The sequence below is a fragment of the Equus quagga genome, chromosome 7, assembly GCF_021613505.1.
Source record: "Equus quagga isolate Etosha38 chromosome 7, UCLA_HA_Equagga_1.0, whole genome shotgun sequence".
Taxonomy (NCBI): Eukaryota; Metazoa; Chordata; class Mammalia; order Perissodactyla; family Equidae; genus Equus; species Equus quagga.
Genome location: NC_060273.1, coordinates 23,535,835 through 23,607,923, shown reverse-complemented (window position 1 = coordinate 23,607,923; position 72,089 = coordinate 23,535,835). Strand labels below are relative to the sequence as shown.

Sequence of the window (72,089 nt, the reverse complement as noted above, 5' to 3'; positions counted from 1 at the left end):
GAGCCACTGGGCCAGCCCCTTGACTAAAACAATGGAAGCCAGTGGCCACATTAGTAAGCATGGCTCTACCCCTGCTCACTTTCTTGCCTCTTCCCAGCCCTTGATAATGCCCTGAGATAGTGTGCATTAGTAGCATGACTACCTCAGAAAGCATAGATGATAGATGTGGTAGAAATCATTTATGAGACTTGAACTGGAGAAAGCTTGTGTGAGTTCAGGAGGTCCCCAAGATCATCCTCAGGTTCAATAAATCCTTAGAAAGACTCAGAGATGACTCACTCCTATCAGGCAGCACATTCCAAGGGCTTATGAGGTTACCTCCCAGGGGCCAGGGCAAAGGGCCAAATGTTTCTTTGGGTAAGATTTATCCTTTACTACACAGGTTAGAATGTCAGATAGCCCTTCAATGGGTATATAAAGGCTTGTACAGCCTCCAAGAGTTTGTATAATCTCTTCAGAACTCCCAAAATCATAAATGATAAGCTTCCAGACCTTCTTAATGCCTAGGCTCAGAAGTCCCAGAAAATCACTTCTTTTGCTTTTCTTTTGGATGAAGTAAGTCAGGAATCGACCCAGGTTCACACAGGAGCATAAATATCAGGAGGTGTTCTTCACGGGGTCATCTTTGGAGACTGTCTACCACAGTCATTTCAAGGCAATTCTTATGGTGAGTTAAGTGTGAATTACGTTGTGGTCTTTTCCTTCATGTCATACTTATAGGGTCCTTGGCCCTTAAAGACCACCTCTTATATAACGAAGTTTGTGTTCAGACTATAATGTCATTTGGATTCATTCTAATCATGGTCCTTTTCATGAAAGAGGGTTTTTCTGTGAATCTAGGCAACTTGATCCCAGAATCTCATGGTTTTCTTGGAACTCTGGATGAATCGACACATTCTAGAATTCTCACAGTGTGGATTATCCCTGGTGATTCTTTGCATTATCATGCTGCGAGATGACTCTTCATGATCAGTTTTGAACTTTGATGTTTTTGTTTTTCTCCTCTGGATTCAGGTCTAGTCCCCTAGATTTTGCGAACCAAAAGCTCTTTGGGGGGCTTGCCCCGTGGCCGAGTGGTTAGGTTCGCGTGCTCCGCTGCAGGCGGCCCAGTGTTTCGTTGGTTCAGATCCTGGGCGCGGACATGGCACTGCTCATCAGACCACACTGAGGCGGCGTCCCACATGCCACAACTAGAAGGACCCACAACGAAGAATATACAGCTGTGTACTGGGGGGCTTTGGGGAGAATAAGGAAAAAAAATTAAAAAAAGTTCTTTGGTAAAAGAACAGTAAGACTGACAGTAAGTTTTTCAAGGACTGTGTGGTCCCCTACTCCCACCCTGACGTGGCCCAGTCATGACTCTGAAACCCAGGGAAAGAATGTAGAAGACGGAAGAACCAGTGAGCAGAGGACAAAAGTGGTTGTAAATGATTTTGCCTTTTGGTTATCCAAAGTGAACATAGAGGGGAGTAAACAGAGTATTAGGTGGAAAAACAGTTGACAAGGAAACTAAACAGAGGTCATGGTCCTTGAGTACCAAAGGACCAGGTTTTGAAAAGACAGATCAGATCCTGGAGTCTGGATCCTCCTCTCTGATTCCAGGGATCCTTAGTCTGAGGTTGGTGTAGGAAGGGTTTTAAGGGGCTTCTGAATTCCACAAAATTGTCTATGTAAAATTTGATGTGTTTGTACAGGTCTCTGGGGGGAGATGGTCCACGGCTTTTGTCAGACTCTCAAAGAGGTCTGTGACCCTGCTCTTCTGAAATTAAGAAATTACTGCCTTTTACCCAGATCACTACAAGAGACTGTTAATTAGTGTTCTAACTGCTTCCGGTTCTTGATTTAAATGCATCCAAAACACTGCCACACAGTTAATCTTCCCATTTTTTTTATTGTGGTAACATTGGTTTATAACATTATATAAATTTCAGGTGTACATCATTATATTTTAAAATCTTCCCATTTTTGTAATAAATCTGTAACTTCAGCTCCGCCTGCGCTCTTACCTTAAACAGTCAGTACTCCTACTTTATACTTAACTACAACTAATTTTCATATATACACCAGTAATCAAGAAGATCTATACCCCAGACAATTAAGTCTAGCTATCTTTGTCTAGGACCAGATTCTCTTCTATATTTTGATTGCTATAATTATCTCATTCAACCAGAGTTACTGAGCCATAGCCATATGACCTGGAGTAAATTACTTAATTTCTCTGCCTTCAGGCTTGTCATCTAAAAGATATGGCTTATTTCAGTTATCTAAATCTGTAGTGTGCCCAGCATAATATCTGACCCAGATTATGTGCTCAACAAATGTTTGATTGTCTTGTATCTCATACCTCATTTGAATGTTTCCCAATAGACATTTAAGAAATCCTCATTAAATGAGTATATAGTAACAGATAATGTTTATAGAATACTTACCATGTGCTAGGCACTATGATACTTTTTTTCATATTATCTCATCTAATCCTTACTACAACTTTATTAGGCAGGTACTATTACTGTTCTCATTTTACAGACGAGGAAACTGATGCTGAGAGAGGTTAAATAACTTGCTTTAGGTCCCATAGCCAGCAAATGTAAGAAATGGAACTTGAACTTTGGCAGACCGACTACAGAGTCTGTAGTCATCACGATATAGCACCTACCTACCACTATCACAGGAGAAGGCTATCTCTGTCATCTGCCTCCTAGTACTTATTATAAGTCAAATGTTTGTGTGCCTATTTGGTGGCCAGAACTGTAGATAGGAATTAAAAGACACACTATTTTTTCCTATAAGATTACAGTCCAAGTGTGAAAAAAAATAATAAAAAAGCAACATAAGTAGTAGTCAAAGCTTGTTATGGTGAGGGATAGACTTTAAAGGGAATGGAAATTTAGAGAAAGCAAAGATCAACAAAGCAGAGGCAGTCAAGGAAGGAAGATTTCCCCAAAGAAGGGAATCCTAGACTCTTAACAATATGTTAGATGTGAATGGTTAGAGAATGCCACATCACTGGAGCCTTCATTGAAGCGCAGCCTGAGTAATGTGAACCAAGGGAGAATGGCAAAGAATAAAGCTAGAGAGAGTCAAGGCCACAATAGGTGGGCCCCAAAGGCCCCAGTAAAGAAGGTAGATTTTATCCTAAGTGCATTTGGAAGCTATTGATGGGTTTTAATAGAGGGCAACTTGATCCTGTTAACATTTTAAGGTCACTTTAATGGAGAATGGGTTGTGAGGCAAGACTAGAGGCAGAAAAAATAGTTAGATGATAAGCTTTCTTGAGACACATAGTAGGATTGATGTACAATATAGGGAGTCAATTTGGGTCTCAGTTCACGTATTTAAAGTGAAAACAGTTAACTCTGTTGTTACTTTACTTTAGCAATGTTCATCTCTTTGGTATAAGCCAGAAGAAGTCAAGCACTAGGCTTTATGCAGGGTTGGTTTTTGAGAAAGGGACAAAGGAATGTACAGTACATTATTCACAAAAGGTTGATTATAATGATGATTACAATGTCTGGTTAGACAAGGATGGAAGGAAGACTACGAGGAGAGTAATGGACAGCAAAAAAAAGTGGCCCTATCATTGAAGTGTGGATTCAAAGAATTAAGGCCAAGGGCACACTTGATAAAATGAATTGAAAAGGACAGATGATGGTGGGGAGAGTATGAGATGTTTGAAATTTCAGAAAGGAGAGCTAGTTTTCAATGAAAGTGGTGAAAACTTTATATGCATTATTTCATGTAAACAAAAACTTTTCCACGATATCATATTTCCCTCCAGTTATGACCTTAAATTTCTTTCTTTTACAGTTGAGCTTAAAACTTTTGTTGCTAATGACATAACCAGAGTAACTTTTAAAAATGCAAATCAGGGCTGGCCCGGTGGTGCAGCGGTTAAGTGCGCACGTTCCGCTTCTTGGTGTCCCGGGGTTCGCGGGTTCGGATCCTGGGTGCGGACATGGCACCGCTTGGCAAAAGCCATGCTGTGGTAGGCATCCCACACATGAAATAGAGGAAGATGGGCATGGACGTTAGCTCAGGGCCAGTTTTCCTCAGCAAAAAGAGGAGGATTGGCAGTAGTTAGCTCAGGGCTAATCTTCCTCAAAAAAAAAAAATGCAAATCAAATAATTTTATACTATCAAAGCTATAGTGAACATCAATTAATTTTTTTTTCAACCCTTGTTGGGAGGAAAACTTGGGGCTGTGAATTAATTGATAATAGACTAACAGGAGACAAGACAAGGTTTATTTACACATGCATGTGGGAACATTCAGATGAAGAGGCTCACTGAAAAAATGGAAATAGGGGTTTATATATCAACCTAATAGGAGAAAGAGAGGAGGGAGAAAGAGCCTCAATTGGAAAACAAAATGGACTTTTAGGAAAGGCTGAGTTCTAGATTAAAGGGCCACGAATCAATAACTTCTTGGACTCTGCTTATTAGGTCATGCGATCGACTGAACATAAACAGATGAAAAGACTACTCCATTTCTAATAGAGTGGTACAGTCAGGAGAACTGCAGTCCATCTACAGCAGTTAAGGCACAGGTCCAGAAAGGGAATCTCCCCAACACAGCTCTCAGATGTGGCTGTCTCAGTCTTTTTGGGCTGTTATAACAAAATACCAGAGACTGGTTGGCCTATAAACAACAGAAATTTATTCCTTACAGTTCTGGAGGCTGTGAAATCCAAAATCAAGGCACTGACATATTTGGTGTCGGACGGCCCTCTTCCTGGTTCACAGACAGTGGCTTCTTGCTGTGTCCTTACATGGTAGAAGGGACCAAGGGAGCTTTCTTGCGGCCCTTTTATAAGGGCACTAATCCCATTCATGAGGGCCCTGCCCTCATGACCTAGCCATTTCTCAAATGCCCCATTTCCTAATACTGTCACCTTGGGGGTTAGGATTTAATATATGAATTTTGGAGGGACACAAACATTCAGACCATAGCAGTGACCATAAACGGTAATGGTTGAGAAAGATGACAGAGAGAAAGAGAGAGAGATTGAATATGAGAACGAATGATGTGTATGTGGGTAAGGGACTAGATGGCTGACCAAGAAGCTCATTAAGTGTGGGGAGATGTTACTCCTTTCCAGACGCATCTAATTCATGTCTTACACCACAAATAACTGCATGTTGTTTTACATTTTACTTTTATTTTTCCAAAAGACACTTTCTAATGTTGTTTCCCTCTTAAACCAATGCTCATTGGGTATGTTAGGGATTTTTTAAAAAATTGAGATATAATTGACATACAAACTGTGTAAATTTAAGGTGTACAATGTGTTGATGTGATATATTTATATATTGCAATATGATTACCACTGTAGCTTTACCTAACGCTTCTATCACGTTACGTAATTATCATTTCTTTTTTGTGGTGAGAAGAATTAAGATCTAATCTCTTAGAAACTTTGAAGTTTGTAATACGTACTGTTGGCTAGAATAACTATGCTGTGCATTAGATCTTCACAACTTATTTACCTACTAGTTGCAAGTTTGTACCCTTAAACAACATCTCCCCAATTCCCTCACCCCTCAGCCCCTAGTAACCACCATTCTACTCTGTTTCTACGAGTTTGGCTTTTTTAGATTCCACAGATAAGTGATATCATATGGAATTTGTCTTTCTCTGTCTGACATCTCACTTAGCATAATGCCCCCAAGGTCCATCATGTTGTTGTCTCAAATTGCAGGATTTCTCCCTTTCTCATGGCTGAATAATATTCCATTATATATCTCTCACATCTTTTTCACCCATTCATTCATGGAAGACACTAAGGTTGTTTTCATATCTTGGCTTTTGTGAATAATGGCACAATAATCATGCAAGTTTAGATATCTTTTCGATATCTTGTTTCCATTTCCTTTGGATATATTCCCAGAAGTGTGGTTGCTGAATAATATGGTAGTTCTATTTTAAAATTTTTTGTGGTCTTTTTTTTGAGATATAATTGGCATAAAACATTATTAGTTTCAGGGGTATGACATAATGATTCAGTGTTTATATATTGCGAAATGATCACCACAGTGTCTAGTTAACATCCATCATCACACATAGTTAAAATTTTTTTCTTGTGATGAGAACTTTTAAAATATACTCTTTTAGCAACTTTCAAATATACATTACAGTATTATTAACTATAGTTACCAGGATATATGTTACAACCACAGTACTTATTTATTTTAGAACTGGAAGTTTGTACCTTTTCACTGCCTTCACCCATTTTGCCCATTCCCCATCCCCCACCTCTGGCAACCACCAATCTGTTCTTTGTATCTATAAGTTTGGGTTTTTTGTAGATTCCACATATAAGTGAGATCATACAGTATTTGTCTTTCTCTGTCTGACTTATTTCTTTTAGCATAATGCCCTCAAGGTCCATCCATGATGTTGCATATGACAAAATTTCCTTCTTTCTTATGGCTGAATAATATTCCATTATATATATATATATCTCCCACATTTTCTTTACCCATTCATCCATTGATGGAGACTTAGGTTGCTTCCATGTCTTGGCTATTGTAAATAATGCAATAAACAGGGGGTACATATATCTTTTTGGGTTATTGTTTTCATTTACTTTGGATAAATATCCAGAAGTGGGATTGCTGGATCATATGTCAGTTCTATTTTTAATTTTTTGAGGAATCTCCACACTACTTTACATAGTGGCTGCACCAATTTATATTCCACCAACAGTTCACAAGGGTTCCCTTTTCTCCACATCCTCACCAAATCTTATCTCTTTTTTTCTTTTTCTTTCTTTTATTTATTTATTTATTTAAATTGCAGTAACATTGGATTATAACATTATATAGATTTCGGGCCAACACTTTTCTCTTTCAGCCATTCTAATAGGTGTGAGGTGATATTTCATTGTGATTTTGATTTGCATATCCCTGACGATTAGTCATGTTGAACACCTTTTCATGTACCTGTTGGCCATTTGAATGTCTTCTTTGGAAAAATGTCTATTTAGTTACTCTGCTAATTTTTCTATTGGATTTTTTTTGTTATTGAGTTGTATGAGTTCTTTACATATTTTGGATATTAACCTCTTATCTTATATATGGTTTGCAAATATTCTCTCCCATTCCATGGACTGTATTTTCATTTTGTTGATTATTTCTTTTGCTATGTAGAAGTTTTTTAGTTTGATGTAGTCCCACTTGTTGATCTTTGCTTTTCTTGCTTGTACTTTTGGTGTCATATCCAAATAATCATAGCCAAGATCAGTGTCAAGGAGCTTCCCTATTTTTTCTTCAAGGAGTTTTATGGCATCAGGTCATATGTTTAAGTCTTTAACCCATTTTGAGTTAATTTTTCTGAGTTGTGGAAGATAGGGGTCCAGTTTCATTTTTCTGGATGTGGTTACCCAGTTTTCCTAACACCATTTATTGAAGAGATTATCTTTTCCCCATTGAGTATTCTTGGCTCCCTTATTAAATATTAGTTGACCCTATATGAGGAGGATTATTTCTGGGCTCTCTATTCTGTTCCACTGGTCTATGTGTCTACTTTTATGCCCAGTACCATACTGTTTTAGTTACTATAGCTTCATAATATATTTCGAAATCAAGAAGTCTGAAGCCTTTAGCTTTGTTCTTCTTTGGATTGCTTTGGCTATTTGGGATATTTTGTGGCTCAATACAAATTTTAGGATTGTTTTTCTATTTCTGTGAAAAATGTCATTGAAATTTGATGAAGATTGCATTGAATCTATAGGTATCTTTAGGTAGTACAAATATTTTTACAATATTAAATTCTTCTGATTCATGAACACAGAATATCTTTCCATTTGTTTGTGTCTTCTTCGATTTCTTTCATCAAAGTCTTATAGTTTTCATTGCACAGATCTTTCATTTCCTTGGGTAAATTTACTCCTAAGTATTGTATTGTTTTTGATGCTATTGTGAATGGGATACTTTTATTTCTTTTTCAGATATTTTGTTTTTAGCGTATAGAAACATAACTGATTTCTAATGCTGATTTTATATCCTGCAACTTTACTGAATTTGTTGATTAGTTCCAATAGTTCTTTTGGTTGAGTCTTCAGGATTTTCTCTCTATAAGATCATATCATTTGCAAACAATGACAATTTTACTTCTTCCTTTCTGCTTTGAATGCCTTTTATTTCTTCATCTTGCCTTGATTGCTCCAGCTAGGACTTCTAGTACTATATTGAATAAGACCTTTGTCTTGTTCCTGATTTTAGAGGAAAAGCTTTCAACCTTTGACCATTGAGTATGATGTTAGCTGTGGGTTTATCATAGGGCCTTTATTATGTTGAGTTATGTTCATTCTATATCCCATATACTGAGGATCTTTATCATGAAAGGATGTTGTTTTTGTCAAATGCTTTTCCTGCATCTATTGAGAAGATCATATGATTTTTTATCTTTCATTCTATTAATGTGGTGTGTCACATTTATTGATTTGTGTAGGTTGAATCATCATTGCATTGAAAGGATAAATCCCACATGATCATGGTGTATGATCCTTTTAATACATTGTTGAATTCAGTTTGCTAAGATTTTGTTGACAACTTTTGCTTCTATATTCTACAAGGATATTGGTGTATAGTTTTCTATTCTTGTAGTGTCTTTATCTGGCTTTCATTCAGAGTAATGCTGGCCTCTTACAGCAAGTTTTGGAGTGTTCTCTCCTCTTCTATTTTTTGGAAGAGTTTGAGAAGGATTGGTATTAATTCTCTTTAAATGTTTAGTAGGATTCATGAGTGAAGCCACTGGCTTTTCTGTGTTGGGATGTTTTTGATTACTGATTAAGTCTTCTTGTTATTGGTCTGTTCAGATTTTCTATTTCTTCATGATTCAGTCTTTGTAGGTTGTATGTTTCTAGGAACTTATCCATTTTTTCTAGGATATCCCATTTGTTGGCATACAATTGCTCATAGTAGTTTCTTATGATCCTGTGTATTTCTGTGGTATCAGTTGTAATGTGTTCTCTTTCATGTCTGATTTTATCTGAGTCTTCTCTGTTTTCTTAGTCTAGCTAAAGGTATGTCAATTTTTTTTTTTTGTCTTTTCAAAAAACGGCTGAGTTTCAATGAATTTTTCTATTGTTTTTCTGGTCTTTTTTCATTTAGTTCCACTCTGATCTTTTTAATTTCCTCTCTTTTTCTAACATTGGGATTTTTTTTCCCCTAGTTCCTTGAGGTGTAAAGTTAGGTTGTTTATTTGAGATCTATTTTCTTAATATAGGCATTTATTGCTATAAACTTCCCTCTAAGAACTGCTTTTGCTACATCCCATAGGTTTTTGTGTGTCGTGTTTCCATTTTCATTTGTTTTGAGATTTTAAAAAAATTTTTTCCTTTTGATTTCTTCTTTGACCTACTGGTTCTGGAGTGAGTTTTCAGTTTCCACATGCTTGCAAAATTTCCGTCTTTCCTCTTGCTGATTTCTTGATATAACTTCAATCTTCTTGAATTTTCTAAGATTTCTTTTGGTGGTCTATCATATGATCTATCCTGGAGAATGTTTCATGTGCTCTTGAGAGGAATGTGTATTCCGCTGCTATTGGATAGGATGTTTTATAGATGCCTCTTAAGTCCATTTGGTCTAATGTATGGTTTGAGTCCATCTTTTTCTTGTTGATTTTCTGTCTGGATGATCTATCCATTGCTGAAAGTGGGTTATTGACATCTCCTACTATTAATGTATTGTTGTCTATATCTTCTTTCAGATCTGTTATTATTTGCTTAATATATGTTGGGTGTATATGTGTTTATGATGATTATATTTTCTTGAAGGAACTGACCTCTTTATCATTATATAATGAACTTTTTGTTTCTTGTTACCATTTTTGGCTTAAAGATTACTTTTCCTGATACAAATGGAGCTTTTCTCACTTTCTTTTGGTTTCCACTTGCATGGAATATCTTTTTTAATCCCTTTACTTTGAGCCTGTGTGTCCTTAAAGCTGGAGTGAGTCTCTTGCAGGCAGCATATAGTTGGGTCTTATATATTTTTTTAATCCATCCAGCTATCCTTACCTTTTTATTGGTGAATTAAATCCATTTACATTTAGATCAATTATTGGTAAGTAAGGACTTACTAATGCCATCTTATGAATTACTTTCTGCCTGTTTTGTGGTTCCAGTGTTTCTTTCTTCTCTTTCTGTCTACCTTTGTGAATTGGTGATTTTATGTGGTGGTAATCTCTGATTCCCCTTTCTTTATCTTTGGTGAATCTGCTATAGGTTTTTGCTTTCTGGTTACTATTAGGCTTACATAAAACATCGTATAGATAAACTTGTCCATTTTAAGCTGACAGCAACTTAACTTTGATTACATACAAAGGCCTCTTTTACTCCCCCTTTTTATATTTTTGTTATCACAGTTTGCCTCTTTTTATATTGTGTATTCATTAATAAATTATAGTAGCTATTTTAGTACTACAGTAGCTATTTTAGTATAGTAGTTATTTTAATGCTCTTTTCCTTTAACCTTTACACTACAGTTAAATGGTTAATACATCATCATACTACAGAATTAGAGTTTTATAAATCTGACTGTTTACCTTTACCATTGTGTTGCATATTTTCATAGGTTTTAATGTCACTAATTAGTGTCTTTTCATTTCTCCTTAAAGAACTCCTTTCAGCATTTCTTGCAAGGCAGGTCTCATGATGATGAACTTCCTCAGCTTTTGTTTGTCTGAGAAAGTCTTTATTTCTTCTTCATATCTGAAGGATAACTTTGCTGGATAGAGTAACCTTGGCTAGTAATTTTTTCTTTCAACACCTTGAATATATTGTTCCAGTCTCCACTCTCTCCTGGCCTGTAGGGTTTCTCCTGAGAAATTCACTGATAGTGTAATGGGGGTTCCTTTGTAGGTTACAATCTTTTTTTCTCTTCCTGCTTTTAGGATTCTCTCTTTGTATTTGGTTTTTGACAGTTCCATTACAATGTGTCTTGGAGAAGGTCATTTTGCATTGAGATAGTGGGATGATCTATTAGTTTGTGAACTAGGTTGTCACAGTCTCTCCTGGAGTTTAGGAAGTTTTCAGTTATTCTTTATTTTTGTATCTGTTTTTAAATTGTGGTAACATTGGTTATAACATTATATAAACTTCAGGTGTACATTGTAATATATTTTGAATTCTGGGTAGATTACACCATGTTCACCACCCAAAGACTAATTACAATCCATCACCAAACACATGTGCTTAATCATCCCTTTAGCCTCCTCCCTCCCCCCTTCCCCTCTGGTAACCACCAATCCAATCTCTGTTGCTATGTGTTTGTTTGTCGTTGTTTTTATTTTCTACTTATAAATGAGATCATATGGTATTTTACTTTCTCCCTGTGACTTATTTCACTTAGCATAATACCCTCTGAGTCCATCCATGTTGTCACAAATGGCCGGATTTCATCATTTCTTATGGCTGAATAGTATTCCATTGTGTGTATATACCACATGTTCTTTATCCATTCATCTCTTAATGGGCACCTAGGTTGCCTCCAAGTCTTGGCTATTGTGAATAATGCTGCAATGAACATAGGGGTGCATGCATCTTTATGCATTCATGTTTTCATGTTCTTTGGATAAATACCCAGCAGTGGAATAACTGGATCATATGGTAGATATATTCTTAATTTTCTGAGGAGTGTCCATACTGTTTTCTATAGTGGCTGCACCAGTTTGCACTCCCACCAGTAGTGTATGAGAGTTCCCTACTGTCAACATCCTCTCCAAAACTGGTTGTTTCCCATCTTGTTAATTATAACCATTCTGACGGGAGTGAGGTGATATCTTATTGTAGCTTTGACTTGCATTTCCCTGATAGTGAATGATGCTGAACATCCTTTCATGTGCCAGTTGGCCGTCTGTATATCTTCTTTGGAGAAATCTCTGTTCAGATCTTTTGCCCACTTTTTAATTGGGTTGTTAGTTTTTTTTGTTGTTGTTGTTGAGATGTATGCATCCTTTGTATATTTTGGATTTAACCCCTTATTAGATATACAGTTTGCAAATATCTTCTCCCAATTCTTAGGTTATCTTTTCATTTTGTTGATGGTTTCCTTTGCTGTGTAGCAGCTATTTAGTTTGATGTAGTCCCATTTTTTTATTGTTTCCCTTGCCCAGTTAGACGTAGTATTTGAAAAAAATGCTGCTAAGACTGATGTCAAAGTGTGTACTGCCTGTGTTTTCTTCCAGAGGTTTAATGGCTTCAGATCTTACATTCAAGTCTTTAATCCATTTTGAGTTGATTTTTGTGTATGGTGTAAGACAATGGTCTACTTTCATTCTTTTGCATGTGGCTGTCCAGTTTTCCCAACACCTTTGATTGAAGAGATTTTCCTTTCTCCACTGTATGTTCTTGGCTCCCTTGTAGAAAATTAGTTGTCTATATATATGTGGGTTCATTTCTGGGCTCTCGATTCTGTTCCATTGATCTGTGTCTGTTTTTGTGCCAGTACCATGCTGTGCTGGTTACTCTAACTTTGTAGTATATTTGGAAATCAGGGAGTGTGATATCTCCAGCTTTGTTCTTTTTTTCTCAGGATTTCTTTGGCTATTTGGGATCTTTTGTTGTTCCATGTAATTTTAGGATTCTTTGTTTTTTTCCTGTGAAAAATCTTGTTGGAACTTTGATAGGGATTGCATTGAATCTATAGATTGCTTTAGGAAGTATGGACATTTTAACTATGTTCATTCTTCCAATCTGAGAGCACAGACTATCTTTCCATTTCTTTGTGTCTTCTTCAATTTCTTTTAACGTGTTTTATAGTTTTTGGTGTACAGATCTTTCACCTCTTTGGTTAAGTTTATCCTAGGGATTTTATTCTTTTTGTTGCAATTGTAAATGGGATTGTAAATGGGATTAATTTCTCTTTCTGTTACTTCATTGTTAGTGTATAAAAACGAAACTGATTTTTGTATGTTGATTTTGTATCCTGCAACTTGTATTCATTTATTATTTCTAAAGGTTTTTTAGTGGATCCTTTAGGGTTATCTATATATAAAACCATGTCATCTGCAAATATTTCTGAGTGTCTGTTGTAATTTCTTCTCTTTCATTTCTGATTTGATTTATTTGAGGCTTCCCTCTTTTTTTCTTGGTGAGTCTAGCTAAAGGTTTGTCAATTTTGTTTATCTTTTCAATGAACCATCTCTTCGTTTCACTGATTTTTTTCTATTTTTTTAATCTCTATTTCATTGATTTCTGCTCTAATTTTAATTTGTTCCTTTCTTCTGCTGATTTTGGGCTTTGTTCCTGTTTTTCCAGTTTCTTTAGGTGCATTGTTAGATTGTTTATTTGGGATTTTTCTCATTTGTTGAGGTAGGCCTGAAGTGCTATAAACTTTCCTCTGAGAACTGCTTTTGCTGTATCCTATAGAGTTTGACATGCCATATTTTCATTTTCATTTGTCTCCAGATATTTTTGGATTTCTCTTTTGATTTCTTCATTGACACAATTGTTATTCAGTAGCATTTTGTTTAATCTTCACATTTTTGTGGCTTTTCTGATGTTCTTCCTGTAGTTGATTTCTAGTTTCATACCTTTGTGGTCAGAAAAGATGCTTGGTATTATTTCAATCTCCTTAAATTTATTGAGCCTTGTTTTATGGCCTAATATGTGATCAATCCTGGAGAATGTTCCATGATCATTTGAAAAGAATGTGTATGGTGCAGTTATGGATGGAATGTTCTATACATAGCTACTAAGTCCATCTGGTCTAGTGTATCATTTAAGGCCAATCTTTCCGTATTGATCTTCTGTTTGGATGCTCTATCCATTGGTGTAAGTGGAGTGTTAAAGTCCCCTACTATTATTGTGTTACTATTTCTCCTTTTAAGTCTGTTAATAATTGCTTTATATATTAAGGTGCTCCTATGTTGGATGCATAGATATTTACAAGTGTTATATCCTCTTGTTGGATTATTCCCTTTATCATTATTTAGTGCCCTCCTTTTCTCTTGTTACACTTTTTGTTTTAAAGTCTATTTTGTCTGATATAAGTATTGCCACCCAGCTTTTTTTTCTTTCCCATTTGCATGGAGTATCTTTTCTCATCCCTTCACTTTCAGTTTGTGAGTGCCTTTAGGTCTGAGTGCGTCTGTTTTATGCAGCATATATACAGGTCTTGTTTTTTTTTTAATCCAATCGGCCACCCTATGCCTTTTGATTGGAGCATTTACTCCATTGACATTTAAAGTAACTATTGATAAAAATGTATTTATTGCCATTTTGTCACTTTTTTATGGGTGTTTTAGTAGTTCTTCTCTGTTCCCTTCTTATTCTCTTGCTCTGTTCCCTGTGGTTTGATGGCTTTCTTTAGTGATATGTTTGACTTCCTTTCTCTTACCTATTTGTGTATTTATTATAGGTTTGTGATTACCATGAGATTCAGATATAATAATCTACATATATAGCAATCTATGTTGAGTTGATGGTCTCTTTAGTTTGACCTCTTGCTAAAAGCTCTACTCTTTTACTCCCCTCCTCCCACATTTTATGTTTTTGATATCATATCTAACATCGTATTTTGTGTGTGTGTATCCATTTACCCTCATCACTGAAGTAGGTAATTTTAGTACTTTTGTCTTTTGGTCTTCATATTATCTTCATAGGTGGTTGATCTGCTACCCTCACTGTATTTTTGTCTTTACCAGTGATTTTCTTGCCTTTTTTTGGGATAATTTACTGATTCCTGTTTGTAGTCTGCTCTTTGTCACTTAAATAAGTCTCTTTAGCATTTCTTGTAGAACTTGTTTTCTGGTGATAAACTCCTTTAATTTTTGCTTGTCTGGGGAACTCTTTGTCTCTCCTTCCATTCTGAATGATAACCTTGCCAGGTAGAGTATTGTTGGCTGTAGGTTTTTTCCTTTCAGCACTTTAAATATATTGTGCCACTCTCTTCTAGCCGTAGGGTTTTGGCTGGGAAGTCAGCTGATAGCTTTATTGGGTTTCCTTTGTACATCACTTGTTGCCTTTCTCTTGCAGCTTTTAGGATTCTCTCTTTATCTTTAATTTTGGACATTTTAATTATAATGTGTCTTGGTGTGGGCCTCTTTGGGTTTGTTTGGTTCTCTCTGTGCTTCCTGTACTTGGATGTCTCTTTGCTTAAGTTAGGAACATTTTCAGCTATTATTTCTTCAAATAGATTTTCTTCCCCTTTGTCTCTCTCTTCTTCTTCTGGGATGCCTATGATACAAACGTGAGTGCACCTGATATTGTCCCAGAGTTCCCTTAGACTGTTCCTGTTCTTCTTTTATTCTTTTTTCTTTTATCTGTTCAGCTTGGGTGATTTCCGATAGTCTTTCATCCAGCTTGCTGATCTGTTCTTCTGTATTATCTGCTCTGCTATTGAGTTGCTGTAGTGAATTTTTCATTTCCAGTATTGTGTTCTTCATTTCTGACTGGTTCTTTTTTATATTTTCCAGTTTTTTGTTGATGTTATCACTGTGTTCATCTAGTCTTCTCCCAAGATCAGTGAGCATCCTTATGACTTTTTGTTTGAACTCTCTGTCAAGTAGATTTTTTCTTTTTATTTCATTTAGTTCTTTTTCTGGGGTTTTGTCCTGTTCCCTTGCTTGGAATGTATTCCTTTGTCTCCTCATTTTGCCTCTTTCTCTGTGCTTATATCTATGTATTAGGTGGGTCAGCTATCTCCTGATCTTGTAGAAGTGGTCTTATATCAGAGATGCCTTTTGAGGCCCAGCAGTGTGCTTTCCACTCATTGCCAGTTCCAAATATTCCAGGAGTGTCCCCTGTGTGGGATACACGTGTCCTCCTGTTGTGGCAGGCTTCCTCTTGCTGCAGGTACCCAGGGAGTCTAGGTTCCACCCCCGCCCCCCTTCCCCCCTGGCCAGTAAATTGAGTTTTGGGATCCCCAGCACAGTTGGCTGCAAGGTCTAATAGCACATTCCTGTTGCAGTTTTTCTGTTAAGTAAGTAGGCCCACAGTGTGGCTGGTTACTAGGCTCAGGGGCTTACAATTGCTGTAGGCCTCTGGCCTGCAAGGCTGTTATCAGCTCTCTCAGGGTTGCAGCTGAGTGGGGCTGGCCCCAGGCATGGGAGCACCCAATTGTTTCAGGCTTTAGAAGGTGGGGCCGATCCCCTATGAGGCTGTTTGAGAACACAGGTCTTCTGCTAGTGATAACCCCTATGTCCCACAGGCCCACACACATCATCAACATAGTCCTTGCTGGTGCAAACGTCCCAACCTCCTGGAGCATACCCAGTCACCCCACTGCAAAGGCCCCCACACTATCCACCAGTGCCCCCTCACATTCCACCTGCTCCTCACACAGGCCCTGCCCCACAGAGGTGGACACACTCACCTGCGTGCAGAGGATCAAGTCACCCAGTCTATGTAGGCTGACAAGTAGCCTGAGGGCTTGCTGTTGGATGGGGCCAGTCTCTAATGTGGGCTGCCTGCCTTGCCTGAGCTGGATTAAATCTGTGCTCTAGTGGGTGTGGCAGAGCCCCGGGCTAACAGACTAGGGGAAGAACTCCAATGGTATCTGCCAGTGTCTGTGTCAGCATGCCTGTACTAGGTCACAATAACGGCTGCTGCCAATGTCTCAGTCCTTGGAGAGGTCTCACTTCTAACTGAGATGCACCCAGAGCCTACCAGGTGAGTCTCTTTTCACCAAAGGACTGTGCTGCTTTCCTTCTGATGATTTTAGGTTGCTGAGATGGGTGAATTTGTGCATAGGCCCTTTAAGAGCTGGGTTTTTCTGCTTATGTCCAATAGCTTTTCTGGGGGTATCCCTATTACAGTTAATAGCCAGCAAAGCCAGATATTATGAGACTTATCTCAGTTGTGCTGAGTCTGAAGTATGCTTATGGTGGTAACATGCGCTTGCTCAGGTCCCCACTCCTCCAGGGAAGGCTGCATACCTTAGGTTTGCTCATGGCTGACCAGCTGTGAAGCTCTGCAGCTTGTGAAGGTGGCTCTTTTCTCTCCAGAAAGGAATTTCTGCCTCTTCCTCCTCAGTCAGGACTGTCTGTTGTTGTGGGGGTTCTTTTTATCCAGTTTTCAGTTCAAATGGGTAATTTTTCCAACAGTACTTGTAACCTGGTTGTGTTCATGAGAAGTGGTGAGTTCAGAGGCTCCCTATGCCACCATCTTGATGAGATTCCTTCACTGTAGTTTTGATTTGCATTTCCCTGATAGTCAATGATTTTGAACATCCTTTCATGTGCCTGTTGGCCATCTGTATATTTTCTTTGGAGAAATGTCTCTTCAGATCTTTTGCCCATTCTTAAATTGGGTTGTTAGTTTTGTTGTTGTTGAGATGTATGCATTCTTTGTATATTTTGGATATTAACCCCTTATCGGATATATGATTTGCAAATATCTTCTCCCAATTGTTAGGTCATCTTTTCATTTTGTTGATGGTGTCCTTTGCTGTGCAGCAACTTTTCAGTTTGATGTAGTACTATTTGTTTATCTTTTCTTTTGTTGCCTGTGCCTTTGGTGTCAATTCCAAAAAATCATTGCCAAAACCAATATCAAGAAGCTCTTCTCCTGTGTTGTCTTCTAGGAGTTTTATGGCTTTAGGTCTTATGTTTAAGTCTTTAATCCATTTTGAGTTGATTTTTGTCTCTGGTTTGAGTCCATTGTTCCCAATGCTATTTCCTGAAAAGACTATCTTTTCCCCATTGTATACTCTTGGAACCTTTGTTGAAAATTTGTTGACTGTATATGTGTCGTTTATTTCTCAGCTCTCTATTCTGTTTAATTGGTCTCTGTGTCTCTTTTCATTAGCATAATAATGTTGTCAAGACTCATCCATATTGTGGTATATATCAGTACTTAATTCCTTTTTTTTGGTTGAATAATGTTCCATTTTATGGATATAACATTTTGTTTATCAGTTCATCAGTTGATGGACATTTAGGTTGCTTTCACTTTTTGTCTATTGTGAATAATGCTATGAACATAGTTTTTGTATGGATGTATGCTTTCACTTATTTTGAGTATGTACCTCGGAGAAATGTTGAATCATATAGTAACTCCATGTTTATCATTTTGAAGAACTGTCAGACTGTTTTCCAAAGTGGCTGCATCATTTCACATTCCTGCCAACAGTATACGAAGGTTTCAATTTCTCCCCACCATCTTCCCCAACACTTGTAATTATCTGACTTTTTGATTGTAGCCATCCTAGAGGGTTTGACTCATATCACACTGTGGTTTTGATTTGCATTTCTTCAATGGTTAATGATGTTGAGCATCTTTTCATGTGTTTATTGGACATTTTTATGTCTTCTTTGGAGAAGTGTCTATTCACATCCTTTGCCCATTTTTCAATTGGGTCTCTTTGTATTGTTGACTTTTCCATAATGGACCAATAGTTCTTTACATATTCTAGATACAAATCCCTTATCAGATATATGATTTGCAAATATTTTCTCCCAGTTTGTGGCTTGTCTTTTTACTTTCTTGATGGTGTCTTTTGAAGCAAAAAATTTTAAATTTTGATGAAGTCTAATTTGTCTAGTTTTTCTTTTGTCACTTGTGGTTTTGGGGTTGTATCTAAGAAGGCTTTGCCTATTCCAAAGTTATGAAGATTTAATCCTATGTTTTCTTTTAGAAGCTTTATAGTTTCAGTTCTTACCTTTAGGTCTGTGATCCATTTTGAATTAATTTTTGCGTAGGGCGTAAGGAAGGGGTCCAACTTCATTCTTGTGCATGTAGATACTGTACGTTACAGGAAGTTATAAGAAAAAGATAAAGTTACTCTAAGGACAATCATTTCCAAGCAAAGGACCTATTTGTAGGTTCTCTTCTTGTGTTCCTCTTCATAATACTTCTGCCCTATTTGTCGTGGCATGTGAGTTGTGATGCGGAGGTGATAGCGGGTGGAACAGTGTCTCCCCAAAATTCATGTCTGCTCAGAACCTCAGAATGTGACTTTATTTGGAAATAGGGTCTTTGCAGATGTAATTAGTTAGGGATCTTGAGAGGATATCCTATAGGATTTAGGGTGGGCCCTAAAGCCAATGTTCTTAGAAGACAAAGAGAGGACACAGAGACACACAGAGAAGAGGGGCATGTGAAGACAGAGGCAGAGATTTTGAAGTGATGCAGCTATAAGCCAAGATTGCTGGGAGCCATCAGAAGCTAGGAAGAGGCAGGGACTCCATGGAGTCCTTAGACAGAACACGGCCCCGCTGACACCTTGATTTTGGATTTCTAGCCTCTAGAACTGTGAGAGAACATATGTCTGTTTTAAGCCACCTAGTTTGTGGTAGTTATGTCAGTCCTATGAAACTAATACAGGAGTATATGTGAAATTATGAAATACTGTGAAAGGAGGAGATTTTAATATACATACGCACTTTCAAATATATATCTTTAAGCTTAGTTTAGGGGTCAGCAAACTATGGCCCATAGGCTGGATCTGGCCTATTGCCTGTTTTTGAGAATAAAGTTTTATTGGAATACAGCCATGCCCATTCATTTCTATATTTTCTATGGCTGCTTTAGTGCTACGATGGAAGAATTGAGTATTTGCAACAGAGAACGACATGTCCCACAAAGCCTAAAATATTTATTATCTGTCCCTTTAGAGAAAAACTTTGCTGACATATAACTTAGATCATCAAATTGTCTACTCACTTCATGCCCACAGGGATCATGAGGACAATAAAACATTTAAAGGTGCTGCTGTATTTGGTAGAATTAAGTTTGTCTATGAATGCAGAATTCTCAAAATAGCAGTGACTTAAAGGAGACAGAGATTTATTTCTCTCATGTAAATTTATGCAGTCCAAAGCTAGGATGGCAACCTCATGATCATCAGGAACTCTGCCTCTTACCGTCTTGTTGATTTTCCCTCCTCAACATACAGTTTCTACAGTATAATACAAGACAGCTGCTCGAGCTGCAGGTGCAGCTAGCACATCTATATTCTAGTCAGTAGGAAGAGGGAAAGGGAAAAAGCATACTTTCCTTTAGGAACTCTTCCAGGAAATTAGTCACGACTTCTGCTTATATCACATTAGCCAGAACTTAGTCACATGGCCATACACGGCCACAAAGGAGGCTGAGAAATACAATTATTCTGAGAGGCAAAGTACAGTTAAAAACCAAGGATTCTATTCTTTTAGAAGGAAGGGAAAACAGACCTTAGGGAAAGGACTAGTAATGTCTGCCACAGCTGTGAACTAGGCTGGCTTTTGTCCTGTTTGTTACTCCATGATCCAAGGGAGGCCCCTAGATTGCAGAGAAAGTTCTAAAAATATTAACACACTTATATAAGTTGAACAAGTGGCCATGTACCATAGGGATGCATGTGTGGTTCTGTTTCAGGAGTCCCACTGGAAACAATGGTCAAGGATTTGAATCTACAGTGATTTCAGGGAGGCGGAATCTACAGGACTTCATAACTGCACGTGAGGTGGAGGGTGAGAGAGAGAAATCCAGGGTAACTCTCAGGTGTGTGGCTTGAGTGACTAGGAGGACCCTTGAGCATACTGGCATTTGAGAGATGAGAGAATGAGGAGGCTGTTCAGGTTGATTTACTTGTAAGCTCATTAAAGTTGTCAAGATTTATCACCCCTAGGTAATACTCAATTTCTCTTTGAGTCCAAGTGTGTTGCAAAATATGAAGTAGCCAAATGTTCTATAGAGGAAAACTGACAATAAAGCTTACATTCTCCAGGAAGAGCTGGACAGTCTCATTAATTATACTAAGTAGGCACAGAAAAGCTTTAAACAATGCTAGCCAACAAGATCACTATCAAAATGACAGGACAATGTGCCAGATGGTTTTGGAAAATTTCAAGTCTCAAAAATTTAAAATCTATACGAAGGGAAGGTCTTAAAATGTCCCGTGACATAACAACCGATATTTTGTTATAAAAGGAAAGCGAAGAAAAGTTATCTGGTCTTTGGTTTTATGGATGACCTGACTAAAGGTCAGCCAGTTGCTAATTCCTAAATTGCAACTTAATTTGTCTAGGACAGTATTATTCTTATTTTGGGTTGGATAAGATTACTAAAAGCTGAGGAAAGTATACAAATAGTACGTGGTAGGAACCTATGAAAAACTGGAACCCTGGGAAAGTGTTCAAATAAGGATAAGAAAAAATTAAATCCATAGAGTTAATATTTTTACAACTAGTTTTGGTATAATTATTTTTATATTCTGGGTACATCTTACCTGTTTCTTAAGATGTTTAAAGCATTCAATAAAATCTGAAATTTTAGGTTTGTGATTTAAATGAAATCTTCAGATGTGTTTAAATCTGAAGTCAGTGTTTAAAAGAGTGGGGATATCTGATTCCAGAATTTTTTTTTTCCCTTTTCTCCCTAAAGCCCCCTGGTACGTAGTTGTATATTCTTCGTTGTGGGCCCTTCTAGTTGTGGCATGTGGGACGCTGCCTCAGCGTGGTTTGATGAGCAGTGCCATGTCCGCGCCCAGGATTCGAACCAACTAAACACTGGGCCGCCTGCAGCGGAGCGTGTGAACTTCACCACTCAGCCACGGGGCCAGCCCCTCTGGAAATTTTTAAGTTTTTATTATTAGTTGCACATCTGTGAATAATTAGAGGAATGTTGGCTGTTTAAAAAAAGTCAGTTGATTTCTTAATTAATAAATATGAACATTAATCAAAATACAAATAGTAATGACTTTTTCTCCAAGTCCACAAGCCCTTTGAACATAAATAATCAACATGATGATCCTTTAATACTCCGAGGTTCTGAGAAAATGAGTCACACAGATTTTGGTGCTGAGCATTAATCTTTCATTTTATCAATTTCACTATATTTATTAAATGTTTTCTGAGTGTTATCACTGTTCCAGGCAGTAAGATGATGCATGTTCTAGTGACATTTCAGTCTGAGAAACTGAATAATAAATCATGTATTATTATGTCTGAGCTTAAGTTTTTTCATAAAAGAAGGGCAATAGCACCTGATTGGATGGAGCAAATGAACAAATATATGTGAAAGGGTAATGTCCTGCCCTCCTAGACAGAACTAAGTTTAACAAACAGGTTTTTGACTGAGTAATACTCCTCTGGCTCCCCACCCCGAGCACTAGTATTTTGATGTAATTAATACATTTAGGGTTCACTCCTTAACTTGGAACATTTTGAAGAGAACAAAGGACAACATGAGAATGAATTCACACCAGAGTGACACAGTTTACTGTACAATTAACATAAGCATAATTATTTATGACCCCAAGGAATATATAATAGGCTTCTTATTTACAATTCCTAGTTATGAAGAATTGGTGAAAATCCTTGGCCAACTGTGGTCTGGTTCAGTTCAGACACCTCTTTTCTGGGATTGTCCAAAATCTGCTGATCCTCTTCTGAAAATCCCTTATTGTTCTTGTTTTTCACCTGTACTGAGATACAATGCCTTGTATTCGAGCCTTTTGGACTCTTTATGGAATACTCAGTTTTCTTTTTTCCTGGTTGCAAACTTTGATCAAAGCCTTTATCAATTGTAATTAATCATTATTTCCTGTCTGAGAATTCACCTTGGCTCATTCTCTCTCTTCATAAAATCTGAGTGCCCTATCCTCTGCCTCCTTATGGCAAATGAATGTTAAATGTAGCTCCTTTTGGTGAAGAGAGACTTCCAGAACTGATCTGCCCTGAAAATGGATCTCCAATACACAGTTATTTGAACACAAACTACTACTAGAAATCCTCCTGGACTATAATAACTCAGGGTTTTATTAATTATTTCACATCCACTGATGTGTGGGACATAAAAGTACTTTGAAAAATTTAACTTTTGTGATAAAATGAGTTCACTTTATCACTTTTTTGGTTTTTAGTGTTTTAATAAAAGTCTGTAAATCATTTCAGCTTCGACTCAAGGCCTATAAAATCTAGTCCTTCACGGGGAAAAAAATGAGGGAAGTCTTAGCTGGGAGATATGTTAGAAGAAAAATGAGAAAGCAAAGGGATTACGTTCTTACCTTAGCCTCATGGCTTCTTTAGCCATGCCTGAGAAGACCAAGAGGAAAATAGAAAGCCAAGAAACTGAAGCAGCCCCATAGTTGCACCTATTTATGGCTTATGACAGTTTACATTTGTAACAGTTTGTAACATCAAAATGTGATTTCTGTCAAACAAGGCAGTAATCATAAAAATCAAATTAAACCACCTTATATTCTTTTTGGAAAAAGGTGTTACACAAATATATTTTAATAAATAAAATGAATTATTAAGCCAGTTAGTAATACTTCCTTAGTTGTTATATAAGCCAGTAAGGGCTCTTCCCTGATTCTTAACCTCAACATGGCGCCAGAGCTGGCTCTCTGGTACATTCCCCTACTTCTCATCTTCCACAATGGTGCAGGGTGGCATACGGATTCTTAGCCCCTGGTCATTATTTAAAAAAACACTCCTCTCTACTCAAACCTGCAAATATAACAGAAATAATTTTAATGCAAAAATCTGTTTGCTATATGGAAATTTAAAACTAGAACAACAGGATAGAAAAGTAAACATCTCTGAATCACTTTTCAAAGTTCATCAATGACCCTCCGTCTCTTCTAAGACTCTTCTTAAAGTGATCCTAGGAAGTGTTTCATGAGAATAATGCAAGGATTGCTGAAAAACTAACAACAGAATATTGCCATATCACATCACATTGTTTCTCAAATAATGGTACAGAAGATTTAGGTGGTACACTCATGGCTATTTTAAATTTCAAAGTTATATATTTATTTTGATGGAAATTAGAATAAATATAATTAGTATATAAAACTCATAATTTCCATAAACTATATTTCCTAGGAAAAGGCTAAAAACTCTGGGTCCCTTTAAAGAAAAATATTAAGTAAACATTAAATATGGTAAAAACTTTAGAGGAAGCACACAAAAGACTGAAGTTTGAGAAATAATGCTCTTTTCTGTTTATTTCAAGTTTATGTGACTGGTTACACTATATCACTGCCTTGATTAATCAACATTGATATGATTTAAAAACTTTACCATAAAACTTACAGGCGAATAATTACAGGTTATTTCCCATAGGATTTCTAGTCATTAAAAAAAGTTTTATATCAGATTTGGAACATGACTCCTCATATAATCTCATTCATAAAATAAATTATTTTAACTATTTACAACCTCTCCTGGGAATATAATATGCTACTAATTTGAGATCTAAATTTATTTGGTTTCTATGCATTAAAAGTTTACTTATAAACTTTCTCTTCACTATGAATAATTTCATATATGAATGGGATGAAAAGGTCTGACCAAAAATTTTCCTACATTTATATATTCACACGATTTCCCTCCCCATGAGTTATGTGCTGCTGAGTAAGTGAAGGACTGTGGCTTAAGGTTTTCTCATATTTATTATATTCACACAGTTTCTCCCGAGTATGGATTTTCCTATGTTGATTAAGGTGTGCGCTCTGGCTAAAGGCTTTCTCACATTCACTACATTTATAGGGTTTCTCTCCTGTATGAGTTCTCTCATGCTGATTAAGATGTGTCCTCTGGCTGAAAGCTTTCCCACAAAAACTACATTCATAAGGTTTCTCTCCAGTATGAAGTCTATGATGTTCAGTAAGCGATGTGATACGGCTAAAGGCTTTACCACATTGATTACATTTATAGGGCTTCTCTCCAGTATGAATTCTCAGATGTTGAGTAAAGGATGAATGTTGACGGAAGGCTTTCCCACATTCATTGCATATAAAAGGTTTTTCTCCTGTGTGAATTCTCTGATGTTGAATAAGATGTATCCTCTGGCTGAATCTTTTCCCACATTCATCACACTTATAGGGCTTCTCTCCTGTAAGGACTATCTGAGGTTGAGTAGGAGATGAGTTGCAGCTGAAGGCCTTCCCACATTCACTGGGTTTCTCTTCAGTATGAATATGACTAGTAAGAAGAATATGTTGATTGAAGATTTTTCCGCACTCATTATATTCATAAGGATTCTCTCTTACATAGTTTTCCTGATAGTAAACCAAGTCTGAATTATATTTGATGCTATTTCCTTGTGTGTCAGAATTAAAGGGTATTTTAATTGAAGGAATTCTCTGAGGCATAATAAGCTTTGAGTTCATATTATAGTTTTCCCCAAATCTATTATATTCAAGGCTTCTCTCCTGTGTGATCTTTTTGTGGGTAAAAGATACTTGTTCTAAATATCTCTGCTGGTTTTCTTGATTCAACTCTAACTGGTACTCAAAATCCCATAGTCTTCCTAAGATGGAGTACCAGAAACTGTCTCCTGTTAGTGTCTCCATTATCATCTTGTGGGTTTGATTTTCATCAGAAACATTCTGGTTGGGAGTTGATTTTTTGATTTTGGGTCTATTCTCGCCATCTAAAAGAAATTCAGAACATACAGATATTTTGCAGTATTCCCATGTTTTAAAAAAGAAACTGTGGCAGAATGAATTACCAAATAAAACTGACAGCAATGTGGACAAGGCATATGTGGCCTTGAAAGTTTTAAAATATGGCCATGTAACAAGGGGAAAGACTATAAAAGGATGACAAGAAGCAGTGAGCACAGGGGAATTTTAAAATGTATAGTAATCAATTAAAGAAAGACATCATCCAGGAATATCCAACATTGAAAGGAAATGGAAAGGAGAATAAGAAATATCAGAGAAAAGTCTGTGTTCAGATGTGGGAGATATTAGAAAGAAAGACTATTCTTACAGAAGACAGGCCCCGAGTCTAGGATCTTATAAACCTCATCTGTGGATTATTCTACTGTAATGCCAGCTACTTGATTATTTAAAAAGTATTTCTTCCTATTTTTTAATCTTTGTTTAAAATGATAAAGCTAATACTTGATTATATTAACATAGTCAAATAATGTGGAAATGCATAAAGTAAGAATTCCACTCCCTAGAAGTAATCATTGTTAATAGTTTGGAACCTTCCAATCTTTCCAGATTTTTCCTGCTTCCTATATTTACAAATATAAACGTAAACCTTATTTTTGAACAAGCATGACTCATGGAACGTGATAAAAACAAAATTTCATTTCAGTCTCCCACCACTTCTTTAGAAATCTAATCATTCACTGAAACCCCCAAGCCCTACTTTGTACTTCTACCTAATCCCCTATCAGATTTTACACTGCCTAGCCCCCTGTTGTCTGAGATTACAAATAAAATACTTGGGAAGAAAGTGTTTTCAGACATGAAACCAGAAGAGCTTCCCCTGCCTACACTGTGAGAATGGCATGCAATCTATCTTGTGCCCAAGACCTAAGTTAAGTGAGTGTAATATCTGTCACAGCTACAGACGAAGACTCTCTAGCTTATGGCAGGGATTCATCAAGCTTCCATTATTCTTGCAGGGGCCTAAGGGCTCTTCAGAAAGAAAAATGGGGGATTTGCATAGACTACTGTAGTCTCAGTGTGGTTACAATCTGTCCCCACTGACTTCATATTCCCTGGATCCACTCTAGGGGTTATGAGTGTTTAATAAAATTAGATTTCTAGGGCACCTATGACCTCCTTCGTATCTAAGAGAGGATACCTTCTAGACAGGCCCTTGGCCAGTAGAAACATATTGTGATGCCACTGGGCGACTTGAACAACACCTTGCAGGGTCTTCTGTACCACTACACACCTCAACAAGTACCATGCTCAGCCCCACCCACTGCCTTCTGAACTGAATTATTCAGGAAGTAGGAAGGAAAGAAACAAGAAAGGAAAGAGGAAGGGAGAGAGGGAAGGGAGGAAGGAGGGAGAAAAGGAAAGAATTAGGGAGAAAGGGAGAGAGTAAAACAAATATATCCTTTCTACTTGCAAAGCACTGTGATATTGCCAGTTCTCTTTGTTACTTCAAAAAAACGTGCCATAATTTATAGTGGTTTATGATACTAATTTAGTGGACAGAAGTGATTTAAAAACTGAAACAGAATAGGCTAAAACAAAGTAGAAAATATCAGAGTTCATCAGACATAGTGATAAGGATAAATATTGCTTGGCAAAACTTTTGTTTCAGTTTTATGGATTATACAGATCTTACGGGTTGCAATAAAAATGCATTTCTTAATGAGGGTGGTGGTCATAAATAAGCAAAAACTATTGCTTTATAGAGATTGCTAAGCTTTTTCTGTAAAGGATCACATAGTAAATATTTAAGGTTTTGTGGACCATATGGTCTGTTGTAATTACTCAACTAGGCTGTTATAGTGTGAAAGCAGCCACAGACAATATGTAAGAGAGTGTGACTATATTCCCATAAAACTTTATTTATAAAAATATGTGACTCTAGACTATGTTTTGTACATCTAAAGAGTCAAACAGGGTATCTGGAAAGGGAGCCCCTTGGTTAGTCTAAGACATCCTTGTGTTGACTGGTGGTTCATCTCATACCAGCGACGTATGAGTGCTTTCTTCCCCATGGACTCAACAGTGTGTATTGTCAAACTTTTGGACTTTTGTATATCTGATAGGCAAGAAAAGGTAATCTGCTGTAGTTTCAATTTGCGTTTCTCTTATCACGAGTGAGACTGAACATTTTTACATACGTTTAAACGTTTTTGTACTCCTTTATCGAAGAACTGTTCATATTTTTGTATTTTTCTATTGGGCTGCTGGTCTCCTACTGATTTAGAGGTGGCTTTTATATTTTAAGGGGAGATCAGCCCTTTTGATGTAAGTTGAAAATATTTTCCCCCATTACCATTTATCTTTTTACTTTGCTTGCTAGTATTCTAAACCATGCAGAATTTTGGGATTTGTGTGTGTTGAATGCATGAATCTTTTCTTTTTATGGCTTCTAGATTTTGAATCATAGGCAGAAAAGACTTCCCAACTTCAAGGTTATAAAAGATTTCTCCTATGTTTTCTTTCAGGTCTCTTATGGTTTCATGTTTTACATTTCAAGTCTCTGATCCCTTTGGAGTTCATGGTTTAAGGGGTAAGCTATGGATCCAACTTTATCTCTTTCCAGATGGCTACCCACTATTTATTAAAAGGCCTACCTTTTTAATACCAGTTGTCTCAAGACCATTAATTAATGGCTTTTTCCCTCCTAATTTGAAATAATGCCTTTATTATAAACTAAACTCCTGCACATACCGGGGTGTATTTCTGGATTTTCTAGTCTGTTTAGTTCATCTGCCTTGTTTTAATTAATGAAATTTTACCGTATATGATCTAGTAGGGATAATCTCCTTTATCATTTTTCCTTTCAGAGTTTTCCTGATTATTTTTGTGTTTTGGTTTCTCCATAAGAACTTTAGAATGAGCTTATCTAGATCCTCCCAAAATCTTGTAGGTACTTTTTGTGGGATTACATTACATGTTTGGTCAGGACACTGACATTCTGGTATGTCCATTTACTCAAGTTTATTTCTCTGTCTGTCATAAGTGTTTTAAGGTTTTCCTCATGCAGAAATGTTGCACATTTCTTGCCGAAAGTTTATATCTAGACATTTTGTCTTTTCAATTGCTATGGAATGGGCTCTTCTCTTCCTTCTTATTTTCTAACTGGTAGTTTGCACCTTTTACTTTCACTCCACTTCAACAATCTACTTACCTGGTTATACAGTTATACCCTGAACTTTGCTCCATATGGAAAATCTTAAACTCAGTGTCACACTCTGTTGCCCATGAGTGGACTCAGGCCCTTATTCACATTCTACTTGCTTTCTGACCTCATCCAGACCTCCATTTCTTGACTCTTCTGTTGTCTTCTAGTTGTCACTCCTCTTCAGGCCTTACTTCACTTCTTGTCACTTCTGGGACTCTATGCCAAATCACTCGAGTTAACTCTCTTTCAGTTTTCCCCCTTTAGTTCCACCAGTCTAATATGCCCTCGAACTGGATCCTCAAATGCTTTCCAGTGCTGAATATAACAGGAGAAACGGCATAGCCATGGAAATCAGAAACCACAAACATATAGGCAAAATCCCATTTGGGCCCTCAAAGCTGCTCAGTAATTCCTTTACTCATCTTTGGTCAGCTTCCATTTACCTTAGTAAGATATAGCAAGTGCTCCTTAAGTCCCCTACCTGTCCTCTCAATTCCTTTCCAGTCAACAGAAGACCCTGCCTCCTAATCTACCAAGAAAATAGAAATCATCATGTGTGAACTCCCCCAAATCTTCCAACAAACTTATTTATATACAAAGTAACCCTAGTCTCCTTCTCTCCAATCCCACTCCATCTCTTCTAGAACCTTGCTCTTTTGTATCTATTCTCTGCTTACCCTCTCAACTGACTCCATCCCTTCAGCATTATAAACAAGCTAAAATCATTCCTGCTTAGAATAATCCTCTTTTGACACTATCTGGTATTCTAGCAAATATCCTCTTTATTGTCTCCTCTTCTCATTCTAGCTTCTTGTAAGAGTACTGTCTATTTACTAGCTCTACTTTTTTTTTACCTCCTAGTCACTAAACAATGTACAAACTGATTGTTATTCTAATCAGTCCTCTGTCATTTCACTCATTAATTACCAACCTCTTTGTTGCTAAATCCATTGGACATTTTCCAGGTTTCATCTTAGCTAGGAAGAGATTTCTAGAAAAAGAGACATCAGCAGATGTCAATAATAATGAGGCAGGCAATACCCCAGAGGGCACACCAGAATTAGGTCACATGAGTCAGATCATTCTATCTCAATCCCTGGATCAAAAGAAACGTTCTACCACATCTTGATGAGAGGAACCATTGATCGTGTCTCAGAGGAAAATGCAAAAATGAAAGCAGTCTCCCTGGAGGAGACTGTCCCTGACAAGGAGGATGTGAAAAAACCACTTGTTCAAGCTTATCTGTGAACTGAGAGCCTTGGGCATCCACATATGGCTGCACAATGAAGTCTGCAAATTTTCTTAAAGTAGCAATTATTTCCTCTAGTTGGGAGTCTACGGGTAGGGACATAACGGGAGACAGTGTGGATCCTACACATGACCACATATGTACCTGTGGGAAAGAAAAGGTCTGCCTTCTGCTGTAGGTGCCTACCATGGCAATTGACCCAAAAAGGGAGTTTTTAATTTTCTTTCTTTAGTTTTCTACTCCCCAGGTTCAGGTGTGTGGAGGTTTGTAGAAATACTGTCATCCACTGTTGTCAGGGAAAGCGCTAGGAGTTCCTGACAAAAGGTTTTAATTATCAGCCTCTACTCATGGAATGCCGGCACTGGTCAGGCAAAATTCAGGTTCACTGAGGCTGAAATAGGAACAAGGTTTCCTACCAAATGTAACCTAGAGCACTAAAAGCAAGAAGGACAGCCAAGTCAAAGTCAACTTGAAAAAGCTGAAGTTTGAATGACAGAAAACCAAGTCCAAATGATGAAACCAGGTGCCAGAGCAAAGAATCGAGCAGGAATTAGATAGAGATGAGGTAGGTTAGCCTGGCTTAATGGACCACAATGGAAACTATTTAACTCCATATCTGGCAGTTAAGCAGTCAACTATTTGCTAAAATAACCAGGCAGAGCATTGTAGGTGGTATGACGATAATAGGGAGCTAAGGGTTTTTTTTTGGTCAAGAAATCTCATATTTAATGGGATGCTTTCAAGAAGAGAGATAAAGTCAAAAGATCCATGTTTTGACGTAATTAAAATGAGAGCATGACATTAATAAATGACAATATAATCTAAAATCTGGGAAGAGAATGTGGGTAAAATACTGAGGTTAGAAATGGCAAAATGTCATAGAAGGGCTATTTAAAAGCATTGTACTAAAGATGGAAAACCAAGTCCATAGGAATACATGCTTTTAAGAAAAGGAGGGAGAGCAGGGAGTAAAGGAACAGGCGAAGATACAAGAGAGAGGCTAGAGGAGACAACAACTGTGTATATCACAGGCCAGGGTGGAACAAAATTCCCAGAAGGTAAAGTCAATACAATCAAATGCGACAAAATCATAGGAGAATATAACTGTGGCTTTTTAGCCACTGGATTAGACTGGAAGGAAGTTGGTGATCATTTCCAACAAGACAATTTTAGTAGTACAGGTAGGATAGTACAGGTCATATCACAAAGGTGAGCAAGAGAATTAGAATTGAGGCTATGGGTTTTAGACAAGTTTAAAGAGTTTGATAATAAAAGGAAAAAAGAAGGAAAAATAGGTAAAAATAGTGAAGATTCTTGAGATGGAAAAGAAAAATTTAAAGAATACCGAAAAGGATGTATGAACAAAAAATAGAAAGTAAATGCTATGTGCAGATTTGCAACGTCAAGGTATTTATGGGTGTTCAAACTAACACCTTCAAAATAACGTTTGTGTGGTGTAAATTTTTTTTTAATAATAAGTATATATTATCTTTTTAATCAGAAAAAAAGTAAGAAAGCCATTGCCACTTTGGTAAAAAGTCAAATATGAACTGAGTTTTTTACAAAGCCTAAGTATTCTTTTAATCCTAGAGGGATGTTTTTGGAACTCAGTTGAGTATTTCAAAAATGACTATTTCCCCTCGCTGAGTAGCAAATACCCAAATGCTTGCTTCTCACCTGGAGGAGTGTCCGGTGGGCTGTCTCTTTCCATCATCCACTGCTCCTCTTGCTCCAACTGAATGATCACTTCTGGCTTATAAAGTTGATGCCCTATTCATGGGAAAAATGTATGTCTTAGGAGTTTACACTGGGAACAAAAAATCTGTCTCAGAACTCATTTTCAACTTTTTTAGTCCTTAGGGTCTCTGGATTCAGAAAGGGGAGACTTCAGAGGCCTCAAAATAAAACTACCCAACTCAAACTCAACAAAGTCAAGACCTTTACCTGAGGAGAAAGAGCAGAAAACAAGGGCCTCTGTCTCCAAGACTGAGTAGCATTCTTCTGTCCTGGCCTGAACTATATTCTCAAAATATAGTTCATTATTACTTAAGGAAATAAACCCACCAGGACGGTTTCCAGTTTTACAGGGATACTATCCTCACCCAGCGTGACCAGATTCCTGTAGTTTTCCAGCATCACATCTCGGTAGAGGTTCTTCTGAGCAGGGTACAGCTGGTCCCACTCCTCTCTGGTGAAGTCCACAGCCACGTCCTGGAATGTCAGTGATTCCTGAAATATCAAGCATATTCCTGCTCAGTCAGAAACCGTTTTTTACAGGGGCCCTCAGGGGAAGGGGAAAAGGTGCAGCTGTAGACAAAAGTTGGGATGTCTACGCTGTTGTGCTGAGAGTCTTCAGGGCTCTGAGTAACTCATGTCAACATTTTTGAAAAAATAATTAGTACTTGTCCATCATCTTTCAAGTCAAATATAAATGAAATAATGCTTGCTTTTAAGCTTTTTACTATTTGCTGCAGAAGAAAGGCTATCATATCATCTAAACAATTAAAAAACTATATGGGAAATTCATGCTATAAGATTTCAGAAATGAAAGAATTCAGGATATGTTCAAATAGTGAAAGTAGGTATCAAGTTGGTAGATCTTATATAGATCCTTAACAGATTTTTAAGCTTTGGATAGAAGAGGAGAGAGGATTTTCCAGTGGGCTAAAAAGAAAAAAGCAACAAGGGTGAATAGGTTGAGAGTAGAAGGCACATGATACATGTTGGGATCAGTAAAAGAAAATGTCTTGTTACAGGTAGGGATTTCAAATAAAAAAAGGTGACGTCTAAGTTTTCTCCATTTTCAATGCTTCTTAAACAACCCTTTTTCTCTCATAGACACAGACAGACAGTCACAAACAACATATATACCTCTCCCATCTCCCTTACTACCTAACGCTTCTGCAAAGTACCACTCACTTCATGGGTACGATAACTCCTCAATTCTTTGGAATGAGCAGAGTGTCATATTCCAAATCAATCCTTTTCCCCCTAAGTTCAGGTTCAATATTTAAGTACAGTACTGGCATTTTAAATTAATTTTCATGCTTTGATAACATACCTTCCTAAAATATATTTCAACTCAACGATGTAGGTAATTTAGAAATGAGTCACTGAGGCTAGAAGAAATTAAATAATTGATCTAATGACATACAGCTATTAAACAGCAGGAACAGGATTTTATTGTAAATCTTACTCGAAAGCCTTATGCTCTTTCCATCATACCACAAAGATGTCTTTTCTGCCCTTATGAATATCTTCTCTTTTGTTTTTACTTCTAATTTCCATTCAACTTTCCCCACCCTCTTGAGAGCAGCACCAATGGTGCTATGTCAGTAAGGGCGAAAGAAACTATGAATTATAGTCTACATTCTTTAACATCCATATCTGTAGCTCTTTTTGGCTGTTTTAATCAATACCTTGCCTAGGGTTTCTCCTTCCTCTATGCCTTTTAATGATGATCTTGCACTCAGTTACCTGTTTCTTCTCTTTTTTTCATGTCCTTATTTGACTTTTATATACTATATATACATATATACTAATATGGTTTAGAAACAAAAACATATACAAAAGTACTTAGTAAAAAGAGCCTCTCTCCCACACTACTTTCCTCTCTCCAGCTCTTACTCCCCAATAGATAATAACTATTTATACTTTTTAGTGTATTTTTCTAGAATTCTCCATTATGCAAATAATATGGAATTCTTATTTCGTTGCATTTTCTTTTTTACCTCAAAGGCAACATATTTTATACACTGTTTTTTAACTTAATTAATGCTAGAAATCTTTCCTCTCAGACATTTTAGGACATAGAGGGCCTCCTCACTAAACTTAAAGATTTTCTGACATCATTTCAGACTTAAAGAAAAGTTGCAAGAATAAAAAAAAAATTCTTCCTTCTCCTCTCCTCTCTCTTTTTCTCTCTCTCTACAATTTTTCTGGGCTGTTTTAAGAGTAAATTGCAGACAATGCCCCTGAACCCCTAAAAAATTTGGTATTTATTTCCTAAAAACAAGGAATTCTCTTACATAACAACAGGACAATGATCAAAATCAGGAAATTAACACTGATAGAGTACTGTTGTCTAAAATATATACTTATTCAGATTTCACTAAATGTCCCAAAAATGTCCCTGGTAACAAAAGAAAATTCAAGATCATGCACTGCATTTGCTTGTGCTGTCTCCTTTGTCTCCTTTAATCTGCAGCAGGTCCTGAGCCTTTCCTTGTATTTCATGACACTGGCATTTTGGAAAGTACAGGCCAGGTATCTTGTAGAATAAATCTCAATTTGGGCTTGTCTAATGTCTCCTCCAGATTAGCTTCACACTATGCACTTTAGGCAGGAATAATAAAGAAGAGATGCTGGGTTCTTCCCAGTGAATTATATCAGGAGGCACAGGCTGTTGACTAAGTTCCATTACTGGAAATGTTAACTTTGATAATTTGGCTAAGGTGGTTATCTACCAGTAATTTCTACTGGAAAATTACTATTTCATCCTGTAATTACTATGTATCTTGTTGGGGAGATACTTTGAGACTAGGTAAATATCTTGTTCCTCTCCAAACTTTCATTTACTAGTTTTAGCATCCACTGGTAATTCTTGCCTGAATCAACCGTAATTACAATGGTTGCTAAATGGTGCTTTTCTAATTCTGTCATTCTTTGTACATTATTAGTTGGCTTTCTACTGTGCTGAAGAGGTTTCTCTTCTCATTCATTCATTAATTTATATGAGGTGGACTGACTTATTTTATTCAGTAGGTTATAATCATTTACTATCACTATTTTAACGCTCATATTGCCCTAGATTTAGCCAGAAGGAGCCCCTTCAAACTGGCTTCTGTGTCCTTTTGACACGTCTCTATCATTCTTTGAGTAGTTCTTTACTTTTTGGGACACAAAGATGTTCTTCTTTCAAGATTCATCTTGTGTCTTCCCTGCCCCAAGCCTGGAAACAGCCATTTCTCCAAGGATCCCTGGTTCCTTTAATGGTCAAATACTGAGCAGCTCTGCTTCCAACCAAAGCGTCTGCAGGGTTGCAATCTGGCATGTTCTGCTCTGTTGGTGAAATAGTGAGTGGCTATGTGTGGTTCCTTGTAATGGAGAACCACACTTAGAAACCAAGATCTAGGCACTAGGGGTGTTCAATGCTACTGGAGCATCACTGCTTCAAGGGTCTCTCAGAGGTCGTATCTGGGAAACAGAGGTATAAATATAATGATGTATTATACATGAACACACACACACAGAACTCCATACCCATTTCTATATGTAGCTATGTATTAAAACCCACGAGTCTACACTGATACCTCTAACTATAATGCAACAGCGCAGGGTTTATTCTATCCTCTCTTTTCACATTTGTAATTCCCTTCTTCAAGCAGGAGAAACCTGGCTCCCGTTATGCACAATGTATTTACTTATGTGCTCAATCCTACAATGTAAAGAAAGTGGTTTCAGTATTACTAACACATTCCTCTGCACAAAAGAAGTCTACAAATCAGATTTCAGTTTTTAGAGTTTGACTTTTGGCCTGAGGGTAGAGTCCAACTACATAGGTTTAAAGGTTAACTCCTTTTCCTAATTTCTTCAGTGTAGTTATGTCAGTAACTTGAAATACAATTTGGTTCATCTGTTTCTGTCTGTATTCAATTTTAGGCCCTCCTCCCATGTTGCCCCCACCCCTATCCCCCAATTCCCTCTATCTTTTCCACCCCATTCCATCCAAGCCTTGTAGGTAACCAATGTCATTAGACTCACCTTTATCCTTCTGGTGTCTCTTTTGGCTCAAATGAGCAGATACATGTATATGTACATTTTTATTTCCCCTTTCTTACACAAAAGTGGCATACTACAGATACTCTTGTATTTTGCTTTTTCCACTGAACAGTTTATCCCGGAAATCTCTCCACATCAGTTCATAGATATCTTCTACATTCTTCTGTATAGCTGCATGGTGCTCATAATATGTGAATGTTCCACAATTTATTTAACTAGTCTATTAACAGACATTTTAGCTGCTTTCTACTCTTTTGCTATGACAAATAACGCTACAATGAAATATCTTGTACGTATAGTATTTTGCAACTGTGTACAAGTCTATCTGCGAATCAATTCCCCAAAATGAGACGTCTGGTAAAAGAGTATATGAATCCGTAATTTTGACACATATTGTCAAACTGACCTCCTTAGAGCTTGTATCAATTTATACTCTGTAACATTAACTTATTGCTGCATAACAAACGACCCCAAAATTTAGTGGCTCAAAACAACAATTATTTATTTTGCTCACAAAATCTATAACATGGGCAGGACTTGGTGGGACTAGCTCATCTTTGTTCCATTTGGTTTCAGCTGGAGTGGCTCAGCATTGAGCTGTAGGATTCACTCTTAGGATGGCTTACTCATATGGCTGACAAATTCGTGCTGGTTATCAGCTGGGAACTCAGCCAGGGGCCTCAGTCTCTCTCCTTATGGGCCTCTCCACAGGCTGCTTGGGCTTCTTCATGGCATAGTGGCTGGATTCCAAGTGCAAAATTCCCAAGAGAATCATCTTTTATGACCCATCCTCGGAAGTCACATAGCTTCACTTCTACCACAGTCATAAGCCTGCTTAGATCCAAGGGGAAGGAACACAGTCCCTCATCTCTTGATGGAAAGAGTATTTAAGTCACATTATAAGAGGGGCCTGTATAATGGGAGAAATCATGCCACTTTTGGAAAATACAATCTGCTGCAGTCTGAAGTGAACACATCCTCTGAACATAAAAATTCACATCCCTCCCACAGGCAAAATACACTCATTTTCTTCCCCAAGATGCCCAAATTTCATCCCATCATGGCATCAGCTTGAAGTCCAAGATCTTGTCATCTAAATCAGGTCCACAAGCAGACAAGGATCTTGGAGTATAGTTCCTCAGGTATGATTTCTTGACTGCTTTCTCTGTATATGATGACCTGTAAACTAAAAAAATAGTTATTTGGCCCCATTCTCTACCCCCTACAAACTTAGAATGGTCGGAAAGGCATAGGAATAACCACTAGAGACACTCCCATTCAAGCAAACAGCAGTACATAGCAATTCTAAAAGGTAGCTGAACTGGGCACACGTTGAGAGGTGTAAATGAGAAACAATTTTATTTTTAAATCCAGTAACTCCTGGTTCATTTATATTGGACATTTCTTTATTTAGCATGTTTTTTCCTCTTACATTTTCCTGTAGGCAGCCAGAAGCCACCAGTTTGCACTTGCAGTCTTCTACCTGCAAATCTCCTTCGTTAGATCACTGAGTTCATTAAGCATATTTCCTATTTCCCTTGTTACTGAAGGTGACAATGTTGCCCAACATTCCTTCTTCAAGGGGCCCCTTTCCTCCCATTCATAGCATTTTCTTTACTGTTCTTTAAGCCCTGACAAAGGTCCTTTAGGTTCCCACTAGCTCTCCTTAAGGCCCTTTATTATTTCACTAACAATCTTTTCCTTTCCATCTTCTGCCCGTAGCTCAATTGGCACTGTTCCAAGCCAATGCCATATGCACTAGGGTTTTGCTTTGGCAGCACCTCACTTCCGGTACCAAAATCTGTAGCAGTTATCTATTGCTGCCTAATAAACCACCCCAAATCTTGGGGGAATAAAACATCAACTACCATTTATTTTGATCACAAATCTGCAATTTGAACAGGACATAGTAGGGACAGCTCGCCTCTGATCTATGTGGCAGCAGCTGGGAGGGCTTGACTGTGGGTTGGAGAATCCACTGTCAAGATGGTTCACTCACACGGCTGGCAAGCTGCTGCTGGCTTTCACCTGAGAGCTCGGCTAGGGCTGTGGGCCTTGGTTCCTCTCCATGTGGGCTTCTCCATGGGCTGTTTGGGTTTATTCATGGCAAGGTGGCTGGATTTAGAGCAAGCATCCCAAGAGAATCAGGCAGAAGTCTCACTGCCTTTTATGACCTGCCTTGAAAGTCATATAGCCTCACTTCTACCAGTCATAGGCTTGCCCAGATTCAATAGAGGGAACAGAGACCTCAATGTCTCTTTATGGGATGAATGTCAAAGTCACATTGTAAAGAAAGTGTTTCAGATGGGAGATATTTTGGCCATTTTTCTGAAAATGCAATCTGCCACACACAGCAACAGTGTAAGCGTGCCTGTTTCCCCAAAGCTTTGCCAAGACAGTATGCTATCAAGCTTGTGAAAAATATCAAACTTGTGGCAAATATGAAGCTTGGTGATAAAACATCAAGCTTTCTCTAGTTTTATTTTTTTTGGTGAGGAAGATTGGCTCTGAGCTAACATTTGTTGCCACTCTACCACACTATGCTGAGGAAGATTAGCCCTAAGCTAACATCTGTGCCCATCTTCCTCTATTTTTTATATGTGGGACACTGCCACAGCATGGCTTGATGAGTGGTGCATAGGTCTGTGCCCAGGATCTGAACCTGTGAACCCTAGGCCACTGAAGTGAAGTGTGTGAACTTAACCACTATGCCACCGGGCTGGCCCCTCTAGTTTTAATTTAAATTTCCTCTTGTTATGAGGACAGATGAACATTATTCCTGTGTTTAAGATCCATCTGAACTTTCTTTCCTGTAAATTGTCTTTTTATGCTGTTTGTACATTTTTGTATTGGACTCCTAATCTCTTAACTGATTTAGAGGAGCGTTTTATATATTAGAAAGATTAGCCCACTGTCATTTGAGTAGCAAAAATACTTATCTCAATTTGACATGTTTTTTTTTACTTTGCTTATAGTTTCCTCTGGTTATACAGATTTTTTGAGAGTACCAATTCTTTTTTAATCAAGGTAACATTGATTTGTAACATTGTATAAACTTCAGGTGTACATATTTCACCTTCTGTACAGGCTACATCCTATTCCCCAGCAAAAGCCTAGTTGTCATCTGTCACCATACATGAATGCCCCTTTACCCCTTTCACCCTCCCCTCTCTACCTCTATCCCTTTTGTCCTCCTCCCTTTCCCTCTTTCCTCCTTGGCCCCATGGTAACCTGTTCTCTGTATCTATGTGTTTGTCTTCCATATATTAGTAAAATCATATGGTGTTTGTCTTTCTCCATCTGACTTATTTCACTTAGCCTAATACCCTCAAGGTCCATCCATGTTGTCACAAATGCCCAGATTTCATCTTTTTCCATGGCTGAGTAGTATCCCATTGTGTGTATGTATGTGTGTATACACACATACACACACACCCATATAACACATCTTTTTTACCCATTTGTCTGTTGATGGGTACTCATGTTGTTTCCAAATCTTGGCTATTCTGAATAAGGCTGCAATGAACATACGGGTGCACACATCTTTTTGAATTAGTGTTTTCATGTTCTTTGGATAAACACCCAGAAGTGGAAGAGTTGGGTTATATGGTAGATCTATTTTTAAGTTTTTGAGAAGTTGCCATACTGTTGTTCAGAGTGGGTATGCCAGTTTATATTCCCACTGGCAGTATACAAGGATTCCCTTTTCTGCACATCCTCTCTAACACTTGTTAATTCCTGTCTTTTTAATAATAGCCATTCTGATGGGGGTGAGGTAATATCTCATTGTGGTTTTGATTTGCATTACCTAATAATTAGTGATGCTAAACATCTTTCCATGTGCCTGCTGCCTACTGGTACATCTTCTTTGGACAAATATCTGTTCAGATACTTTGCCCATTTTTTAATTGGGTTGTTTGTTTTTATTCTTGTTGAGTTGTATGAGTTCTTTAAATATTTTGGATATTAACCTCTTATTGGATATATGTTTGCAAATATCATCTCCCAATTTGCAGGTTGCCTTTTTGTTTTGTTGATGGTTTCCTTTGCTGTGCAGAAGCTTTTTGTTTGATGTAGTCTCATTAATTTTTTTCATTGTTTCCCTTGCCTGGAAGATGTATTCAAAAAGATACCGCTAAGACCAATGACAAAGAGCATACCACCTAGATTTTCTTCTAGGAGTTTTATGGTTTTAGGTCTGACATTCAAATCCTTAATCCACTTTAAGTTAACTTTTATGTATGGTGTAAGACAGTGGCCTAGTTTCATTCTTTTGCATGTGGCTGTCCAGTTTCCCCAACACCATTTATTGAAGAGACTGACCTTTCTCCATTTTATATTCTTGTCTTCCTTGTTGAAAATTAACTGTCCATAAATATGTGGGTTTATTTCTGGGCTCTCAATTCTGTTCCATTGATCTGTATGTCTGTTTTTCTGCCAATACCATGGTGTTTGGTTACTATAGCTCTGTAGTATATTTTGAAAGCAGAGAGTGTGATACCTACAGCTTTGGTCTTTCTTCTCAGGATGGCTTTGGCTATTCGGGGTCTTTTGTAATCCTTGTTCTATTGCTGTGAAAAATGTCATTGGGTTGATAAGGACTGCACTGAATCTGTAGATTGCTTTAAGGAATATGGACATTTTAACTATGTTAATTCTTCTAATCCATGAGCATGGAATATCTTTCCATTTCTTTGTGTTTTCTTCAATTTCTTTCAACAACGTCTCATAGTTTTCAGCACACAGGTCTCTCACCTCCTTGGTAAGTTTATTCCCAGGTATTTTATTCTTTTTGTTGCAACTGTAAATGGAACTATATTCATGATTTCTCTTTGGGCTAGTCTGTTGTTAATGTACAGAAACACAACTAATTTTTCTATGTTGATTTTGTACCTACAACTTTACTGTATTCGTTTATTATTTCTAATAGTTTTTGGTGGGTTCTTTAGGGTTTCCTATAATAAAGTCAGGTCATTTGCATGTAGTGACAGTTTTACTTCTTCCTTTCCAATTTGGATAACTTTCATTCTTTTTCTTGCCTAATTTGCTCTGGCTAGGACTTCGAATACTATGTTGAATAAGAGTGGTAAGAGTAGTGGGGCTGGCCTAGAGGCATAGTGGTGTGCTCTGCTTTGGCGGCCTGGGGTTCACAGGTTCAGATCCTGGGTGCTGACCTAGCACTGCTCATTAAGCCATGCTGTGGCAGCATCCCATATACAAAATAGAGGAGGACTGGCACAGATGTTAGCTCACCGACAATGTTCCTCAAGCAAAAAGAGGAAGATTGGCAAGAGGTGTTAGCTCAGGACCAATATTCCTCTCATATACACACACTCAAAGAGTGGAGACTGGGCAACCTTTTCTTGTTCCTGTTCTTAAAGGGATAGTTTTCACTTTTCCACCATTGAATATGATATTATCTGGGGGTTTGTCATATAAGGCCTTACTATGTTGAGGTACTTTCCTTCTGTACCCATTTTATTCAGAGTTTTTATCATAAATGGATGCTGTATCTTGTCAAATGCTTTCTCTGCATCTATTGAGATGATCATGTGATTTTTATTCTTCATTTTGGTAACGTGGTGTATCATGTTGACTGATTTTTGGATGTTGAACCATCCTTGCATCCCCAGAATAAATCCCACTTTATCTTGGTGTATGATTGTTTTAGTGTGTTGTACTCAATTTGCTAATATTATTGAGGATTTTTGCAGCTATGTTCATCAGCAATATTAGCATGTGATTTTTTGTGTGTTGTCCTTATCAGGTTTTGATATCAGGGTAATGCTGGCCTCATATAATGAGTTAGGAACCATCCCCTCTTCTTCAATTTTTTGGAAGAGTTTGAGAAAGCTAGGTATTAAATCTTCTTTGAATGTTTGGGAGAATTCATTGAGGAAGCTGTCTGGCCTGACCTTTTGTTTTTTGGGAGTTTTCTGATTACTGTCTCAATCTCTTTACTACTGATCTGTCTATTCATAGTCTATTTCATCTTGATTCAGTTTTGGAATATTGTATGATTCTAGGAACTTATCCACTTTATTCTAGGTTATTCAATTTATTGGTGCATAGCTTTTCATAGAATTCTCTCATAATCTGTATTTTGTGGTATCTATTGTAATGTCTTCTCTTTCATTTCTGATTCTATTTGAGCCTTTCTCCTTTTTCCTTAGCAAGTCTATGTAACAGTTATCAATTTTATTTACCTTTTCAAAGAACCAGCTTTCAGTTTCACTGATTCTTTTTATTTCTTTTTAGCCTCTATTTCATTTATTTCTGCTCTGATTTTGATTCTTAGCTTCCTTCTACTGATTTTTGGCTTTGTTTGTTCCTCTTTTTCTAGTTTAGATATAAGGTTAGATTGAGAGTTTTCTTGTTTATTGACATGGACCTGTATTGCTATAAACTTCCCTCTTGGTACCACTTTTGCTGCATCCCATAAATTCTGGAATGCTGTGTTTTCATTTTCATTAGTCTCTATGTATTTTTTTATTTCTTTTTTGATTTCTTCATTGACTTAACAGTTGTTCAGTAGCATGTTGTTTAGTCTCAACACATATGTGACTTTTCCACCTTTCTTCTTGCAGTTCATTTCTAGTTTCATACCACTGTGGTCAGAAAAGATGCTTGATATGATTTTAATCTTCTTAAATTTATCAAAACTTGATTTGTTGCCTAACATATGGTCTATCTTTGAGACTCTTCTGTGTGTACTTGAGAAGAACATGTATTCTGTTGCTTTTGGATAGAATGTTCTCTATATATTTATTAAGTTCATTTGGTCTAATGTTTCATTTAAGGCTGATGTTTCTGTGTTGATTCTCTGTCTAGAGGATCTATCCATTGATGTAAGTGGGGTATTAGAGTCCCCTATTATTATTGTGTTGCTGTCAATTTCTCCCTTTAGATCTGTTAATAATGCCTTATATACTTCCATGCTCCTTACTTAGGTACATATATATTAATAAATGTTATGTCTTCTTGATGGATTGTCCCCTTGATCACTATATAATGTCCATCCTTGTCTCTTGTTATCTTCTTTGGCTTGAAATCTATTTTGTCTGATATAAGTATGGCTACATCTGCTTTTTTTTGGTTGCCATTTGGTTAGAGTATCATCTTCCATCCCTTCTCTTTGGGCCTATGTTTGTTTTTAGAGCTGAGATGGGCCTCCTGGAGGCAGCATATTGTTGGCTCTTGATTTGTAATTCATCAAGCCACTCTGTGTCCTTTGATTGGTGAATTCAACCCATTTATATTTACGGTGATTACCGATATATAAGGACTTAATACTGCCATTTTATCTTGTGTTTTACAGTTGCTCTATATTTCCATTGTTTATTTTTCCTTGTATTCCGTCTGCTATTTCAGGTTGGTAGTTTTCACTTTCCTCTTTATTTATGCTTGTCAATCTTCTGTGAATTTTTGTTTTGTGGTTAGCATGAGGTTTGTATAAAAGGTCTCACAGATAAGACAGTCCTTTTTCTGATGACAGCCTCTTATCTTGATTTGCCTATGCAGGTTCTGTCCTTTTCCTCTTCCCTTTCTATGTTTTTGTTGTTACAAATTATCCCTTTTGGTATTGTGAGTTTCTTACCAAATTGAAGTGGTTATAGTTATTTTTAACACTTTCTTTCCTTGTAACTTTTACACATAATTAAATGTATACTATCCTGATACAGATTTGCAATTTTCTGTCTATCACTTTGCTCAAGCTTTGTACACCTTTGCCTCTTCCTTTCAGGTATGAGAGCTCCTTTCAGCATTACTTGTAAGGCGAGTCTAGTGGCGATGAATTCCCCGAGCTTCTGTTTGTCAGGAAAGCCTTTATTTCTCCTTCATATCTGAAAGATAACTTTGCTGTATAGGGCATTTTTGGCTGACAGTTTTTATTTTTAGTATTTTAAATGTATCTTTCCACTCTCTCCTGGCCTGCAGGTTTCTGCTGAGAAATGTGCTGATAGCCTAATGGGGATTCCCTTAAAATTTATTTTCTTTTTCTTCCTGGTTGCTTTTAATATTCTTTGTAATTGAATTTTGATAGTTTTATTATCGTGTGCCTTGAAGAAGGTCTTTTGCATTTGTGCTCTATTAGCTTCATGGAGTTGTATATCTAGTTCCTTCCTCAGGTTTGGGAAGTTCTCAGCTATCATTCCTTTAAATAAGCTCTCTGCTCCCTTCTCTCTCTCATCTTCTGGGATACTCATCACCCTTATATTGCCCTTTCTAATGGAGTTGGATAATTTTTGTAGAATTTAATTTGTTTTTTGCAGGAGAAGATTTGCCCTATGATAACATCTGTACCAATCTTCCTCTTTTTTCTTCCCCCTCAAAGACCCAGTATATAGTTGTGTATAGATGTAGGCTCTTCTATGTGAGCTGCCATCACAGCATGGCTACCGACAGACAAGTGGTGTGGTTCCGCACCTAGGAACCAAACCTGGGCTGCCGAAGCAGAGCAGGTGGAACTTTACCTGCTAGGCCATCAGGGCTAGCTCAGAATTTTATTTAAAGTCTTAGCTCTATCTCCTCTTCTAACTGTATCATTTCTAGGTTTCTATCTTTGAGCTTGCTAATTCTCTTCCATCTGCTCTGCTCTATTTCCAATGCTTTCTAATGTATTTCTTCTCCCATTTTTTGAGTTCTTTAGCTCTAGAATTTCTATTTAGTTATATTTTGGAATTTCAAACTCCTTGGTAAAATGTTCCTTCTGTTCATTGATTTTATTCCTGAGTTCACTGAACTGCCTCTCTGAGTTTTCTTGTAGCTCACTGTCATTTCTTCATGACAACTGTTTTGAACTCTTTACCAGTTAGGTGCAAATCTTCCATGATTTTATGTTTGGTTTCTGCAGAGTTGTTTTCTTTTTGCAATGCCATGGTACCATGGCTTTTAGTGTTGCTCACTGAGGTATATCTGCTGGCACATATCTTATCACAAACAAATTTTTTACTTAACTACAGGTTTGTTTATTTTGAATCAAACTTTTCAATTGCTTGGAGATTAGAAGTCTTTCTTCTGTTTTTCAGTAGGTGGCACTATAGCACTAGTTCTGGTTTCTCTTTCCTGAGCTGCCTCTGGCTATATTTGAAGATCTGCAGGTTCCACCCTGCATTGCCTCTATTTGGGGTGTTGCCTGCACTCTCGGCATGGCCACCTGCACTGCTGGGTGTCAATGATACCTCGCTGTTGCTGGTGTCACTGTGGTTGCTGGCTTTGTCACCAGGGGCACAGGGATGGCTAACACCTCAGCTGCATCTGAGATTACCTGGGTGGGAAGCTCCACCCACTGTGGTGGTGGTGGGAGTGGGCAGAGTGCTTGGTACGAGCACTTGGTGCAAGGCACTGTTCAGCTGTCATCTGTTACTCTTTGGCTGCAGTCACTCCTGCTGTTGGGATACAGCGTTCCTGTGTGTACCTGCTTCTGCTACCAGATTTCAAGCCATGGCCAGGGGGCCAGGAAACATAGGGCTTGGTGATCATGTGCTCCACCTCTGCTACTAGTCTGCTTCCCATAGCTGCAGATATTGCTGTGGTTGGCTGGCTGGAGTGGCACACGAGCCTCTGCTGCTGCTCACTGAGTTCTTGAGGGCTGGGGGTGGCAGGCTCAGCTGCTGCAGCTGGGAATCCAGGATTCTGGGCTCTGCCTCTGCTGTTCCCCTATTCAGCCTCCTCTATGTGCTCCAACTCATCCACTTGTATGTATTGTTGTGTGGATCTTTCCAGTGTCCTGGTGTGCTGTGAATGTAGCCTTTGTTGGATTATGGATGTTTTACTGCCTGAAGATGGAAGAGGAGAGACAAAAGGATCCTCTCATGCTACCATGATGATAATGACGTCAATTTTTGGGTATTTTTAAGAAGTTGAACCCATCAATCTTTTCTTTTATGGCTTCTGGATTGTCAGTTGTAATTAGAAAGTCTTTACTCAGTGAAAATTACAAAGAAATTCTCCCATTTTTTTTCTTGTAAAACTTTTAAGGCTGGCTTACTTTTTCACATTGAAATTGTTGATTCATTTGAGGACTATTCTGAGGTAAAGGATGAGGTATGGATTCAACTTTACTTTTTTCCAAATGGCTCCCCAGAAATCCCAACATTGATTATTGAATAAACCATCTTTTCACCACTGGTTTGAGATGTGACCTTTATCATATGCCAAATTCCTATCTGTTCAACAAATGTTTATTCAGTGCTTCCTATGTACCAAGCATGCTGCTTGAGTTATAGCAGTGAACAAAAGAGACTAAAATTTTCTGCCCTTATGAAACTTACATTCTTGCAGGGGGAGGGAGACTATAAATATGATAATTGGGCAAATCACATAGCATGTTGGAAGACAAAAGAAGAATGGAATAAGAAAGTTTGAGAATGTGTGTGTGGGGGGGAAGCAGCTGCAATTTCAAAAAGGTGGTGAAGAAAGATGTTGTTCAAGAGGTGAAAGTTGAAAAAAGACTTGAAAAGTTAATAGTACAAAGGCTCTAAGGCAAGAGTGTGCTTGGCATGTTCAAGGAAGAAGAAAGAGGCTAGGGTAGTTACAGTGGAGGGAACAAGTGGGAGAAGTAAATGATGAACTCTGGGAGGTGGGACTGTTTAGGCCATATAAAGGACCTTGGCTTTTACTCTGAGTCAAATGGGAAGCATGCATTTTGAGCAGAGGAGTGAAAGGGTCTGATTTACATTACCCTACCATTTTCTAGGCTACAGTTTTTTGGAATTACCCCTTTTCTTCCTGTCTTTACCCTCTGGCTAAGTTCTGCTGATTCCTAAAGAAAAGCACTCAAATCCACCTATTTTTCTTCATCTTCTAGTTTTAAGCTATTATTTTCTATCATCTGGAACACTGCAATAGCTTCCAAGAGGTTCTCTCCCCTTCCATTCTTGCCTCTCACCAATTCACCTATTTCATAGCACACACCAGGGTGATTTTTAAAGTAGAATTTAGTTATTTATTATGTTACTATCCTGTATAAATTCCCTCAAAGGCTTTGCACTGCACTTAGAATAAAATCCAAACAAGGCCATGCATACTTAGCCCCGAGACACTTCTCCAAGCTTACTTCAAGTCACCCTCTCCCTCCCTCCACTCCAACTAGAGTGGCCTTCTTTCAGTTTCTCAAAGATAACCATGGTTTTTGCACATGATGTTTAGCATATGAATAAAATGCTCTTTTCTACTTACTGTTTATAACTTGTATATATCCTTCACATCTCACCTTAAATTTCACTCCCCCAGAGAGTTCTTCCCTGATTCCCTAATGTGCATTCACAGCACCTTATTCTTATTTTGTATAATAAACACCTCAATTTGCAACTTATTAGTATATTTGCTCAATGTCTGTCACTGCTAGACTGTAAGAAACTGGGCTTAGGACCATGTCTGTTTTGCTCACTGATGTACAGCTGATGCCAAGCACAATTTCTGGCACGTAGTAGCTGGTCAAAAAATATTTATTGAGGGGCTCACCCTGTGGCCAAGTGGTTAAGTTCACGTGCTCTGCTGCGGCGGCCCAGGGTTTCGCTGGTTCGGATCCTGGGCACGGACATGGCACTGCTTATCAGGCCACGTTGAGGCAGCGTCCTATATGCCACAACTAGAAGGACTCACAACTAAAACATACAACTATGTATTGGGGGGATTTGGAGAGAAAAAGCAGGAAAAAAAAAAGGAAGATTGGCAATGGTTGTTAGCTCAGGGGCCCATCTTTAAAAAAAGAAAATTTACTGAATAAATGAATCATCTTCCTTCTCAACATAATAAATGGTTCTGGAAAATCAAAACAAACTCTTCAGGCTAGAATGCCAAGAAGCAAATATGACCCCTTTGTTCTTGATGTCTTTCTATTCCTCTCTGTGGGGAGCCTTACAATTAAGAGTAAACTGGAGGAGGACATCAGCATCATGGCAGACTGAGTTTCCCCAATAATCTCTCGCCTTCAATGTACAACAAAAAGGACATTCATATTCCAACAGAGGACATCCAAACACAACAGAAAAAATGTCAGAGAGACCTATGCAGCCATATGACAGAGGGCAGAGAGGCTGGAGCTCCCCTCAGAGAAGATGGAACAGGGTAAGAGAAAACTTCACACCCTCCCCTAAGGACTGTGATCCTGGTCTGCAGGAGACCTCCGAGAAGAAAGGAATGGGGGAGGGGATGTTTGTTCACGGGAACATCAACTACCCCCGAAGGCCCTTGCAGCCTAGAGGGAAGCTCTCTACCAAGGTGAAAGCTTTTGCGGGGGTGGCCTTATCAAGCCAACACCCCAGGAGAGCAGATAGTGAGAGCAGAGCAAGAAAACCCTGAGAGCACACAGGAAAAAGCGCCCCTCCCCCTACCCGCCCAGTGCAGGCTCCAGCACCTGGGATCTCGGCTGAAGGCAGAGGGCTAAGGATATGCTGCTCTTAACGCCCACCCGGTGGTGATAGGTGGTAACTGTGCCCAAATAACACCAGGATGCTAAAAAACAGAGCTACTCCCTCTAGCAATATCAAACATTATATGAGATCTCCGGACCAGAAAGAAAATGACAAGTACCCAGAAATCAGTCCTGAGGAAACAGAAATACATAATCTAAATGACAAAGAATTCAAAATAGCTACCATCAAAAAACTCAACAAATTAAAAGAGAACGTAGAGAAATAATTCAATGAGTTCAGGAGCTACTTCACAAAACAGATTGAAACTATAAAGAAGAATCAATCAGAAATATTACAGATGAAAGACACAATGAAAGAAGAAAAACAAAATATGGATTCCCTGAATGCTCAAGCGGACACTATAGAGGAGTGTATCAGCATAATCAAAGATAAACATGTTGAAATGCTCCAAATAGAGGCCAAGAGAGAACTAAGAGTAAAAAGAAATGAAGAAACTCTCCAAGAAATATCCAACTCAATTAGAAAATGCAACATAAGAATTATAGGTATTACAGAAGGAGAAGAGAAGGAGAATGGAGCAGAAAACTTGTTCAAAGAAATAATACAGAACTTCCCAAACCTAGGGTAGGAGATGGAAATCCATGTGGAAGAGGCTCCCAGATCTCCTAAATATATCAATGTAAAAAGGTCTACTGCAAGGCATATAGTAGTGGAACTGGCAAAACTGAATGACAAAGAAAGAATACTAAGAGCAAAAGGCAGAAAATAACCTACAAAGGAACACCTATCAGGCTTTCAGTGGATTTCTCTGTAGAAACCTTACAGGCTAGGAGAGAGTGGAATGACATATTCAAATCTTTGAAGGACAAAAACTTTCAGCCAAGAATACTTTATGCAGGGAAAATATCCTTCAGATATGATGGAGAAATAAAAACTTTCCTAGACAAACATAAATTAAGGGAGTTTGTAGCCAGAAGACCCCCCTGCCAAGAAATCCTCAAGAAGGCCCTCATGCCTGGAAAAAAAAAGGGAGAAAGGGGTTACAAAGCACAGAACAAGGAGATAAATACGCACACAGAATCAGAGCAGGACAGCAAATACTCAAGTATAGCATTAAAGACAAAGGGAAGGAAAACACCAAAAACAAAGATAATCTTGACATTTTAACCACAAACTCATAACACAAAATGGAATAAGATGTGAGAAAAACAACTTAGGAGGGGGAGAGGAAAGGGACTGAATCAGTTTAGGCTAAGGAAATAAGAGGCCATCAGAAAATGGACTATCTTATCCATGAGATTTTGCATAAAAACCTCATGGTAACCACTAAATAAAAAAGCGGAACAGAGACACAAATAATAAATAAGGAGAAAACAAAGAGACACAACATAAAAAACTACATAACTCAATTGGTAGACCAAAATACACAGGATGAGAAACAAAGGAAATGCAGGAGAACCAGAAAATGAGTGATAAAATGGCAGCATTAAGCCCTCATATGTTGATAATCACCCTAAACATAAACAGGTTGAATTCTCCAATAAAAACACACAGAGTGGCGAGATGGATTAAAGAACAAGACCCAACAATATGCTGCCTCCAGGAAACACATCTCAGCCCCAATGACAAACACAGGCTCGGAGTGAAGGGATGGAAGACGATACTCCAAGCTAATGGCACACAAAAGAAAGCAGGTGTTGCAATACTTATATCAGACAAAGTAGACTTCAAGATAAGGCAGGTAAAGAGAGACAAAGAGGGGCAGTATATAATTATCAAAGGGACAGTCCATCAAGAAATAACACTTATAAATATCTATGCACCCAACACAGGAACACCAAAGCACAGAAGGCAGCTATTAACAAACCTAAAAGATGACATTAATAACAACATGGTACTAGCAGGGGACCTCAACACTCCACTCACATCAATGGACAGATCATCTAGACAGAAAATTAACAAGGAAACAGTGGAATTAAAGGAAAAAATAGACCAATTTGACTTAACAGGCATATATAGAACACTCCATCTAAAAACAGCAGAATACACATTCTTCTCAAGTGCACACGGAACATTCTCAATGTTGGGAAACAAGGCAGGCTTCAGTAATTTAAGAAGATTGAAATAATAACAAGCATCTTTTCTGATGACAATGCTATAAAGCTAAAAAGTATTACAAGAAAAAAGCTGAGAAAGTTACAAAGATGTGGAGACTAAACAACATGCTATTGAACAAGCAATGGATCACTGAAGAAATTAAGGAAGAAATCAAACAATATCTGGAGACAAATGAAAATGAAAACACACCATACCAACTCATATGGGATGCAGCAAAAGCCGTATTAAGAGGGAAATCCATCTCAATACAGGCTTACCTTAACAAACAAGAAAAATCCCACATAAGCAATCTGAAACTACACCTAACTGAATTAGAAAAGGAAGAACAAAGCCCAAAGTCAGCAGAAGGAGAGAAACAATAAAAATCAGAGCTGAGTGGCCGGCCCCATGGCCGAGTGGTTAGGTTCGCACGCTCCGCTTTGGCAGCCCAGGGTTTCGCCAGTTTGATCCAGGGTGCGGACATGGCACTGCTCATCAAGCCATGCTGAGGCGGCGTCCCACAAGGCACAAGAAGAAGGATGCACAACTAAAAATACACAGCTATATACTGGGGGGCTTTGGGGAGAAAAAGGAAAAATAAAATCTAAAAAAGAAAAAAAAAGAGCAGAAATAAATGCAATTGAAACAAAAAAGTCAGTAGAAAGGATCAATGAAACAAAGAGCTGGTTCTTTGCTAAGATGAATAACATTGACAAACCCCCAGGCAGACTTACACAGAAAAAAAGAGAGAAAGGTCAGATAAATAAAATTAGAAATGAAAGACAAGAAATAACAATGAATGCCAGAAATACAATGGATTTTAACAGAATACCATGAAAAACTATATGCCAACAAAATAGACAATCTAGCGGAAGTGGATAAATTCTTAGACTCTTACAACCTCGCAAGGCTGAATCAAGAAGCAGCAGACAATCTGAACAGACCAGTGACAAGGAAGGAGATTGAAACAGTAATCAAAAGCATCGCAAAGATTAAAAGCCCAGGATCAGACAGCTTCCCTGGGGAATTCTACCAAACTTTCAGAAAGGATTTAATACCTATCCTTCTCCAGCTATTCCAAAAAATCAGGGAAGATGGAATGCTTCATAATACATTCCAAGGCCAACATCACTCTGATACCAAAGCCTGACAAGGACAACACAAAAAACGAAAACTACAGGCCAATATTGCTGATGAACATAGACGCAAAAATCCTCAACAAAATACTGGCAACCCGAATACAGCAATACATTAAAAAGATCAAACATCATGATCAAGTGGGATTTATACCAGGGACACAGGGATGGTTCTAGATCCGCAAATCAATGTGATACAGCATGTTAACAAAATGAGGAATAAAAAACACATGATCATCTCAACAGATGCAGAGAAAGCATTTGACAAGATCCAACAACTGTTCATGATAAAAATTCTTAAGAAAATGGGGATAGAAGGAAATTGCCTGGACATAATAAAGGCTGTATATGACAAATCCACAGACAACATCATACTTGATGGGGAAAAACTGAACATCATCCCTCTGAGAACAGGAACGAGACAAGGATGCCCACTATCACCACTCTTATTCAACACAGTACTGGAGGTTTTGGCCAGAGCAATTAGGCAAGAGAAAGGAATAAAAGAAATCCAAATAGGGAGTGAAGAAGTGAAAATCTGTTTGCAGACGACATGATTTTATAGATAGAAAACCCTCAAGAATCCATCAGAAAACTATTAGAAATAATTAACAACTACAGTAAAGTTGCAGGGTACACAATCGACTTACAAAAATCAGCTGTATTTCTGTACTCTAATAACAAACTTACAGAAAGAGAAGTCAAGAATACAATTCCATTTACAATTGCAACAAAAAGAACAAATTACCTAGGAATAAATTTAACTATGGAAGTGAAGGACTTATACAATGAGAACTATACGACATTATTGAAAGAAAAAGATAATGACATAAAGAGATTCCATGCACATGGATTGGAAGAATAAACACAGTTAAAATGTCCATACTATCCAAAGCAATCTACAGATTCAATGCAATCCCAATAAAAATCCCAATGACATTCTTCATGGAAATAGAACAAAGAATCCTAAAATTCATATGGGGCAACCAAAGATCCCAAATTGCTAAAGCAACACTGAGAAAAAAGAATAAAGCTGGAGGCATCACAATCCCTGACTTCGAAATGTACTACAAAGCCATAGTGATCAAAACAGCATGGTACTGGTACAAAAACAGACACACAGATCAATAGAACAGAACCAAAAGCCCAGAAATAAAACCGCACACATATGGACAGCTAATCTTTGGAAAAGGAGCCAAGAACATACAATGGAGAAAAGACAGTCTCTTCAATATATGGTGTTGTGAAAACTGGACAGCCACATCCAAAAGAATGAAAGTAGACCACTGTCTCATGCCATATACAAAAATAAACTCAAAATGGATCAAAGACTTGAAGATAAGTCCTGAAACCATAAAACCCCTGGAAGATAATATAGGAGTACACTCTGACATCGAACTTAAAAGGATCTTTTCGAATATCATGTCTTCTCAGACAAGGGAAACAAAAGAAAAAATAAAGAAGTAGGACTTCATCAGACTAAAGAGCTTCTGCAAGGCAAAAGAAACTACCATCAAAACAAAAAGACAACCCACCAATTGGGAGAAAATATTTGCAAATCATATATCCAATAAGGGGTTAATCTCCATGATATAAAAGGAACTCACACAACTGAACAACAAGAAAACAAACAGCCCAATCAAAAAATGGGCAGAGGATATGAACAGACATTTTTCCAAAGAAGATATACAGATGGTCAATAAACTCATGAAAAGATGTTCAACATCACTAATCATCAGGGAATTGCAAATCAAAACTACACTAAGATACCACCCTACACCTGTTAAAATGGCTATAATCACTAAGACTAAAAATAAACATTGGAGAGAGTATGGAGAAAAAAACCACTGGTGGGAATGGAAACTGGTGCAGTCACGATGGAAAACAGTATGGAGCTTCCTCAAAAGACTAAAAATAGACATACCATATGACCCAGCTATCCCACTAGTAGGTATCTACCCAAACAACATGAAAACAACAATCCAAAGTAACATATGTACCCCATGTTCATTGCAGCACTATTCACAGTAGCCAAGACATGGAAACAATCCAAGTGCCTATCGATTGATGATTGGGTAAAGAAAATGTGGTATATACAGAGAATGGAATACTACTCAGCCATAAAAAAGGACAAAATCATCCCATTTGCAACAACATGGATGGACCTGGAGCGAATTACGCTAAGCAAAAGAAGCCAGACTGAGAAAGACAAACACCATATGATTTCACTCATATGTGGAATATAAACAAGCACATGGACAAAGAAAACAGTTCAGTGATTACAAGGGGAAGCGGGTAGGGGAGTAGGCACAGGGGGTGAAAGGGAGCACTTATGTGGTGACAGACAACAATGTGCAACTGAAATTTCACAATGATGTAAACTGTTAGGAACTCAAATTAAAAAAATATGAAATTAAAGGAAAAAAAAAGAGTACACTGAATGAATCTATTCCTTGCAACCCAAAGATCCCAAAGAACATAAATGCTCAATTCCAGCTGACAGTCTCCTTATTGTCCCTGCTCTGGCTCAAGTTTTATTTCCTGTCTGCAATGGTCCTGTCTTCTCTTATCTCCAAACCCTACTCGATATTAGCACAAATTCAAACTTTACCTTCTTCCTGAAGTCTTCCCTCATCCCTCCCGTATCAACTGGATTTCTCCCTTCTCTGAACACCTGTTGTATTTGTTGTCTTTTGCATTCATAGCAGCATCCAAGATTATACTTTTTTGACTATTAATTGTGTGATGTAGGCTTTTAAAAATCTCCTCCTGTGTGTTTACTGACTACCCATGGGTAATGATTATCTCCTAAAATTTGGAACAACAGAAGTCCTCTAACCTGAAGCAACTGAGAGTGGTATCTGGTATGTTAGGCAAGAAAGCTGGTTAAAGTGGAGATTGATAAAAGATATCTGAAACATTTAATTTTAATTAAAATATATAAATTTATATGCATGTGCTCATTTCTGATGTAAAGTTAAGCCTTCTCTATGAGAGTGATTTTAATAATTGAGTGCCCATACCCATCATGTATCAGTTTCTGTTTCATTAAAGTGGAATAAGGAAATGACACGTGGGAAACATAGCTGCAGAATCCTCTGAGATTTTTATGATTTTCCTTTGGTGTCTTATGGTTTTGCTCACACCTAATTTGACAGCAACTTTTTAAAAAGTGACTGGCATTCACTGAGTTTTTTCCAAGCATTCAACTAATTTTCATAGAAACAGTTCCTTGTTACACTTAAACCTTATCAGTTTATGTAATACTTAATCAAATCACAGAATTGTAACAATAAGATTAAACAGGTTTTGAAAGAGGTACAACAAATTCTTGGTAACATTAACTTGTGGCAGCAGATGTCCTTAGGCACATTTAATAATCCCATTAGCTCCAAGCAGTCATAGTGACCTGGGCATCATTCATAGTTTACAGAGAGAATGGCAAGTGTTTAAATACTGATAAAGGGTCATTAAAAGACAGTCTAAGCCTTTTGTTCCTTTATAAGATCTAGCACAGACATGAGCCTATGATCTGCTAGGAGAGAAGATCTACAAAGGGGCATATAAGGTGAATCGGAAACATCCTATAGAGACTACCATCTGTCACAAGAGTCTCAAGGACTCTGGAATTTGGGGGTTAGCACTTCTGAGAATTGAAAAATAAAAGTGTCTGCATTCGGAGAACTACAGTAGCATTTCAGAGGAGAGTAAAACTGAACTCACCTGGGACCTGACTATCTGTGATCTATCATTCATTTCCTTCTCCTCCATGTTCCCCTCCTGGGAAAGTACAGCATTCTGAGAAGGCATAAATGGGAAAAAGAGAAAAGAAGCATCTTGTCAACACATGATATTACGGCTGAACATAAATCTTAACGCTTTTTCTTCGTGTTGGGATGGCACACAACTTACAGAGAATCCCTTTAAGACACAAGCTTAAAGGCTGGATGGATGACATAACTGTGACATTCTTGCTTCTCTATTACATTGAGGATTTCAGTGCAGGGCTTTCTCTCCTCTGTGGTACAATTCCCCTTGTCGTGGCATATGGGAAGCTCAAGAGAGCTCAGTGGTTTTCAGCCTTAGTTACACATTTGGGGAATTTAAAAAAGATGCCAATGCTCAGCCCCTCTTCCCAGAGATTTGGATTTACTTGGTCTGGTGTGGGCCTGGGCAACAGCATTTTAAATTCTAAAGTCTCCAAGTGATTTTAAGTGGGAGATGAGAACCACTGAGATGAGGTGATTCAGAGGACATATGTTGAGGGCCTATTCTTACTCTTTAACGGAATAAATTTACCCCAAACTCAAACTCTAGAGATTTTCTCTCCTTTACTCTAAGATGATCCTTCTAATATATAAAGGAGATTTCACTCTTCTCACTTTTCAGAACATTCACCTTCCTTTTTGAGTACGTGAAGTCAGTTCTCCTCCATGATTACTACACCTCTTTGCAGTTCTTAAGTTGTAATGTCAACAAAGCTTTGTTCTCTTCTAGTGTTGACAGTCAGTAGATGCAGCAGTATTAACAGCTCCAGTATCCCTGTCAGTCCCTGAAAGCTAATTTTCCAGTACCTTATGGGGAACAGCCACTCCCAGGTATTAAAAGTGCCTAATCTCTGATGAGAGCCTCAAGAGCCAATGGACATGCACAAGAATGATTTCTGCTTCCCAGAGGCAAACACTCATTCATGAAGAGTTGAGATGTGGGGGCTCCTGAAAGAGGCTATTACTTTTTTTTCCCTAAAGGCATTAATCTTTCATGTACTGACTTCACTATGATATTCAAATCTGTCTCCTGGCATGGATCTTGTAAGATACAATTTCAGGTTGAGCACCTGTTATGAGATGCACCAGTCAGCAGAAGAAATCCAGCAGTCTCAGTCACCTAGGGACCTACAGAGTCTGTAAAGAGACATACAAACTATTCATTCATAAAGATAGAGCACAGCAGGATGCAGAATTCTTTAAAACAATCAAAAAGCATTTTTACAATTTTTCAGATTCACACATTACAAAAAGCAGAGACGTATATAGATGCATCAACTACAACAAACTTAGCCTCTGTCCTTTTCCACCCTCTTCTCAGAATAGAAAACAATGTGGTCCTTGCCTAGTGAAACTCTTTCAGAAAAACTCTTCCTCTTTCTGAGGAAAAAACAGGCCTTTCACCAGCACCAATGAGAGTGAAACGTATTGATCTGCTAAAAATCATGAAAGAATACATTGTTTTTCTGTTAACAAAGGGTGACCTGCAAAACTTTCAAAAGCTAGTGATGGGGGGCTGGCCCAGTGGCACAGGGTTAAGGTCGCAAGTTCTGCTTCGGTGGCCCAGGGTTCGCCAGTTCAGATCCAGGTGCGGACATGGGACCACCTGGCAAGCCAGGCTGTGGCAGGGGTCCCACGTATAAAAGTAGAGGAAGATGGGCATGGATGTGAGCTCAGGGCCAGTCTTCCTCAGCAAAAAGAGGAGGATTGGCAGCAGATGTTAGCCCAGGGCTAATCTTCCTCAACAACAACAACAACAACAAAAGCTAGTGATGGAAATAAAGAAGGAAGCTATTTCTCAGAAGCAATTTTTTAAAAGAAGAAAAGTGCAGTTCCAGTGGAATGGCCCTGTTAGAAAAGGAAGCCATTCACTGCCCAAGACATGGCACAAATTTCACATTTTACAACCAGTTTATTAAGAAGTAGACTTTTCAGGAGTAATTTTAAAGCACTTTAAGAACCAAGTCGTTATCTTACCAAGCAAAAAGCTCTAAGAAGGTCCTACTGTCTGAAGAGCCAGTCAGAATCTTTGAGAATGCTCTGAGGTTACACCCCTAATCACCTTAACACCGTTCATTCACAACAACAAGAATCATATACCAAGTTAGGCAGAACAGGGTTTCTCCTTGATATGTGCAAACTGAAAGGGGCTCCAGAGATTACTTGCTTGAGGTCTTCCTGTGCTAAGTCACATCTCACTGTCTGTTATTCACAAAAAGGGACCAAATCAAGCTTGGAAAATGCTGGCTTCAACAAAGTTAAAATAGTTTCTTTGCTGCAAATCTTCTCAGAGACTTTCATATGGTAATGTACATTGTGAATCCCAGAAAAACCCCAAGGCGATGAGGAACAGGTCAAATAATTATATACTGTGCACAAGGTTTCCCAAATATAGTTAATTTGCGAATTTTTTTATGGCAACTGATGGGTATAGGGTTCCACAGAACACACCTGTGGAAATGCTGACTTATTTCTCAGTTCCTTGGTTAATGAAGGATTCCAAAGTTGAAGATCACAAAACTAAGTGAAAGAGCTGGTTCTAGAACCCATGTCTCCTGATTCACAGTCCTGAGCTCCTTCTACTATACTCTGAAGTCCTTCTTAGAACTTGTTCGCTTCTTTTCCTTGTCTTATTTCATCCTCGTTCTTCTTATAATTTCCCTTTTAATTCCTGTATTGGAAAGAACACAAAAAGAAAGCCACTCCCGACCCCAAAACTTGTGTGTAATTCTTCATACAATACACATGTGGACCTTTCTAGAGACGCCTGTGGGATTGCCACAGTCTTTCTCAAAAAAGTAACCATGATGGCCTGGAAAGTAACAAATTCCCTTGAGTGCCTAAGGAATACTAGAATTGCAATCAATTCAGACGGAGAATGAGTCTGGGCTTAACAGTTTTCCTTTACCTGGAATTCTTCCAAAACTCTGAATGAACTTCAATAACCATGTAGAAAACCCATGTAGTGGTTCTCAATCTGGGCTGTGCATTAGACGCAGCCCAGATTTTAAAACATACAGATGTAAATATATACATGTCTAGGCTCCACCCAAAAGCTCCTAAATCAGAATGTGCTGAGTTGTCTGGTATCTGTATACTTTTTAAATGCCCCAAAAATGATTTTTGATGCAAGGAAGAGTTCAGAACAACTATCAGACCCTTTCATTTCCTTGATTTCCTCAATTACAATGATTTTCACCATCATTCAACTTCAGTCACCCACTTCAAGAGCCACAACACTTCTGAAATCTTTCTTACCTTACAAAAGACTAGACTGCGAATCAGGAGGCCGCAGTTCTAGACTGCATGGGGAAGACCTGAAGATAGGAGTGGCTTAGTAGACGGGGGAAAATAGAAAAATGAGCAGTATTTACCAAAATGTGGTCTGAAGATCACTTGAATCGTGGTACTTATTGAAAAGCATATTCACTAGTCCTATCCCAGATCTAAGGAAATAGACCCTCAGGGGGTATTATTGGCCCAGGAATTTGTATTCAAAGGTGCTTCCTCCTTGGAATCAGTCCATTCTTTCCAGCCTCCCTCCAGGCCTGAATGTGGCAGGTATCTTCTTATTACTATTTCTTCATCTTTCACTTTTACTGACTCCTTCCCATCATCATTTAAAATAATTTAATGTCTTTCAACATTAAAAACTTTCACTGGCTACAGATCCCCATGCAATTATCATCCTTTCATTTTTCAAGGCCACGACTCTTCAAAGGATTGTCAATTCTTGTCTCTTCCTTATTGCCCTTTTCCAATTCTCTATAATCTGGCTTCTGCTCTGCCCTCAACACTCCACTGAAATTGCTCTGGTCAGGAATACGAAAAACCTTTCTGTTGTTCATGCAATGGACCTCATTATTTCTTACTCACTCGAGCTCTGACAGTAGCTGATACTGCTGATAGCTGCATCTTGCTTTACTTCCATGGTCTCTGAGTGGGTTATGCTCTGTCTTTTCCTCTGCCTACCACTTATATGTTGTCATTCCTTAGGATTTCCCAAAAGCTACTCTGGTTGACTCCAAAGTTGAAGTAAAGGGATCTTTAAAAGATACAAACCTGATCATGTCAATCCCTCACTTAAAATTCTTCAGCAGCCTCCTACCACTCTTAGGTTGGAGTACAAAGCCATAAAGACTCCTATGACCTGCTTCCTGACCTCTCAAGCCACTCTCTTGTTTGCTTCTGAGGCTTCATCCACACTGTCCTATACTTTTAGGTGCTTAAATGTGCCATATTTGGTACAGTACTCATCGCATTCCTCCCCCCAGACAATATCTACTTTTCCTTCAAGTCTCGGCTTAAATCAAGGAAGATTTTGACATCGCAGATCAAGTGAGGTCCCTAATTTACAACTTCTTCTTTTAGGTAGCACTTTTTATCATTGTAATTATTTGTAGAGTCATCCATTTTTTAAAAAATTTTTATTCATTTATTTGTGAGGAAGATTCGCCCTGAGCTAAGAACTGCTGCCAATCCTACTTTTTTTGCTTGAGGAAGATTAGCCCTGAACTAATATCTGTGCCAATCTTCCTCTACTTTTTTATGTGGGATGCCTCCACAGCATAGCTAATGAGTGGAGTAGGTCCGCACCCGAGATCCAAACCTGTGAACCTGGGCAGGAGAAGCAGAGCGTGCGGAACTTTAACCTCTCGGCCACGGGGCCAGCCCCTCAGAGTCATCCGTTTTTATTCATACCTCACATTGTGTGATGTTAATCTCCATGAAGGCAGGAAACTGTTCTGTCTTATTTACCATTCTGTATTCGATGCCCAGTGTGTGGCTCACGGTAGGTACTCAATAAATATTTGCTAAATAAGTAAATGAAAGTGTTCTGGTGCTTGCTCTTCTATTTTGTAATTTTTAATTTTGAACCAACTTTATAGTATAGTTGCAAAAGTAGTATTGAGTTCCCATATACCATTCACCCTCCTTGTCCTACTGTTAACATTTCACATAACCACGGTACAATGATCAAAACCAGGAATTTAATACTGGCATAATACTATTTATTCAAATTCCACCAGTTTGTCCACTAATATTCTTTCTGTGATCCAGGATCCCACATTACGTTTGCTATTTTCCTTAGTCTCCTCCAATCTGTTCCTCAGGCTTTCTGGCTTTCATGAGCTTTCAAGAGTAGTGCTGTGTTACTTTATAGAATTTTGTCCCTCAGTTTGGGTTTGTCTGATGTTTTCTCATCACTGGAATAAATTTAAGCATTTTTGGTAAGAATACCACAGAAGTGATCTTGTGTCTTTCTTAGTGCATCAGATTAATGGGCTTAAGATGTCAATATGTCTTACTAATGGTAACATTAACCTTTATCACTTGGTTAAGGTGGTGTCTACCAGGTTTCTCCACTATAAAGTTATTATCTTTCCCTTTGTAGTTAATAAATATTTTGGGAGAGATAATTTAAGACTATACGAATATTCTGATCTTTCTCAAACTCACTAATTTTAGCATCTATCAATGTATCTTGCCTGCACCAATTATTAACAAATGGTTATTTTTATATTTCCTGCTTTCCTACTAATTTATTAATTGGAACTTTTCTGTAAGGAACAACTGCTCCTTATCTCTTATTCATTTATTTATTAGCTTATTTATTTCTATCTGTATGGACTCATGGATATTTATTTTATTCTAGGAGTTAAAATCCAATACTATCATTATTTTATTGCACAAATTGTTCCAGCTTTGGCCATTAGGAGGCTGCTCCTGTGTTATTTGGACTAAACTCTATCCTATTTTGAGCACTTCCTCACTGCTTGACAACATAAGATGCTCTAGGCTCCAGTATTTTTCCTACCCAGCCCTGCCTGGAATCAACCACTTCTCCAAGGAACCCTGGTTCTGTTTATTGGAGAAGTGTTTAGAAATAAAGATCTGGGCACTAGGTATGCTTATTGCTATTGGGGTATCATTGCTTCTAGGTCCTCTCAGCAGACGGAGCTGGGAAATATATATATATGCATGCATATTAACCACATTTATACAGTCACGCACTGCATAACGATGTTTCAGTCAGCGATGGACTGCACATACGACAGTGGTCCTAAAAGGTTAGTACCTTGTAGTCTAGGTGTGTAGTAGGATACACCATCCAGGTTTGTGTAAGTACAATCTATGATGTTTACACAATGGCAAAATAGCCTAATGACGTTTCACAGAATGTATTGCTGTTGTTAAGTGATGCATGACTGTACGTACTTCTACTGTGTCTATGTATTAAATACCATGAGTTCACACTGACATCTTCGATTCCAATCTGATATCAGATGGCTCATTTTAATCTTCCCCCTTTCCTTACTGGCAACTTCTTTCTTCAACAGTGAAAAACTGTTGGCTCTCACTATCTACAATATATTCCCTTACTTGTTCAGTTTTGGTGTATACATAAAGTAGGTTCAGCATTGCTAACTCATAACCCTTTGAGAAACACATTTACTAACTTGTTTACAGAATTTATGTAGAGTTCTCTTTGTCTTTAGCCTTTCAAACATCCAGTCAAGACAGTGTTTCCTAAAGTTATTTAGGATAGTTCTTTTCTTCGCCACTTCCTTCAGTCTGGTTACGTTATTCATTTGTAATACAGTTAGGTCCATTTGTTAGTATTTGTATTCATTCTCTTCTATTTTTATTCTATTTACTCTCAGATGGCTTCACCGATTGCCATGGCTTCACTGATCATCTTTTCTGAGCTACCTAACCAGACACATACCTTATGGAACAACCCCATGTAGATGTCTCTCAGATTTCTCAAGCCTAACATGTCCAAAACTCATTCTCTCCTAGCCTCTTGCCATGAATTTGCCATAGAGTAAAGTATATTAGAACACTGACTCTATAGCCAAACTGACTGGGTTTGATTCTCAGCTCTACAACTTACTAACCACCTGAGTTTGGTTGAGCAAGTTACTCAACTTCTTGGTGCTTCAATTTCCTCATGTGTAAAAGTAGGAATAACAGTACCTACCTCATAGGTTTGTTGTGAGGATTATGGGAGACAATATTTGTAAATATTTAGAATGTATTAGCACATAGTTAGCATTATTTATATATGTTACATATAATTCTTACTCTATTATATTCCATATCTCACTACCAACCCTGAAACCTGAATGCCCTCCCCGACCTCTTTCTTTCCCTTAGTTTCTCTACCCAATCAAATGTCGAAACCTGGTAAATTTACCCCCTTAACTATCTAGTAAATGATCCATCTTCACTTTCACTACTTGGTTCATGTCACTATCATCTCTCACTTTGATTAGTGCCATACCCATCTAATGGGTCCTTGACTTTAGTCCAACATTTTCTTCACACTGCAGCCAGAATGATCATTCTCCACACCCCTTGTCTACTGTGGACACTTTCATTTTATTTTCTGACAAATATTAAAACAAAAATTTTAGTAAATATAGAAAAGCATTAAGAAAGTCACCTATAATGTCATTATCCAGAGATAACTAGTTACTTTTGTGGGGGATATATCCTTTTGGGCTTTTCTATGGAAACACACACACACACACTAATATGGCGTATGTTGTTGTTATATAAGTAATTTTCGTTCTTTTTTTTTTTTGAGGAAGATTAGCCCAGAGCTAACATCTGCCGCCAATCTTCCTCTTTTTGCTGAGGAAGACTGGCCCTGAGCTAACATTTGTGCCCATTTTCCTCTACTTTATATGTGAGGCGCCTGCCACAGCATGGCTTGATAAGTGGTGGGTAGGTCTTTGTCCGTGATCTGAACTGGAGAACCCTGGGCTGCTGAAGCAGAGCTTGTGAACTTATCCACTGTGCCATGGGGCTGGCCCCTAAGTTTCTTTTTTCCAACTTGTATTTTTATTGACAATACTGGGTATATCACTTCATGATAGAAAAGAAAAATATAAATATGCATTGAAAGAAATAGATTCATAGTATATTCCATTGCATGCAATACCCCAAGTTTATTTAACAAGTTCATTATTAATAGACATTTAGAATGCTTTCTTATTTTCTTTCTTTCTTTTTGCTGTTACAGACAACAGCAAACATTGTACCGTTTTGGCATAATTTTATCTGACTATTTCCTTAGGATAAATTCCTAGAAGCAGAACTGCTGGGTCAAAGGGAAGGTAAAATCTGTTCAGGGAGGTTGTATCAATTTACATATACATCAACAACATATGAGAACGATCATCAGCCAACGTTAGGCATTATTCTTTTTAAATTTAATACAGAGAAGGTATTTATTTGCTGCTTTAATATGCAATTCTTAGATAACATGAGACAGAACTTTTTATATTTTCAGCTTTTATATTTTTTCTTTTATAAATTACCCTTTCATATCATTTGTCCATTTTTCTACTGTACTTTTTCTTATTGATCTGTAAGAGTTTTTTATTATAGTGTGCAGTAAAGGATTGACTGAACATGTTTAGATGGTCCAAACTCTGCACATTCCTTGGAAAGATGTGACCCTAGCCTGGCTACTGGGAGATAACCTATAAGCCCTTGGAATATCCTGCCTGCTAAGAGTGTCTCTGTTCACCTGAGGCCTTGTGCCAGGTCAGACAGTTTATGCTAACAATGGGATTTATGGTGGGAACCTTAGAGCATGGTATCAACTTGCCTATGGAGGGGCTGGAGACTGAAGGTCAGCAACTCAGGTGGTCAGTCATGCCTACATGACCAACTTCCAAAAAGTTGGTCACCAAATCATTGTGACCAAGGCTTGGACACCAAGCCTAGGATGAGCCTGGCTAAGGCTTGGAAGAGCTTCCCTGGTTGGAAATACTGCATACATATTGTCACACATCATGGCTGGGAGAATTAAGCACTACCTGCACAACTCCATTGAGAGAAGACAACTGGAAGCTGGTACCTGGTCTCTCCTCGATCCTGCCCTATGTGCTTTTTTTCCGTTGCTGATTTTAATCTGTATCTTTCACTGTTAATACTCATGTTACTGTGAATTTAACAGTTTTGCTGAGTTCTCTAAGTCCTTCTAGCAAATCTGTGAACCCGAGAGTGGTCTTGGGGACTTCTGAACACAGATAGTAACCAGCAACTTCTTTGTCATAACATAAACACACAAATAGAGTCTCCATTTCATCATCTGTCTTTTATTTTTGCTTCGTTTAAAAAAGAGTTAATTAGGGGCCGGCCCTGCGGCTGAGTGGTTAAGTTCACTGGCTCCTCTTTGGCGGCCCAGGGTTCTCCAGTTCAGATCCTGGGCATGGACCTAGCACTGCTCATCAAGCCATGCTGTGGTGGCATCCCACATAGAAGTAGAATGACTTACAACTAGGATATACAATTATGTGCTGGGGCTTTGAGGAGAGGAAAAAAAAAAAGACAGGAAGATTGGCAACAGATGTTAGCTCAGAACCAATCTTTCCCCCAAAAAAAGTTAGTTAAAAAATTTTCTGCATTATAATATATGGGTTTTTCTCCCCCCCTCTAAGTGCGTCTAAGGGTTTGTTTTGTTTTGTTTTTTTCCTTCACAAGTTATGCATCTTAAGTTTTCAATACAAGTGCTACATAAAAACATGAGTACACAAAACACGAGAATATATGGAGAAAAATGTGAGTGACTTCAACTTTTTCATTTCTCACACTTTTAAATAAGTAAAAAAATAGACCATTTTGTCAAGGGACATATTTAAAAGGGATCTGCTCGGCCACATATTAAAACATATTTTAAATTAAAACAAAAATGTATCAGTGTAGAAACTGTCAGAGCAGTAGAAGAAACATTCTACAAACAGATTCGAGTATATACTTGCCTGCAGAATATAATAAAAGTGTCATTTCAATTCAGTGGGAAAATAACTCCACATATGATGGCAAGACAACTGGAGAAAAGTCATAGTCCTATCTAACACGATACCACAAAGTTAACACCAGATAAAATACAGGTAAAAAATGTAAAAAAGAAGATATTTTAAAAATTCTTTAAAAGTATTAGAAGAAAATAAAGGTTAATTTTTTTTAGATTGGCACCTGAGCTAACAACCGTTGCCAATCTTTTTTTTCCTGCTTTTCCCCCCCTAAATTCCTCCAGTACATAGTTGTATGTTTTAGTTGTGGGTCCTTCTAGTGGTGGCATGTAGGATGCCGCCTCAGCGTGGCCTGATGAGCAGTGCCATGTCTGCGCCCAGGATCCGAACCAGCGAAACCCTGGGCCGGCGAAGCGAAGCGCGCGAACTTAACCACTCGGCCACCGCGGGGCCCCTAAAGGTTAATGTTTTAACAAACTTGACATGGGGAACAACTTTCCAAACAATGATACCCACTCATGCCTACACAAAAATAATTTGCAAAAGATATTAGAGGAAAATACGTTAATAATCTTGGGATACGGAGGCCTTCCTATCCCAGAAGAGACACAGGGTCTTCGAGAAGGCTGAGGGCGCCGCTGGGGGTCTCCAGGGCGAGCGCAGGGCAGCCTCCGCCACCCGGACACCCTCGGCCGCCGCCCGCCCTGCCCCCTCGCCTGCCGCCCGGCCGCGGCGCGCCGCACTCACCAGCCTCCGCAGACGAAGGGCGCCCCGGCCGGCTCCGCCCCCTGACGCCACCGCCGCCCGTCTGGACCGAAGCAAGAGAGGGTGATGAGGGCCCTGATGCCTGAGCCAATGACACCCGGTAACTGGGCCCTTGGGGTTGGACCAGCCGCCAGCGCCAGGCGAGCTGTGACGAAAGCCTTCCGGTAATGGCGACCGTGCGGCCCCAGCTTCGGATGCCCGATACGCATGCGCCAGGAGCGCCGTGGGGCAACCGTTTCCCGCAAGCCGAGCTGCGAACTCCCACCAGCGCCCCTAGGTCCCCTTCTGACCAGGGCCTCGCGAACCTGGGAGACCCTGGCCCCGCCCCTAGCCCTCACAGAATTTCTCGAAAGGAGAGGGTTGAGGAGGCCCAGCTGAGGACCCTCCCATAGGCCCTGCCAATCAGAAACGTTGGACTGCCAGGCTCCCGTCCCTGAGGCGACGTCACAAGCCGTCATTCCCTTCAGTCCCGGAATACGCCCTCCAAGCTACCCACCCCAAATTTTATATTGGTGAAACTAAAAATATAATAATAATGAGTGAATACAAATGTTTTCCTTTTGGGTAATACAGATCTACTGCTGAGAAGAATGGAATTCTTTTAATGGGAATAGTATTTTGCTTAATTGGGATTCAAATTTAGTCTTCTCCATCACCAAAATCAATTGCAAAAGTTCATCTTTTATTTATTTATTTTTATTGCCGTAACATTGGATTATAACATTATATAAATTCAGGTGTACATCATTATATTTCGATTTCTGTGTAGATTACATCATGTTCATCACCCAAAGACTAATTACAATCCATCACCACACACGTGCCTAATCACCCTGTTCACTCTCTTCCCTCCCCACTTCCCGTCTGGTAACCAGCAATCCAATCTCTGCCTCTCTGTACATGTTTGCTGCTGTTTTTATCTTCTACTTATGCGTGAGATCATACACGTGTGACGGTCTCCCTCTGACTTATTTCACTTAGCATAATACCCTCAAGCTCCATCCATGTTGTCACAAATGGCTGGATTTCATCATTTCATATGGTTGGGTAGCATTCCATTGTGTATATATACCACATCTTCTTTACCGTTTGTCCCTTGATGGGCACCTAGTTTGCTTCCAAGTCTTGGCTATTGTGAATAAAGCTGCAAGGAACATAGGGGTGCATATATCTTTACACATTCGTGGTTTCGTGTTTTTTGGATAAATATCCAGCAGTGGAATAGCTGGATCGTATGGTAGTTCTATTCTTAATTTTCTGAGGAGTCTCCATACTGTTTTCCATAGTGGTTGCACCAGTTTGCACTCCCACCAGCAGTGTATGAGAGTTCCCTTCTCTCCACATCCTCTCCAACCCTTGTTTCCTGTCTTGTTAATTATAGCCATTCTGACATGCTAAAAGACAAATATCAAGAGAAGACTATAAATAGAATTCTATAAATACTTTCCAAGCAATGAATATGCTCGATTTAAATTATAGACTTGTAGAAATCAGCATTTGCAAGTACCTATTTGAAAAGTTTTGATTTGCATTGCCCTGGTAGTTAATGATGTTGAGCATCTTTTCATGTGCCTGTTGGCCATCTGTATATCTTCTTTGGAGAAATCTCTGTTCAGATCTTTTGCCCATTATTTAATTGGGTTGTTAGTCTTCTTGTTGTTGAGATGTATGAGTTTTTTGTTTATTTTGGATATTAACCCCTTATCAGATATATGGTTTGCAAATATCTTCTCCCAACTGTTAGGTTGTCTTTTCCTTTTGTTGATGATTACCTTGGCTGTGCAGAAGATTTTTAGTTTGACGTAGTCCCATCTGCTTATTTTTTCTATTGTTTCCCTTGCCAGGTCAGACATGATGCTTGAAAATATGCTGCTAAGACTGATGTTTAAGAGTGTGCTGCCTATGTTTTCTTCTAGAAGTTTCATGGCTTCAGATCTTATATTCAAGTCTTTAATCCATTTTGAGTTGATTTTTGTGCATGGTGTAAGATAATGATCTACTTTCCTTCTTTTGCATGTGACTGTCCAGTTCTCCCAACACCATTTACTGAAGAGACTTTCCTTTCTCCATCGTATGTTCTTGGCTCCCTTGTCGAAAATTAGTTGTCTATATATGTGTGGGTTTATTTCTGGGCTCTCAATTCTGTTTCGTTGAGCTGTATGTCTGTTTTTGTGCCAGTACCATGCTGTTTTGGTTACTCTAACTTGTAGTATATTTTGAAATCAGGGAGTGATACCTCCAACTTTGTTCTTTTTCTCAGGATTCACAAAGGTTTATCTTTTAATGCTAGTTCATAATAGGATTTTGTATATGTCATCTTTGAAAACTTTTCAAATAGGTACTTGCAAATGCTGATATCTACAAGTCTATGATTTAAATTGAGCATATTCATTGCTTGGAAAGTATTTATAGAATTCTATTTATAGTCTTCTCTTGATATTTGCCTTTTAGCATGTCATTAAGTGGCAGATTAATCACTTCTAAATTAAGGGTAGGTGGAAGCTCCTCAGTTGCACTAAGTGGATTTTGAAATACAGCAATGTCCTTTGCACTTGTGTAGAGGTCTGAAAATGCTTACTGGAACAGTAGTTTGAGCTTGGAAAATATATCCACTGCTAATTCTGTGTCAAGATATGGATCTCACTTCTTGTTTTAACTTTTGAGAGCACTGAAAGTGTATAAAGCAGCTTGACATTACTTCTGATTCAAACAATGTCGGTTGTCATCAAAATGACTTTACTGCAGTATGAGTTACATGTTATAAGATCTGTTTTGCCTTCTAATTTTACATTGAACTCATTGTCGACGAAAATAATCCATAAACAATCTATAAATGAAAATTTGAGTGAGTTTATTCTGAGCTTAAATCTGAGGATGATAACCCGGGAGAGTCTTTCCACAAAGGAACAGAGCACTCCAAAGAAGTGGGGGTATACAGGTTATATACCCTCAAAGAGGATGTTTCACATATGATTGAAATGTCCCTTTTACAATAGTCACGAGGCTGCTCTGTCAACACAGCGATTGATGGAAACGGCAGATAGGTCTGCTCTCTCAGTGAATGCCGCTGGGTGGCAGGTGTGTTGCCTCGGGCTGGGCAGTCACAGATGAGCACTGCAATCAGTTCCCAGCCTAAAGAAAGATGCTTAATCTTTAAGGAGATGCCAACGTTGGGAGGGGGCGAGAAGTTGCACCTTTATCTCAAGTGCCTTTTGCTCTTGCCATAGGGAATCTTTAAAGCAGATATACAATGCATGCTCAACGGCCTCGGTCAGGCCCTTTTGGAAAGACAAGGTCAGGCCGAATTAGGTTTATACAAAATGGCTTCCTCATATACTCAATATATGCTATTACTTGCCATTTTTATTTGTCATCATTAAGAAACATTATCAAGTTTTCAGCAAAAGCTAGTATCCAAGGCCATTCAGTGTTTGATAAGTGGTTGAGGGCAGTTCTTCTTGTTTAGAAAAATTTCAGTTTCAGCCTTGGGGTCAAATCTTAATAAACTTTACTGCTTTCAAGTCATCTAATTGCTGTGTAGTAGGGAAAGTCAGGCTATTTAATTTCTATTTTTGACAAAAATTCATGAAACTAACAATGGTTAAGTCCATGAGAGCCAAAAAAGTTCACCATTGGCGCTACTGGTTCAATAACCCATGGTAGATTCAAATATTTTCCACAAAGGATCTGCTTAGCAAATTCCACTTGAGGTTGTACTGTTGGGGGTTTCCTCAACTTTGAAAATATTCTCTCCTGAAGTTGCTCTACGCAGGCTACTCATAAAACCTAATTCTTCAGTCACTTCAAAATTGGCATTGACTGCTGAATAAACGAAGAACAACTGAATGGTATTTGTAACATGTGTTGACTCAATAAGAGTCAACCAAACTTTCTTTGGTTATATCCTTATTTTCATTTTTTATTTTTGTGAAGAAATTCTGGTGTGATGAGATATTCCGCTTTGAATTTTCTAATTTTTCTGACTGTTGCTTTCTGAGGCAGTTATCATGGTAATGTCTGGCCTGTATTCAGCTTGCTTGTAGGATCCAAAGTGAGTAAATGGTCTGGCAGGTTCCATGTAGGTTACAATGAACACACGTGTAGTTCTAGGAGACAAAAGTCTAGGTACAGTGCGATTCAGCTGGGTCCTCTCTTTAGAGTCTTGCAAGGCCAAAATTAAGATGTCAGCAGGGCTATGCTCCATTCTGAAGGCTCGGGGGATGAATCCAATTTCAGTCTCATTCAGGTTGCTGGCTGAATTCAGTCCCATGTAGTTGTAGGACTGAGGTCCCCCTTTCCTAGCTGCTGATCACCAGGAGCCAGTCTTCGCTCCTAGAAGCTGCCCACATTCCTTCTCCTGCTTTCCTTGTAGCTCCCCTCAAGCAATGGCAGGCTGAGTCCATTTCATGCTTTGAATCTCTTCAACTGCCTCTTCTTCTGCATTTCACTGAGGCAGTCCTGGTGTTTTGAAAACACCAAGGCAACTCATAGTTTCTAAAGGACAATAGGGCAGAGACTCAGCTTTTTGATCTAGAAGTCTCATGCCAAAGTAGGAACCAAAGAATGGACTCCAGGTTACTTGCAGCAGTGAGTACCTACAAAATTCATGAGTGTGCCCACGGGGGGCGGGGGGGGGGAGTAAGGAGCTTTGAAATGAAGAGTTAAAACTTTATGTTATTTTTCATTCTAAAATCCTGAGGTCTCTTGTTTTATTCCTATTAAGGTGCAAGTTCTTTAGTGGGAGCGGCTGATCCTTGTTATTGATGTCTGATACAGAGCCAGGAATAGTGTAGTCTTCCTCAGTAGGCGATTATAGAAGGAATGAATCAAAAAAGATGCAGTTACGAAGGTCTAGGATATACTGTACAAATATCTTAAAAGCAAAAAACAAAAACAAGAACCAATAACTCAATAATAAATATTTACAATTCGGCATCATTAATTGGCACAAGGAAACTGTGAGCGTGGGTATCTGAAAAGATGAGATGCCATCCTATAGAATATTATTCTTCAATAAAAAAGAATAGAGCACTGTTACATGCTAGTACCATGAACCTTGAAAATGTTATGCTAAGTGAAAGAAGCCAGTCACAAAAGGCAATATGTTGTGTGCTTCCATTCTATGAAACGTCCAGAGCAGGCAAATCCAGAGAGACAGATTTGTGGTAACCAGGCTCTGGTGGGAGGAGGAAATGAGGAGTGACTGCTTATGGGTACAAGATTTCTTTTTGGGGTGATGAAAGTGTTCTAAAATGGATTGTGGTGATTATTAAATATATAAAAACCATTGATTTGTACACTTTAAATGGGTGAATTGTATATGAATTATATCTCAGTAAAGCTATTTCTATTTTCAAAAAGAAAACAATTAGTGAGTTTGCTAATATGGGAGCACAGGAAATCACAGAATATGGGACAGTGGAATCACATTAAATAAAGTGGCAGCCAGAAAGCTTTGAGGAACACATTTTGAGAGTTCTTTCTTCAAGAGGACAAGCCAGGGGCTCAGCTGTCCCAGGTGAAAGAAAAGGTCTTTTGGACTTGATTTTCATAGAAGGAAGTTTGAGACAGATTTGAGAATTTCTAAGATTTCCATGGTTTTCAAGTTCACACCCAGCAGTCAAGAATGTCTGGAATCTTCCAGTCCCCGTCTTTGAGGCTGTTCCAGCAGGTCAGGGTAGATGTGAGATGGCTGCTGTGAGGGTTCAAACATCTGAAGGATGGTTAAACAAAGTAATCTCTCAAGTTTATAGGCACGAGAAGTCAATGAATTAATAAAATCACCTGGAAGACCCTTAAAATTAAACTGTGTCATGGGGCCCAACCATGTAACTATCTTTAAAATAGTCATTTTGCTAAGAGACTGATGAGTTTCCAAAGTTACTCCGTATGAACCCTAAGGCGAGGTACAGAGGTGACCCAAGACCCTCATTTCCACACATCCAAAATGAGTCTCCCCTCCATATCATTCAGACTAGTAGGTCCTCTAGTAAGAAATAGGACAGTGAATGCTTAAAGTTACTTGAGTGGGGGCCAGCCCAGTGGCCCAGTGGTTACGTTCGGGTGCTCTGCTTAGGCGGCCCAGGGTTTTGCCAGTTCCGATCCTGGGTGCAGACATGGCACCGCTCATTAGGTCGTGCTGAGGCAGTGTCCCACATAGCACAACCAGAGACACTCACAACTACAACATACAACTATGTACTAGGGGGGCTTTTGGGAGAAGAACAAGAAAAAAAGAAGATTGGCAACAGTTGTTAGCTCAGCTGCCAATCTTTAAAAAATAAGTTACTTGAGTGGGTGAAATCACATGGAAGTTAAAATATAATTCACTTTGGCTTCTATCAAGAAGTGTCATGTCAATTTTGCAGGGAGCCTTTAGAAAATCAATTTAGAAAAAGGGCGCAAGGTATTAGAAACAGGCACTTGGCATACCCCAGATTAGCTCAGTCCAACAAAAGCATAATGTGAACCACATATGTAATTTAAAGTTTCCTACTAGCCACATTAAAAAAGTAAGCAGCAGGTGGAATTTATTTTGATAATATAGTTTATTTAACCCAAAATGTCAAAAAAATATTGTCATTATAACATATAATCAACATAAAAATTATTGATCAAATATTATACTTTTTAAATGTACTAAGCCTTGAAA

At 38.3% G+C, this 72,089-nt stretch overlaps 1 protein-coding gene across 3 annotated transcripts; it reads right to left on the bottom strand.

Moving 5' to 3' along the window:
- Positions 1 to 22,120: 22,120 nt before the first annotated feature.
- On the bottom strand, positions 22,121 to 65,752 carry ZNF713 (zinc finger protein 713). Of its 3 annotated transcripts, XM_046665200.1 has the most exons (6): positions 65,420 to 65,752; positions 55,970 to 56,036; positions 54,856 to 54,930; positions 31,841 to 31,967; positions 31,416 to 31,508; positions 22,121 to 25,310 (listed from the first exon to the last, which is right to left on the bottom strand). In XM_046665200.1, exons 3-6 carry the CDS (start codon positions 54,901 to 54,903, stop codon positions 24,244 to 24,246), a joined length of 1,335 nt encoding a protein of 444 aa, XP_046521156.1. In that variant the 5' UTR covers positions 54,904 to 54,930; positions 55,970 to 56,036; positions 65,420 to 65,752; the 3' UTR covers positions 22,121 to 24,243. The 3 variants fall into 3 exon arrangements, with proteins under 3 accessions (XP_046521156.1, XP_046521158.1, XP_046521159.1); XM_046665202.1 differs by lacking the exon at positions 55,970 to 56,036; XM_046665203.1 differs by lacking the exons at positions 54,856 to 54,930; positions 55,970 to 56,036.
- Positions 65,753 to 72,089: the final 6,337 nt, after the last annotated feature.

Excerpts from the sequence above, each read along its gene's own strand:
- ZNF713 (XM_046665200.1), bottom strand. The coding sequence starts at position 54,903 with ATGGAGGAGAAGGAAATGAATGATAGATCACAGATAGTCAGGTCCCAG. Across the intron at positions 31,968-54,855 it reads CACAGATAGTCAGGTCCCAG|GAATCACTGACATTCCAGGA; the intron begins GTGAGTTCAGTT and ends TTGATATTTCAG. Across the intron at positions 25,311-31,415 it reads CCCACCGGACACTCCTCCAG|ATGGCGAGAATAGACCCAAA; the intron begins GTGAGAAGCAAG and ends AATTTCTTTTAG.